Source organism: Triticum urartu, chromosome 7A (genome assembly GCF_056163025.1).
Source record: "Triticum urartu cultivar PI428250 chromosome 7A, HENAU_Tu73, whole genome shotgun sequence".
In the NCBI taxonomy this organism is placed as follows: Eukaryota; Viridiplantae; Streptophyta; class Magnoliopsida; order Poales; family Poaceae; genus Triticum; species Triticum urartu.
This window is the reverse complement of record NC_141879.1, coordinates 619,763,704-619,834,804: the sequence shown is the minus strand read 5'-3', so window position 1 is coordinate 619,834,804 and position 71,101 is coordinate 619,763,704. Positions and strand designations below refer to the sequence as shown.

Below are 71,101 nucleotides of genomic sequence, written 5' to 3'. Positions count from 1 at the left end.
ATTTGCGAACATCTTCATAAACCCGCGACTTGTTCTTGCTGCGATGGATGTTTGTGCCGTGAAAGATCGGGCCAACAACGGATCGATCCTCGCCTCGAGGTTCGCTCCACATCAATCTGGTAATGAACATGAACCTAGTGATAATGTAAATGATGATGTTCATGTTGATGAACAACCTAGCAATAACAATGATGTAGAGATTGAACCTGTTGTTGATCTTGATAACCCACAATCAAATAATCAACGTTATGATAAGAGAGACTTTGTTGCTAGGAAGCATGGTAAAGAAAGAGAACCATGGGTTGAGACACCCATGCCTTTTCCTCCTAAACCATCCAAGAAAAAGAATGATGAGGATTTTGAGCGCTTTGCTGAAATAAGTAGACCTATCTTTCTGCGTATGTGTTTGACTGATATACTTAAAATGAATCCTTATGCTAAGTACATGAAAGATAAGTTTACAAATAAAAGAAAGATACCGGAAGCTGAAATTTCCACCATGCTTGCTAATTATACTTTTAAGGGTGGAATACCAAAGAAACTTGGAGATCCAGGAGTACCAACAATAACATGCTCCATTAAAAGAAACTATGTTAAAACCGCTTTATGTGATCTTGGAGCCGGTGTTAGTGTTATGCCTCTCTCTTTATATCGTAGACTTGATTTGAATAAGTTGACACCTACTGAAATATCTTTGCAAATGGCCGATAAATCAACTGCTATACCTGTCGGTATTTGTGAGGATGTGCCTGTTGTGGTTGCAAACATTACTATTTTAACAGACTGTGTTATTATTAATATTCCCGAGGACGATAGCATGTCGCTTATCCTTGGTAGACCCTTTTTGAATACTGCAGGGGCTGTTATTGATTGCAAAAAAGGCAATGTAACTTTTCATGTTAATGGTATGAGCATACGGTATCAATTCTATTAGAAAAATTCCAACAATTACTATTGGAGGTTTTGAATTCCCTATTCCTACTGTCAAAAAGAAATATGACATTCTTATTGTTAGGGACGTGCATATCCCCGGTGAGGTAACTTAGTGTTATTCAAAAATTCTCCGGTTTCATGTTATTCGGAAAGAGTTTGTTAACAAGACTTGATCAACCTTGTCAGTGGATTCCTTTTGATGAGCATGAGATGGATGAAGTTAGAAAGCACAACTCTCTGTACCATCCTTTTACTCTCTGTTATTTAGATTAAATAAAGCAAAAATAGTATTTTCTGTCTGTTTTTTGAATTATCCTTGCAATAAAAAATACCCTGAAAATAAAAGTTCTCCAAATGTCCTGAAAATTATATATGATGTTTTGTAGAATATTTAAGAATTATTGGCACTAAGAACACACCAGGGGGCCACACTAATGACCCACAAGTATAGGGGTTCTATCATAGTCCTTTCGATAAGTAAGAGTGTCAAACCCAATGAGGAGCAGAAGGAAATGATAAGCGATTTCCAGTAAGGTGTTCTCTGCAAGTACTGAAATAAGTGGTAACCGATAGTTTTGTGATAGGATAATTTGTAATGAGCAACAAGTAACAAAAGTAAATAAAGTGCAGCGAGGTGGCCCAATCCTTTTTGTAGCAAAGGACAAGCCTGGAAAAACTCTTATATAGAGAAAAACACTCCAGAGGACACATGGGAATATCATCAAGCTAGTTTTCATCACGCTCATATGATTCGCGTTCGGTACTTTGATAATTTGGTATGTGGGTTGACCGGTGCTTGGGTATTGTCCTTACTTGGAAAAGCATCCCACTTATGATTAACCTCTATTGCAAGCATCCGCAACTACAACAAAAGTATTAAGGTAAACCTAACCATAGCATGAAACATATGGATCCAAATCAGCCCCTTACGAAGCAACGCATAAACTAGGGTTTAAGCTTCTGTCACTCTAGCAACCCATCATCTACTTATTACTTCCCAATGCCTTCCTCTAGGCCCAAATAATGGTGAAGTGTCATGTAGTCGACGTTCACATAACACCACTAGAGGAGAGACAACATACATCTCATCAAAATATCGAACGAATACCAAATTCACATGACTACTAATAGTAAGACTTCTCCCATGTCCTCATGAACAAACGTAACTACTCACAAAGCATAAACATGTTCATAATCAGAGGGGTATTAATATGCATATAGGATCTGAACATATGATCTTCCACCAAATAAACCAACTAGCATCAACTACAAGGAGTAATTGACACTACTAGCAACCTACTAGCACCAATCCCGGACTTGGAGACAAGAGATGAACTAGGGTTTTGAGAGGAGATGGTGCTGATGAAGATGTTGATGGAGATTGCCCTCTCCCGATGAGAGGAGCGTTGGTGATGACGATGGCGATGATTTCCCCCTCCGGGAGGGAAGTTTCCCCGGCAGAACAGCTCCGCCAGAGCCCTAGATTGGTTCTGCCAAGGTTCCGCCTCGTGGCGGCGGAGTTTCGTCCGAGAAGATGGCTTGTTATTTTTTTCCCATCTAAAGACTTCATATAGCAGAAGATGGCCATCGGAGGGCCACCAGGGGGCCCACGAGGTAGGGGGCGCGCCCAGGGGGTAGGGCGCGCCCCCCACCCTCGTGGGCAGGGTGTGGACCCCCTGGTGAATCTCTTTCACTGAGTATTTTTTATATATTCTGAAAACGTCTTCCGTGAAGTTTCAGGACTTTTGGAGCTGTGCAAAATAGGTCTCTAATATTTGCTCCTTTTCCAGCCCAGAATCCTAGCTGCCGGCATTCTCCCTCTTTATGTAAACCTTGTAAAATAAGAGAGAATGGGCATAAGTATTGTGACATAATGTGTAATAACAGCCCATAATGCAATAAATATTGATATAAAAGCATGATGCAAAATGGACGTATCAACTCCCCCAAGCTTAGACCTCGCTTGTCCTCAAGCGAAAAGCCGAAATCGAAAAATATGTCCACATGTTTAGAGATAGAGGTGTCGATAAAAATAAAATACGGACATGAGGGCATCATGATTATTCTTAGAACAACACTTATATAATTCTTGTCACATGATTTCTTATGCTGGAGTAATAATTGAATCACAATTTCAAGTATGAATCGTAAACTTCATTGAAAACTAACAAACTATAATCTCAATCGTTGGAGCAATTGCAATTTATCATAACATAGGAAAGAGTCAATGTATAAGAGTTTTTCAGCAAGTCCACATACTGAACTATCATATAGTTTTTCACAATTGTTGACACTCACGCAATACTTATGGGTATGGAGTTTTAATCGGACACAGAGAAAGATAGGGTCTTATAGTTTTGCCTCCCAACGTTTTACCTCAAGGGTAATGTCAACAATAATAGTTCATGAAAACTCACATCCAATTAGCCATATATACCAGGATCTTTCCAACATACTGTGCTCGCCAAAGGATAAAATGTACAAAGGAAGGGTGAAGATCACCATGACTCTTACCAATGTAGGAGATAAAAGTAAAAGATAAGCCCTTCGCAGAGGGAAGCAGAGGTTGTCATGTGCTTTTGTAGTTGGATGCACAAAATCTTAATGCGAAAGAACGTCACTTTATATTGCCACTTGTGATATGGACCTTTATTATGCAGTCTGTCGCTTTTATTTCTTCCATATCACACGATCGTATAAAGCTTATTTCTCCCACACTAATAAGTCATACATATTTAGAGAGCAATTTTTTATTGCTTGCACCGATGACAACTCACTTGGAGGATCTTACTCAATCCATAGGTAGGTATGGTGGACTCTCATGGCAAGACTGGTTTAAGGGTATTTGGAAGCACAAGTAGTATCTCTACTTGGTGCGATGAATTTGGCTAGCATGAGGGAGAAAGGCAAGCTCAACCATGTTGGATGATCCATGACAATATAATTTATCTCAGATGTAAGAAAACAAAACCCATTACGTTGTCTTCCTTGTCCAACGTCAACTCTTTAGCATGTCATATTTTAATGAGTGCTCACAATCATAAAAGATGTCCAAGATAGTATATTTATATGTGAAGACCTCTCATTCTTTATTACTTCCTATTAATTGCAACGATGACCAAAACTATGTTTGTCAACCCTCAACAACTTTTATTCATCATACTTTCTCTATGTGAGCTCACGACTCTCCATAAGATTCACATGATCTCTTTGTTTCTTTTTATTTCTTTCTCTTTTCTTTCTCTTAGGATCATGGCAAAATAATCAAGCCCTTGACTCAACACTAATATTTATTATATAGCTCACGAACTCGATTACATAGAAGGATTATAAAGCAAAACTCACGACTAGATCATACTAAGAACTTTTATTCTACTAGATCAAGATATTACCAAAAGGATCGAACTAAGAAAAACGATAAAGGTAGAAGTGATGGTGATACGATACCGGGGCACTCCCCCAAGCTTGGCAGTTGCCAAGGGGAGTGCCCATACCCATGTGATTATGTCTCTCTTTTCGGGGATGGTGATGTGATATTCTTGGCGATGATGCCCCTCAGGATACGATTCTCCTCCTCGAGCTTATTGACTTGCTGCTTGAGGTCCATTATTTCCTTTCGGAGTTTTCCTGTAACAGCCAAAGCTCCCTGCACCCAAGGGTGTTGCATAGCTGCGGGAGAACCAGTGACACTCTTTTTCATATTCTCGGAAGAAACAAATCTAACATTGGAAGGGATAACCGAGTTTGGAATAGCCGAGCTCTGCAGTTCTCCCATTGTGAATCCAGCTCGAAAGCGGGAAGTGACTTCTTGATCCTCTTCCATGGCATCTATCCTCTTCAAGTCAGCCTCCATCTCTTCCTCCGTTGCTGGCCCAAGGAGGTCAACATTATTGTTAGTCATTGATCTCGGTGCCGGATGAGACACCCGGCTCTCCCCGACTGACTCTTGCGAAGACATCTTGCTCTAATCTGCAGCAGTGATAGCTCGAAACACAAACAGAGGGTAATTGCGTGATACGGGAGTCAAAATCTCCGGGAGATTATATAATGAATTTTTACCGACCAAAATACGTGTCGTGTACGAAAACGGAGTCCGAAGAGCACACGAGGTGCCCACGAGGTAGGGGCGCGCCCAGGGGGGTAGGGCGTGCCCTCCACCCTCGTGGAGCCCTCGTGTCCTTCCCGGACTGCTTCTTATTTTTCTATTTTTTTAAATATTCCAAAACAGAGAAATATTGCCTTAAAACTGTTTTAGAGTCGGTTTACTTACCGTACCACATACCTATTCCTTTTCGGAGTCTGAAACGTTTCGGAAAGTGTCCCTTATGTATTCCTCCGGGGTTACGGTTTCAATAATATTGGTTTCAACATTTATGGGATTACCTGAGATATAATGTTTGATTCTTTGACCATTCACCACCTTCAGATTTGTGCCTTCAAAGTTGTTGATTTTTATGGCACCGGAACGATAGACCTCCTCGATAACGTAAGGACCTTCCCATTTAGAGAGAAGTTTTCCAGCAAAAAATCTTAAACAAGAGTTGTATAGCAATACATAATCACCTACATTAAACTCACGCTTTTGTATCCTTTTGTCATGCCATCTTTTAACTTTTTATTTAAACAACTTGGCATTTTCGTAGGCTTGGGTTCTCCATTCATCGAGTGAGCTAATATCAAATAACCTCTTCTCACCGGCAAGTTTAAAATCATAATTGAGCTCTTTAATAGCCCAATATGCCTTGTGTTCTAGTTCAAGAGGTAAGTGACATGCTTTTCCATAAACCATTTTATACGGAGACATACACATAGGATTTTTATATGCAGTTCTATAAGCCCATAATGCATCATAAAGTTTCTTGGACCAATTCTTTCTAAATCTATTAACAGTCTTTTGCAAAATTAATTTGAGCTCTCTATTACTCAATTCTACTTGGCCACTAGACTTAGGATGATAAGGAGATGCAATTATATGATTAACATCATATTTAGCAAGCATTTTACGGAAAGCACCATGAATAAAATGTGAACCACCATCAGTCATTAAATATCTAGGGACTCCAAATCTTGAAAAATAACTTCTTTAAGCATTTTAATAGAAGTGTTATGATCAGCACTACTAGTTGGAATAGCTTCTACCCACTTAGTAACGCAATCAACAGCAACTAAAATATGTGTATATCCATTAGAGGAAGGAAAAGGCCCCATATAGTCAAAGCCCCAAACATCAAATGGTTCAATAACAAGTGAATAGTTCATAGGCATTTCTTGACGTCTACTAATATTACCAATTCTTTGACATTCATCACAAGATAAGACAAACTTACGGGAATCCTTGAAGAGAGTAGGCCAATAAAAACCAGATTGCAATACCTTATGTGCAGTTCTATCTCCAGCATGGTGTCCTCCATAAGCTTCGGAGTGACACTTGCGTAGGATCTGTTCCTGTTCATGCTCAGGTACACAACGTCTAATAACACCATCTACTCCTTCTTTATAAAGATATGGGTCATCCCAAAAGTAATGCCTCAAATCATAGAAGAACTTTTTCTTTTGCTGGTATGTGAAACTAGGTGGTATAAACTTAGCAACAATGTAATTAGCATAATTAGCATACCATGGAGAAGTATGAGAAGCATTTATGACATTTAATTGCTCATCAGGAAAGCTATCATCAATAGGAAGTGGGTCATCAAGCACATTTTCTAACCTAGACAAGTTGTCTGCAACGGGGTTCTCAGCTCCCTTTCTATCAACGATATGTAAGTCAAATTCTTGTAGCAAGAGAACCCATCTAATAAGTCTAGGTTTAGCATTCTTCTTTTCCATAAGATATTTAATAGCAGCATGATCAGTGTGAATAGTTACTTTAGAATCAACAATATAAGGTCTGAACTTATCACAAGCAAATACAACTGCTAAGAATTCTTTTTCGGTAGTAGCATAATTTCTTTGAGCATTGTCTAGGGTTTTACTAGCATATTGAATAACATTTAATTTCTTATCAACTCTTTGTCCTAGAACAGCACCCACAGCATAATCACTAGCATCACACATAATTTCAAACGGTAAATTCCAATCAGGTGGCTGAACAATAGGTGCAGAGATTAATGCTTTCTTAAGTATTTCGAATGTTTCTACACAATCATCATCAAAGACAAATGGTATATCTTTTTGTAATAAATTAGTCAGAGGCCGGGAAATTTTTGTGAAGTCCTTAATGAACCTCCTATAAAATCCGGCATGGCCAAGTAAACTTCTTATACCTTTGATGTCCTTGGGACATGGCATCTTCTCAATAGCATCAACCTTGGCTTTATCAACCTCAATACCTCTTTCAGAAACTTTGTGCCCCAAGACAATACCTTCATTAACCATAAAGTGGCACTTTTCCCAATTCAAGACAAGATTAGTTTCTTCACATCTCTGCAAAACTCGATCAAGGTTGCTCAAACAGTCATCAAAAGAAGATCCATAGACGGAGAAATCGTCCATGAAAACCTCACAAATCTTTTCACAAAGTCAGAGAATATAGCCATCATGCATCTTTGAAAGGTAGCAGGTGCATTACATAAACCAAAAGGCATACGTCTATAAGCAAAGGTACCAAAAGGGCAAGTAAAACTAGTCTTTGATTGATCTTTGGCTGACACAGGTATTTGAGAGAAACCAAAATAACCATGTAGAAAGCAAAAATGTGTATGTTTGGATAATCTTTCTAACATTTGATCGATAAAAGGTAATGGGTAATTATCCTTTTTAGTAGCCTTATTTAATTTGTGGAAATCAATTACCATCCTATAACCTGTAATAATTATTTGAGGAATCAATTCATCTTTATCATTAGGAACGACAATGATACCTCCCTTCTTAGGGACACAATGGACAGGACTTACCCACTGACTATCAGCAACGGGATAGATTATACCTGCCTCAAGGAGCTTTAGTATTTCCTTTCTTACCACTTCTTTCATTTTAGGATTCAGCCGTCGTTGATGATCACAAACTGGTTTAGCGTCTTCTTCCAAATTAATTTTATGTTGACATAGAGTGGGACTAATGCCCTTAAGATCATCAAGAGTATACCCAATAGCAGCACGGTGCTTCTTCAGAGTTTTCAATAATATCTCTTCCTCATGCTCTGAAAGGTTGGCACTAATAATAATAGGATATATCTTTTTCTCATCAAGATAAGCATATTTAAGAGTATCAGGGAAAGGTTTAAGCTCAAACACGGGATCACCCTTGGGTAGAGGAGGATCCCCTAGGATTTCAATAGGCAAATTGTGTTTCAGAATAGGTTCCTATTTAAAGAATACTTCATCTATTTCCCTTCTTTCATTCATAAACATGTCATTTTCATGGTCTAGCAAATATTGTTCTAAAGGATCACTAGGAGGTACGCAATAGAAGCAAGACCAATAATTTCATCCTTACTAGGTAATTCCTCTTCACATTGTTGTCTACTAAATTTAGAGAAATTAAATTCATGAGTCATATCATCTAAACCGATAGTAACAACATCCCTTTTGTGATCTATGGTAGCATTAACAGTGTTTAGGAAGGGTCTACCAAATATAATGGGACAAAAGCTATCTTGTGGGGAACCAAGAACAAGAAAATCAGCAGGATATTTAGTTTTCCCACACAAGACTTCAACATCTCTAACAATTCCCATTGGTGAAATAGTATCTCTATTGGCAAGTTTAATTGTGACATCAATATCTTCTATCTCAGCAGGTGCAATATCATGCATAATTTCTTTGTATAAGGAATAAGGTATTGCGCTAGTACTAGCACCCATATCACATAAGTCATGATAACAATGATCTCCTATTTTAACATAAATAACAGGCATGCCTACCACAGGTCTATTTTTATCTTTAGCACAAGGTTTAGCAATTCTAGCAGTCTCATCAAGGAAATGAATAACATGCCCATCAATATTATCATACAAGAGATCTTTAACAATAGCAATATCAGGTTCAAATTTAATTTGCTCATGAGGTGTATAAGTTTTAATATTGCTTTTACGAACCACAGTTGAAGCTTTAGCATGATCCTTTATCCTAACAGGAAAAGGTGGTTTCTCAACATAAGAAGTAGGAACAATAGGATCATTATAAGTGACAATCTTTTCTTCAACTTTAATAGGTGCAACTACTTTTACTTCTATGGGAGGATGATATTTAAACCACTTCTCCTTGGGGAGATCAACATAAGTAGCAAAAGATTCACAGAAAGAAGCTACTATCTCAGAATCAAGTCCATATTTAGTGCTAAATTTACGGAAAACATCGGTATCCATAAAAGATTTAACACAATCAAACCTAGGAGTCATACCTGACTCCTTACCTTTGTCGAGGTCCCAATCTTCAGAGTTGCGTTTAATTCTTTCCAATAAATCCCATTTGAATTCAATAGTCTTCATCATAAAAGAGCCAGCACAAGAAGTATCAAGCATGGTGCGATTGTTATCAGAAAGCCGAGCATAAAAATTTGGAATAATCATTTATCTTGAGAGCTCATGATTGGGGCATGAATATAACATTGATTTAAGCCTCCCCCAATCTTGAGCGATGCTTTCTCCTTCGCGAGGCCAAAAATTATATATATAATTGCGATCATGATGAATAAGATGCATAGGATAAAACTTCTGATGAAATTCCAATTTCAATCGTTTGTAATTCCAAGACCCCATATCATCACATAGCCTATACCATGTCGATGCATCTCCCTTCAAAGATAAAGGGAGGACCTTCTTCTTAACAACATCTCCGGGTACACCTGCAAGCTTAAATAATCCACAAACTTCATCCACATATATTAGATGTTTATCACGATGTTTTGTTCCATTTCCTAAAAAAGGATTAGCTAGCAGTTTCTCTATCATACCCGAAGGAATTTCAAAGCAGACATTTTCATTTTCAGTAGGTTCAGTAGGTTGAGGAGCAACTCTTTGCTCTACTGGTGGGGTGAAGATACCCCGAACAAGCCCCTCAGAGGATTACTTTCCATAGTAACAAGTGACAGTAAATTTCAGCACACTATATAAATTTTTCCTTACCAAATTCCACCTACCAAAGGCGCTTCACTCCCCGGCAGCGGTGCCAGAAAAGAGTCTTGATGCCCACAAGTATAGGGGATCTATCATAGTCCTTTCGATAAGTAAGAGTGTCCAACCCAACGAGGAGCAGAAGGAAATGATAAGCGGTTTACAGCAAGGTGTTCTCTACAAGTACTGAAATAAGTGGTAACCGATAGTTTTGTGATAGGATAATTTGTAACGAGCAACAAGTAACAAAAGTAAATAAAGTGCAGCAAGGTGGCCCAATCCTTTTTGTAGCAAAGGACAATCCTGGACAAACTCTTATATAGAGAAAAGCGCTCTCGAGGACACATGGGAATATCATCAAGCTAGTTTTCATCACGCTCATATGATTCGCGTTCGGTACTTTGATAATTTGGTATGTGGGTGGACCGGTGCTTGGGTACTGTCCTTACTTGGAAAAGCATCCCACTTATGATTAACCTCTATTGCAAGCATCCGCAACTACAACAAAAGTATTAAGGTAAACCTAACCATAGCATGAAACATATGGATCCAAATCAGCCCCTTATGAAGCAACGCATAAACTAGGGTTTAAGCTTCTGTCACTCTAGCAACCCATCATCTACTTATTACTTCCCAATGCCTTCCTCTAGGCCCAACTAATGGTGAAGTGTCATGTAGTCGACGTTCACATAACACCACTAGAGGAGAGACAACATACATCTCATCAAAATATCGAACGAATACCAAATTCACATGACTACTAATAGTAAGACTTCTCCCATGTCCTCATGAACAAACGTAACTACTCACAAAGCATAAACATGTTCATAATCAGAGGGGTATTAATATGCATATAGGATCTGAACATATGATCTTCCACCAAATAAACCAACTAGCATCAACTACAAGGAGTAATTGACACTACTAGCAACCTACTAGCACCAATCCCGGACTTGGAGACAAGAGATGAACTAGGGTTTTGAGAGGAGATGGTGCTGATGAAGATGTTGATGGAGATTGCCCTCTCCCGATGAGAGGAGCATTGGTGATGACGATGGCGATGATTTCCCCCTCCGGGAGGGAAGTTTCCCTGGCAGAACAGCTCTGCCAGAGCCCTAGATTGGTTCCGCCAAGGTTCCGCCTCATGGCGGCGGAGTTTCATCCTAGAAGATGGCTTGTTATTTTTTTCCATCGAAAGACTTCATATAGCAGAAGATGGCCACCGGAGGGCCACCAGGGGGCCACGAGGTAGGGGGCGCGCCCCCACCCTCGTGGGCAGGGTGTGGCCCCCCTGGTGAATCTCTTTCGCTGAGTATTTTTTATATATTCTGAAAACGTCTTCCGTGAAGTTTCAGGACTTTTGGAGCTGTGCAGAATAGGTCTCTAATATTTGCTCCTTTTCCAGCCCAGAATCCCAGCTGCCGGCATTCTCCCTCTTTATGTAAACCTTGTAAAATAAGAGAGAATGGGCATAAGTATTGTGACATAATGTGTAATAACAGCCCATAATGCAATAAATATCGATATAAAAGCATGATGCAAAATGGACGTATCACACACCACCTGGCCACGAGGGTCCAGGGCGCGCCCCCTGCCTCGTGGACCCCACGTGGGCCCCCTCCACTTATTCCAGCACCCACACACTTCGTCTTCCTCCAGAAAAAATCCTCCCACGGCTCAAACTCGTGTTCTAGCTCATCTTGCTGCCATTTTCGATCTCCTTGCTCAAAGCTCCATTCACAAAACTGCTTTGGGGGATTGTTCTTCGGTATGTGACTCCTCCAATGGTCCAATTAGTTTTTTTTCTAGTGCTTTATTTATTGCAAATTTTTGCTGCTAAGGTGACCCTGTTCTTGAGCTTGCATGTCAAATTTGTATGATCCCAAGTAGTTTTTATGCATGATATGGCCTCTAAGCACTTGTGGGAGTAGTTGCTATAAATCTTGTTAAGTTTGGTTCACTCTTATTTTGAGTCACTAAAAATTTCAGAAATTTTTCAGAGGAAGAAAAATGTTTAGGAAAATGGTCCAAGGTGGTTCCTCAAGGAATCAAGGACCAAGGCTCATGATACGTGAGCAGGACGATGAACCACCAAGGGAAGCTCAAGTGCGGCCTTGTGAATGGCCGTCTGAGGAGTTCATGGTCCAGGCAGGCATCAAGGATGAATTTGACGCGTACGTGCGTAATGTTGATCTTGAGGGCTTCGTGTCAAATAAGTGTCGGCAATACCACTATCTAACTGATTCCTTTGTGAGAAGGTTTAAATTTACATCCTCGCACAATTCTCACACTGTTTTATTTGATCTTTATGTTAGATCATATACCATGGACCTAGAAGATTTTAATATTGCTTGTAAACTCCCGCAGTGGGGCAATGTTAGTGAACCTCGCAAATCTGAGTATAAAGACTTTCTTGCTAGTATTATTGTGGGGGAATCTAGAGAAATCACACAAGCTACCATAAGGAGCATTCATTTCCCTTCCATACATTATTTTGCTCTCTTCATTGGTAGATGCATTAACGGTAAAGATGAGGCTTGTCACATGTGCGTTCCAGATCTTAGTGTCCTTAAGAGTACGGTATTAGGTGATAAACAATATAACTTGGGGGCCATTGTTGCACGAAGCTTGCATCACAACAGTATAAGTGGAGATTTGTTTGGTGGAATTTATGCAACTCGTGTAGCTAATTATCTTAATATACCCATACATGGAAATGATATAGAGTTGCCTCCTGCTTACCTAGATTATAATGCCATGGTTTGCCATCAGTTTGTTGAGAGGAATGAACAATTCCTCCGACTAATCTTTGACAGACGGTGCACCGTCCATGTTGCTCTCCCTGCTCCTACTTTCTTTGAATTTCAGGCAAAAAGGAGATATGTTATAACCAGGGAGGAGGTGAACGAGTACGAGAGGAGGATGGAGGCATATCGCCTCCAAGCTGCAACTCGTCAGGCAGTAGTTGTTGCATCTCAGTACGACCCCAGCTACAACTTTGGATATCCACCAGGCCATCAGTGGCCATAGACCAACTAAGGCCAAAAGCCTAAGCTTGGGGGGTACGTATTTCTCACCGACATTACATTCATGTTCACACACTCATTCCAGTTGTCGGTGCTCATACTTTTCATTGTACTATACATGCTAGTTTATTTCCTTTTCCAGTTTTCTTCTTGTGTGTTTGAGAAACCTTAAGAAAAACCAAAAAAATAGTTGTGGCTTTTAGCTAGTTTACTTTCCATGCCTGTAGTAGTAATAATTAAAAGAAAACCCAAAAAGATTTCTCGTTCTTCTTTTGCTTGTTGGGATCTTTCCCGTGTAAATAGTTTTGTTTCTTTTCTTTTCTTTGGGGGTCGAGAGGAGAAGACCATTATGAAAATGTTGAGTGGCTCTCATATGCATTATTGTTGATTTAACAAAGAACCCATATTACCTTGTCTTCTCCCTTGTATTAAATGCTTGCAGATTCCAGCTTAGTCCATGCACGTGCACTATTATTATTATCCACACCGTTCGGTCGTGCAAGTGAAAGGCAATAATGACGATATATGATGGACTGATTGAGATGAGAGAAGCTGGTATGAACTCGACCTATCTTGTTTTTGTAAATATGATTAGTTCATCGTTCATGATCCAGCCTATTATGAATGAAACATGTTTGCAATGACAATTAGATATTATAGTTGCTCATGCCATGCTTAATTAGCTAGGAGTTTATAATGGTTTACCTTGCGTGCCAACATGCTATTAAAATGGTTGTGATGTGGTATGATAGGGTGGTATCCTCCTTTGAACAATTCGAGTGGCTTGACTTGGCACATGTTCACGCATGTAGTTGAAACAAAATCAACATAGCCTCCACGATATTTATGTTCATGGTGAATTATATCCTACTCATGCTTGCAGTCAGTGTTGATTAATTTTAATGCATGTTCATGACTGTTGTCGCTCTCTAGCTGGTCGCTTCCTAGTCTCTTTCTAGCCTTCACTTGTACTAAGCGGGAATACTGCTTGTGCATCCACTTCCATAAACCCCAAAAGTTATTCCATATGAGTCCACCATACCCTCCTATATGCGGTATCTACCTGTCGTTCCAAGTAAATTTGTATGTGCCAAACTCTAAACCTTCAAATGAAATTCTGTTTTGTATGCTCGAATAGCTCATGTATCAACTAGGGTTGTCTATATCTTCCATGCTAGGTGGGTTATTCTCACGAGGAGTGGACTCCGCTCCTCATTCACGAGAAAATGGATGTAACCGGGATGCCCAATCCCATGCTTAAATTAAAATAATTGCAAACAAAACTCCCCCAGGATTGTTGTTAGTTGGAGGCACCCGTTGTTTCGGACAAGCCATGGATTGATGTTTGTTGGTGGTGGGGGAGTATAAACTTTACCCTTCTGTTTGGGAACCTCCTATAATGTGTGTAGCATGGAAGATATCAAGATTTCTTGGTTGTTATGTTGACAATGAAAGTATGCCACTCAAAATATTATTTATCTCTATTTCAAAAATCGAGCTCCGACACCTCTACAAATCCATGCTTCCCTCTGCGAAGGCCTATCTATCTACTTTTATGTTGAGTCAACATCCTCTTATTAAAAAGCACCAGTTGGAGAGCACTGTTGTCATTTGCATTCATTACTATTAGTTTACATTGAGTATGACTATGACTGGATCTCTTTTACCATAAATTACAATGTCTAGTCAGTCCTTGGTCTTCAGATGTGCTCTACATTTATGTTTTGCGGTCTCAGAAAGGGCTACTGAGATACCATCTTCTTATATCATATTATGATTGTTTTGAGAAAGTGTTGCCATCCGAGATTTACTATTATTGCTCGCTAGTTGATTATGCTATTGATATGAGTAAACATGAGACCTAAGTGTTATTGTGAATATGGTTAGTTCATAATCTTTGCTGAAAACTTGAATGTTGGCTTTACATATTTACAACAATAAGAGCAAACAGAGTTTGTAAAAGTTTTTCTTTATCACTTTCAGTTTGTCAACTGAATTGCTTGAGGACAAGCAGAGGTTTAAGCTTGGGGGAGTTGATACGTCTCCATCGTATCTACTTTTCCAAACACTTTTGCCCTTGTTTTGGACTCTAACTTGCATGATTTGAATGGAACTAACCCGGACTGGCGTTGTTTTCAGCAGAATTGCCATGGTGTTATTTTTGTGCAGAAATAAAAGTTCTCAGAATGATCTAAAACTTCACGGAGAATATTTTTGGAATTTATAAAAAATACTGGCGAAAGAATCAACACCAGGGGGCCACACCTTGTCCACGAGGGTGGAGGGCGCGCCCACCCCCCTGGGGCACGCCCCCTACCATGTGGGCCCCCTGAGGCTCCACCGACCTCAACTCCAACTCTATATATTCACGTTCGGGGAGAAAAAACCAGAGAGAAGGATTCATCGCGTTTTACGATATGGAGCCACCGCCAAGCCCTAATCTCTCTCAGGAGGGCTGATCTGGAGTCCGTTCGGGGCTCCGGAGAGGGGAATCCGTCGCAATCGTCATCAACAACCTTCCTCCATCACCAATTTCATGAAGCTCACCGCCGTGCGTGAGTAATTCCATCGTAGGCTTGGTGGACGGTGATGGGTTGGATGAGATTTATCATGTAATCGAGTTAGTTTTGTTAGGGTTTGATCCCTAGTATCCATTATGTTCTGAGATGGATGTTGCTATGACTTTGCTATGCTTAGGGCCCGAGTGCCATGATTTCAGATCTGAACCTATTATGTTTTCATGAATATATGTGAGTTCTTGATCCTATTTTGCAAGTCAATAGTCACCTACTATGTGTTATGATCCGGTAACCCCGAAGTGACAATAATCGGGACCACTCCCGGTGATGACTATAGTTTGAGGAGTTCATGTATTCACTAAATGTTAATGCTTTGTTCCGGTACTCTATTAAAAGGAGGCCTTAATATCCCTTAGTTTCCAATAGTACCCCGCTGCCACGAGAGGGTAGGACAAAAGATGTCATGCAAGTTCTTTTCCATAAGCACGTATGACTATATTCGGAATACATGCCTACATTACATTGATGAATTGGAGCTAGTTCTGTGTCACCCTATGTTATAACTGTTGCATGAGGAATCGCATCCAACATAATTATCCATCACTGATCCAATGCCTACGAGCTTTTCACATATTGATCTTTGCTTAGTTATTTTTCTGTTGCCACTGTTACAATCACTACAAAGCCAATACTGTTACTTTTGCCACCGTTACCGTTACTTCCATATTAGTTTGCTACTAAATACTTTGCTGCAGATATTAAGTCTTTTAGGTGCGGTTGAATTGACAACTCAACTGTTAATACTTGAGAATATTGTTTGGCTCCCATTGTGTCGAATCAATAAATTTGGGTTGAATACTCTACCCTCGAAAACTGTTGCGATCCCCTATACTTGTGGGTTATCATGCCCCTTATCTCTTCTCTCTCTCTCTCTGGTTGGGATTCTTTTGTCCTCTTTTATTTTTTGTAAAGTCCGTAGACTCGTCCCAACTTGTGAGGGAATCATAGCTTCCATCATCGTTTCCTCACACGGGACAAGGCTCTAATAATGATGATCATGACACTTTTATTTACTTACAACTCAAGAATTACAACTCGATGCTAGAACAAAATATGACTCTATATGAATGCCTCCGGCAGTGTACCAGGATGTGCTATGATCTAGCGTAGCAATGACATCAAAAAACGGACAAGCCATGAAAACATCATGCTAGATGTCTTACGATCATGCAAAGCAATATGACAATGATGGTGCGTGTCATAATAAACGGAACGATGGAAGTTGCATGGCAATATATCTCGGAATGGCTATGGAAATGCCATAATAGGTAGGTATGGTGACTATTTTGCGGAAGGTATATGGTGGGTTTAATGCACCGGCGAAACTTGCGCGGTACTAGAGAGGCTAGGAATGGTGGAAGGGTGAGAGTGCATATAATCCATGGACTCAACATTAGTCATAAAGAACTCACATACTTATTGCAAAAATTTATTAGCTATCGAAACAAAGTACTACACGCATGCTCCTAGGGGGATAGTTTGGTAGGAAAAGACCATCGCTCATCCCCTACCGCCACTCATAAGGAAGAAAATCAATAAATAAATCATGCTCCGACGTCATCACATAACGGTTCACCATATGTGCATGCTACGGGAATCACAAACTTTAACACAAGTATTTATACCAATCCACAATTAGTCACTAGCATGACTCTAATATCACCATATTTATATTTCAAAACAAATGCAAGGAATCAAACTTCTCATAGTATTCAATGCTCTTTATGTGAAAGTTTTTATTATATCCCTCTTGGATGCCCATCATATTAGGACTAAATTCATAACCTAACCAAATTACCATGCTGCTTAGAGAATCTAAAAATAATATAAGTGAAGCATGAGAGTACAACAATTTCTATAAAATAAAGCTACCACCATGCTGAAAAAACATATAAGTGAAGCACTAGAGCAAACTGCCTAGCTCAAAAGATATAAGTGAAGCACATAGAGTATTCTAATAAATCACGATTCATGCGTGTCCCTCTCAAAAGGTGTGTACAGCAAGGCTGATTGTGGCAAACTAAAAATCAAATACTCATATCATAAAAGATGCTCCAAGATAAACACATACCATGAGGTGAATAAAAATATAGCCTCAAGTAAATTTACCGATGGAAAGAAGACGAAAGAGGGGATGCCATCCGGGGCAACCCCAAGCTTAGATGCTTTTTTGTCCTTGAATATTACCTTGGGTGCCTTGGGCATCCCCAAGCTTAGGCTTTTGTCATGCCTTATTCCATAGTCCATCAAATCTCTACCCAAAACTTGAAAACTTCATAACACAAAACTCAACAGAAAACTCATGAGATCCGTTAGTATAAGAAAATAAATCACCACTTTTTGGTACTGTTGTGAACTCATTCTTTATTTATATTGGTGTAATATCTACTGTATTCCAACTTTTCCATGGTTTATACCCCCTCCCCCCCGATACTACCCATAGACTCATCAAAATAAGCAAACAACACATAGAAAACAAAACCTGTCAAAAACAGAACAGTTTGTAGTAATGTGTAAACTTTGTATACTTCTGTAACTCCAAAAATTCTAAAAAATTAGGACAATAGAGGTAATTCATATATCAATCTTGTGTAAAAAATTCAAGAATATATCACGTCCCAGCAACTCAGATCAATTCTGTTTCTGGGCGCAAAAGTTTCTGTTTTTCAGCAAGATCAAATCAACGATATACCAAAGTATCCCAAAGGTCTTACTTAGCTCAAACACTAAGTATCCCAAAGGTCTTACTTAGCTCAAACACTAAGTATCCCAAAGGTCTTACTTAGCTCAAACACTAATTAAAACACCAAAACACAATTACTACAGAGGTAATAATGTGTATACTCATAAAATAGAAAATAAAAATATTGGGTTGCCTCCCAGCAAGCGCTTTTCTTTAAAGCCTTTTAGCTAGGCATTGATAATTTTAATGATGCTCACATGAAAGATAATAATTGAAACACAAAGAGCATAATAAAACATGTGACAAACAAATTTAAGTCTAACATACTTCCTATGCATAGGCATTTTATAGGGAAAATATTTATCAAGACAAGCAAAAACTAGCATATGCAAGGAAGAAGAAGCAATAGCAATCTCAACGTGACGAGAGGTAATTTAGTAACATGAAGATTTCTACAACCATATTTTCCTCTCTTGTAATAATTACATGTAGGATCTTAATCAAATTCAACAATATAGCTATCATATAAAATTTTCTCTTCATGATCCACATGCATAAAAGTTTTATAATCTTCCAAGATAGTGGGATTAACATCAACTAAAGGCATGACCTCTTCAAACCCACTTTTATTATTGTCGCAAACATATTCATCATAAGGCTTAAATAAATTTCCAAGATCATAAGAAGCATTATCAACCCAATCATGATCATTGCAACAAGTAGTGGACATGGCAAAATTAACATCCCCAATCTTAGGGTTTTGCATATTGTTAGCACAATTGACATCAATAGAATTTATAATAACATCATTGCAATCATGCTTTTCATTCAAGGGACTATCAAGCGTGAGTGCAATAGCAATAATACCATGTTTAACATAAGGAACTATAGCAAGTTCATCTCCATAACCATAATTAATATTGGCATCATGGCCATAAGAATAGCAAGCATCATGTTCATCAAGGGATATTTCAATCAAATCAACGAAATCATAATTATCTATAGATTCATGCATATCATCATTTTCTTCCAAAGCAGTGGACATTCTCTCAATAAATTCTTTAACATAGGCATTATGAGCATAGTTTTCATAGCAATATTTAAGTATGTCAAATTTTTCAGATTTGTAGAGAGTAATATCATATTTTTCAATCAAAGAAGCAACTTCATAAGCACCCTTAAAAGCAAAAGAATTCTTCAATTTGTTCGATATCATAATAACTATAAACACCCTTTTCATAAGAAGATAAGATTTCATTGTCATTAAACTCACATAGATAGGGAAGCTATTTTTTAGGGTTCTTAGAGCAAAAAGTGAAATCACAAAGTTCACAAAGATTCCAAGCATAACAAAGCAAACAATTTATTTGATTCCATAAGAGTCTCCTTTTTTCAGACAAACGGTGACGCACAAAATCAACATGCTCATCTAAAGATTTTCCCTCAACTAAACTAGTTGGGGTTTCAGCACGAGCACATATGGATTAAAGATGATCCAAGTAGACTTTAAGTCGATCCATAAACCTTTTTTTTCTAATTTTCAATAAACACACAATTATACCAAGCAAATAAGCAAATGAGCCAAGTAAGACATAAAGGCAAACGAAAGAAAGGCGAATAAAAAGGCAAATATTTTTGTGTTTTTCTGAAAACATTTTAGAAGTGGGGAGAGGAAAATGGCAAATAATGTAATGCAAGAGATGAGAGTTTATGATGGGTACTTGGTAGGCTTGACATAGAACCTCCCCGGCAACGGCGCCAAAATTTCTTCCTGCTACTTCTTGAGTTTGCGTTGGTTTTTCTCTTGAAGAGGAAAGGGTGATGCAACAAAGTAGAGATAAGTTTTTTCCTTAGTTTGAAAACCAAGGTATCAATCCACTAGGAGGTACACGCAAGTCTCCAATCTATGCACCTGCACAAACAATCAAACACTTGCACCCAACATGATAAAGGGGTTGCCAATCCCTTCACGTTCACTTGCAAGGATGAGATCTGATAGAGATAGATATAAAAGATTACTAAAACGTAAAACAAAGTAAAAACAAATAAATTGTAGCAAGGTATTTTTGGGTTTTTTGGTTTATAGATCTAAAAATATATGATGGAAAATAGACCCTTGTGCCATAGGTTTCACTAGAGGCTTCTCTCTAGAAGGAAAACATACGGTGGGTGAACAAATTACTGTCGAACAATTGATAGAAAAAAGCGCAAAGTTATGACAATATCTAAGGCAATGATTATGAATATAGGCATCACGTCCGTGTTAAGTAGACCGACTCCTGCCTGCATCTACTACTATTACTCCACACATTGACCGATCTAGGGTATTAAGTTCATAAGAACGGAGTAATGCTAAGTAAGATGACATGATGTAGAGGGATAAACTCAAGCAATGTGATGAAAACCCCATCTTTTTATCCTTGATGGAAATAATACAATATGTGCCTCGCTACCCCTACTATGTAACTGGGTGAGGATACCGCAAGATTGAACCCAAAACTAAGCACATCTCCCATTGCAAGAAGAACCAATCTAGTTTCCCAAACCAAACCGATAATTCAAAAAGAAATACAAAGATATCAAATCATGCATATAAGAATTCAGAAAAGACTCAAATAATATTCATAGATAATCTGATCATAAATCCACAATTCATCATATCTCAACAAACACCGCAAAAGAATATTACATCAAATAGATCTGCAAGAACCTCGAGGAGAACATTGTATTGAAGATCACAGAGAGAGAAGAAGCCATCTAGCTACTAGCTATGGACACGTAGGTCTGTGGTAAACTAGTCATGCTTCATCGGAAGGGCGATAGGGGTGATGTAGAAGCCCTCCGTGATCGAATCCCCCTCCGGCAGGGTGCCGGAAAAGGCCCCAAGATGGGATCTCACGGGAACAGAAGGTTACGGCGGTGGGAAAGTATTTTAGTGGATGCTTCTGGTGGTTTGGCAATATTTGGGAATTTATAGAGCTGCTTTAGGGTTAGGGGACTCCCGAGGGGCCAGAAGCCCCCAGGGCGCCCAAAATCATCGCGAAAGTTTTATTCCGTTTGGACTCCGTTTGATATTCCTTTTCTGTAAAACTCAAAAACAAGGAAAAAGGAAACCGGCACTGGCTTTAGGTTAATAAGTTAGTCCCAAAAATAATATAAAATAGCATATTAATGCATATAAAATATCCAAAATGGATAGTATAATAGCATGGAACAATAAAAAATTATAGATGCGTTGGAGACGTATCAGAGACCATGGCGTGGAGCACGAGAATTGCAGCAGTCCAGGACCACAGCACTGGCATGATGACGATTAGTTTAGCCCCTTCCATTTCACTTCCATATTTGCACTTTCATTTCTTCTGACATTCGTGTTTGCTTTGTCAATGAACATGCAGCGCGTTTTTGAGAGCATGGGGGCTGGCACAGTTCCTGTAATGGAATCACCACCACCAGTTGCTGGACCACAACCAGTGTTACTTACCTTTGAGGAATTTCTGGCACAACACACGGGGACTACGGTGGTTAGTACATCCCAAAACTATTCAACCACCGCTTACCGTTTATTCAACACAATCATATATCCCCTTGACATGTCTTTTCAAACATCCAGGGAACTGGTGGATCATTCGTTGGTGGTGGTGCCAGTCTTGGCATCACTCCCGAGTCACGGGGCCCGGTCACTCTGATCCATGGAGGAGGTGGCGGTCTTGGCGGTAGTAGGGCCGGTCTTGGCAGTAGCGCTAACGCATGCAGTGACGACCTCGGCTTTGGCGGTTTAGGCGATGATGACCTTGGCGGTGGTAGTGCTCGTTGTTGATGATCATATTATGATGTGTATGGTGTTATTGTGATTGTCATGATGATCATACTCTTATGTCATTGTAATGGTGGTGATATGCCGACGGTTGCCGTCGGCATAGGTCTATCCTGACGGGGTTTTGTCCTATTCCGACAGCTATGGGCCGTCGGCATAGAGTGCCATCCCGGTAGTGGATGGAGGCGGAGTCCGAGGAAAACAAGCTAGGCACAAGTTTGGTGGCCGCTGCCAAGCTGACCATTCCCACAACCACCAAGATCTTGCCGGCCACACATGACCCGTGAGAAGACTGCGGCTCCTTGCTCTGTCATCCACCGCTGCGGATGCCTTTTTATGGACACGTCAATTATCTCTTCTGTTGCAACGCATGGGCATACATGCTAGTAATTACCTATGTATATGAGCTGCCATATATCTAAGCTGGATAGGTTAGAAGGGCAACCTAATCTGAGCTTTTCAGACAAAGTGACCATATCTAGATATCGTCAACGCTGTCAGGGATGAAAAAGGTTCACCGATGATCACATTGTGTGGATGACGGCTATGTCGTGCAGGTACGTGCTTGTGGTGCCCGTTATACTTGAGAGCATCAAATTTCGGATATATGAGAAATCAAGCGTTGTTAATAACGACATTGAAGAAACAGTATCCAAGGGTCATTTACTTTGACAAACTTGAGACCCTGAAAAGAAAAAGGTAAAAATAAAGCTCAAGAGGATCAGCACAAAAAAGACAAATCAGCGTATGAATGAAAAATTCCGTCGCCGGGACTTGAACCCGGGTCTCTCGGGTGAGAGCCGAGTATCCTAACCACCTAGACTACGACGGATCAGATGCTAAGACAGAACAATTAACACAATTAATTTCATTGGCTGGTCTCACAGGCATTACAAGTTCTCCGCGGCAGACAGGTCAGTTTCAGTCCCTTCCTAAACATAAGATCGAACGGTACAGCAAACTTGCATGCGTGGATAGCGATGTCTCTTTTCATTTTGTGGCTTGATCTGAAGAAATGGAGGTGAAAACCAACGCACCACTTGCGATCTCCATGTACAATACGGAGTACAAACTAAACAACAACCCTCTGATGCACGATTATTCTGCTGTAGTATCTGTAAGTGTCCACTCACATCAGACGGTGTCTGAACTTTTGATAGTAATGTAGCTTGTGCAGCGATAGTGTGAGCTTCAATGGCTTAACAGTTTATAAGACCGCTGATTCTTTATGCAACATAAACCGAATAGTTAGATATTTCCAAAATTATGTGCAACTTTAGTTCTAGAAATGTGCGACCAAGCAACTGTAAATTAACCCAAAGCCTAAACTGATGCACTTTTATTTATTTTGCAAACTCAATGTAACAGCAGTTTTCTACAATGTGTAACTTGGTCAAGATAGAAATAAAATTTTCTAAATTTTCGTATGACTTAGAAATAGAGCAGTAAATATGTTTCCTTCAAAACAATAAAGCTTGCTGGATAATCACAGTAGGAAAAATGAAGGGGCCATTTCAGGTTCATTTAAGGTCTGTGCAGGGTGGAATGTAGAGCCATTTGCATCAGCAATCTACAGTGATTGCCGTTACACTGTAAAGAGATTCAAATTTTGCTACAACACTCCCCACAACAACAAAAAACTTTTGCTACAGCAGAAATCTCCAATTACAGCACACATGCTTCCCGCCTCCATGCAGTGGGGCAAATAATTGCCCTGCACAAGAACTATGAGTTTTTTTTTGAGGGGTACAACAACTATGAGGTGCTACGGAGGGGTGGGCGCACCAATTTTTTGGCCGCCATCCAAATGAGCACCACGTCTGGGTCAACGACCAATATTTTGGCAGGGAGTCTCGGGGCAATGATCCAAACAGCCCGATATATCTCCTGCCTGCAGCTTATGAAAATGTCGGGAAGCGTATCTACCTACATTGCACGGTTAAGGTTGTTACAATCATATCATATAAATTGTACTCCAAGTTTATCTACATGTCAGACGCGGGTAGAACCCTAACCAACATAAGTATCTAGATATCTTAACAAAGCTCCCACCAGCCTGTGCCATACTTCTTTGCAAGATGTGGCAGAAGAACCATCTTCTTAACTGCAAGGTCAATCAATACAAGTTACACATGTACAGTGAGTCAGAAGAGATATCTTTTAGCAAGCAAGTCAAAGGAGATTTACGAAAAAATAAGTGCATGACTGCATGGTGTTTGCTTATTGACCAAAGAAGGGCTTCCATTGCAAGCAAATTTGTGCACTATGTTGGATAGTATTTTTTTACAAACTGGTTTGAGATTTATTTATTTTTTTTTTGGGGGGGGGGGGGGGGGGGGGGCTTGAGATTTCTTCCTAACATGTACTATATATGAAAAACTAAACTGACCATAACCACGGTTTACTCAAGGTATTCACAGTGTACATATGGAGATTACCTGCTTCAGAATCGAAGGAGTCAAAACTCTGGATGTCAGGTATATGCTCAACAATGTCACTGTCATCCCCATGCAGCCTATCCATGAACTCCTTTCGCATATCTGTTACAAGCATCTTCTGTAGTGTCTTAATGTGCTTGATGCCTCGAGGCACTATCCTTAGACTCTTTAGACCAACAATCTCCAAAGTATGTAGAACCTTCATTGTGCCTTCCTCAATCTCAATCGAATTTAGACATTCCATGTCAACTAATGCAAGAGAACTGAGCTTGGGAAACCATCCTGCACTAAATGTTAATTGTTCCCCATCATAAGTTCTGCAAAGATTCAGATACACTAGATTCAGCATGTGAGCAAAGGAGCTAATAGGATCTTTCTTCAGACAAGAACAATCAAGTTTTAACGCAGCGAGCTTCTCAAAACTTGCAAACATCTGCGGGAGCACTCCCTCATACAACCTCCCTCTCAACCAGAAAAACTTCAGATTTCGCAAGGGCTTTATCTTAATCAGATTAAGAACCTCATCCTTGCTGTTTGCAAAAATAACCAACCTACTGAGGCTAGGCATCCTGGCCAAGGAGTCCCATAACTCTGCAATGTAGTTTTGACGCATTTTCATTATAGCCAAACTTCTCATCAGTGTCAACTCACTGAGCTGCGTAAGTAGGTCTTTATTGGCTGAAACAGATTGTAAGCTTTGCAGATTCTTTAGACGGCAAATATTGCCAGGGATATTTGTAGCAGAAAAGCAGTCAAATATCCTTTCTTGAACATCGTGGAGTGTGTATACATACAGATGCCTCAATTTAGTCAGGTTTGTTATTTCCCATGGCAGCTGCTCCACGTAGGTGAACCGCAGGTCCAAAACTTGTAGGTTCGTAAGTTTACCGAGCGATGCTGGTATATGCTTAACCTTTGTGTGAGCTAAATCCAAATAGTGCAAATTAAGCAAGTCTGGGACAACAGCCGGCACTTGATGAATGTTAGCAAACCTTAGACACAGGACACGGATCAGTCTGAAATTTGATGAAATGTCATCTATCCAAGAGGATGCAACTTGTGTGTCAAATAAGATTAAAGATCGGATCCGTGACGCTGCAGCAACCTTTAGAGACCGAGCATGCTTCTGAACAAACAAGCGGCGGACTTCAGAGTTAACCTGGGTTGTACCAGAGTTACCGTATACGACAGCAAACTTCTCTCTGTTTACAACAATCAGACATGCATCGCGAACAAGGTCATGCATTTGAAATGAGCTAGCTCTTCCATGAACATTCCTTTCTGCAACTTCAAGAAGAGAACGACGAGTGAGCTCCTTTAGGTAACACTCAGCAACTTCCTCCATTGTTGTCCCAGCACCTCTTTCCTCAACAAGACCTTCTGCGACCCAAAGCCTGCAGATCCATCTTCTTTTAACCTTGTAGTCTTCAGGGAAAAGGCTGCAGTATAGGAAGCAATTCTTTAAATGACTTGGGAGATCATTCAAGCTGAGATTCAGAACACTCATAATCCAACTGAGCTCTGGATTGTTAGCTAGTTGCCAGCTAAGTTGGTTGTGGAGAGAACTCCACTCTTGCTCCTCTAGTTCTCGGTACGACAAAAGGCTCCCAACTGCGACGATAGCCAGTGGAAGTCCTTGGCACTTTTTCACAATTTTCTCTGCCCAAGGCCTCAGATTTAGTGGACATATTTTGTCTTCTAATCTACGGAATGCCTTTTGACAGAATAGGTACCATGCTTCAGCATAAGGAAGAACTTTAAGCTCCACAACAAATCCATCGTTTGCTAAGGAAGCAACATCCTTTTTGCGAGTTGTCACTAGCACTCTACTTCCACGACTATTTATTACAAGTGCACGCTTCAAAAATAACCAGTCATCTCTATCCCATACATCATCCAAGACAATCAGATATTTCTTGTCCTGTAGGTAGCTCTGAAGTTCCTCGATAAGTCTTACACGACTCATAGTCTCGATACCACTGGCCATGTAGGCTCTTTGGTCCATCAGCTGCTTCATGATTTGCCTCAGTAGGTCTTCAACTAGATAATTCTGAGATAAAGTTACCCACACATGACAGTCAAACATTCTAATAATCTGTTGATTTTTGTAGATACTGCTTGCTATGGTTGTTTTTCCTAGACCTCCCATGCCAAGGATGGACATGATCAATCGGTCTTGTCGCTCTGTGAGTAACCATTGTGTCAACATACTTATTTCACTGGCATTGCCCACTAACTCAGTATCATCAGATAGATAAGAAGAATCTGATAGAGAGAGCTGCCTGGCATATTGTAGTGTGCTACTCCTGCCCTGTTCTCCTACAGAAATTCCATAACGATCTTTCATTGTAGTGAGCTGCTGAATTCGAGTTTCTACTTGATCAATCTGGCTTGACAGGTTCCGCCATGCTGCAAAGCTCTTAGCCTGATGGAATTTCCTCTTGAAGAATCCGTCTATGCCCGCAGCTTGCGAAGTGAGGAAAGTATACTCGTCAATGATATCTTCTACCTGATGGGCAACATCTCTAACTTGGTCCAGCCAGGCATCAAATGTCTTGTCACCAACATTCTGTGCGCTAACCTGGCCAATAAATGCCTGCAGAATCATGAACTCGCCCTCGATCTGTTTCATGCCATGCTCGAAATCTGTCAGAACCGATGCTGCCTCCACTACCTCTGTGCTCAGCTTCTCTGACGCCGCTCCTCCGAGGGACAGAGCAATTTTTCTGAGAACAAGAAATAGGGTGTCTGCCATGTGTGCTCCCCCTCAAAATGTTAGCACAGCAGACTAGCACTACATCATTGAAGAAGCTTCCTGTAAATGCAGCTCTGCAATAATCTGGAGTAAATTGAAATGACAGAATCAGTCATGACATCGTATGGCTGCAGGGATAAGTATCACAGGTCACAGCAAAGGCCAGCAGGTTACCTGTTCCTGGAACTCCTCATGTGAGAACCATGTGTAGGATTGTTAAATTGGTAGTGAATTTATCTTCTCAGCAACCTGTTTTTCAAGAGTGACAACAGATGAGCACAAAACATGATTGCATCTGACACTAACAGTGGCAGCTAAGCTACTAAGATATTGAGACATCGGTGTACTGTATTTCTACGTGTCATGTGAAGCATGTCAGAATAGGGAGCTGCACGATCATGCATGAATTAGCCGCATCCTTAAGTGTTTCGTTGTGGTGTGGCTTTTACTGATGAAGTTTCACCATGTATCTCAATTTTTCTTTCTTTCTTTACGAAAAGAGGGGATCCCTCCAATTTCTATTGTAAGAAACCAGCTAGTAGCTACAAGAAAAACAGGAACAGAAAGGAGTTCCACCTCTTCCTCTGGACTGCAGGAAAGCATCACATCTAGTACACTGAAATAGTCATGTCAGCTGTTTTGACTGACCATGCGTGGACTTAGTTTCAGATGTCCCAGCACGTTAGATCTACCCAAAACAAGATGATCCAGGTTGCTACGGCGAACGATTTCATATCCTCGCCGAGACATTCGAAAGACAGAGGGGAATGGGAATTTGTGGGCTGATTTGGTGGCCGGGGAGCAGAGACGAGGTGAGGAGATTACCGCCGGGGAGAAACGACGGAGCAAGGCTCGCGAGTTCGCCGCCTCTCGTGCTCGCCGGCGCCGAAGAGGCCGCTCCTCGACCCCTCCCGGCTATGGCGTGAGGCTAGGGCGCGGGGATGGTGGTGCCGCGCTGCCGCTGAGAACGCGAGGACGAGGCGATGCAGCGTTGCCGGTCGCCGCATTCGCACCACCCTGCCTTCGAATTTTGACCTGAATTTTTCAGGGGAATATATGTGTTGTGAATATTCATGATTTTTTACAGAATTTTTTAAAATATTTAAATTGGTATCATGGGAGCGTGTGAGGGCGGGTATCACTCGATATTTTCCCCTGCTCCAACAATGAACGCCATTAGACTGTGCACGTAGTTTTTTTTTAATGAGGCAAAAGATTTATCATTTTTATTGATTAAGAAGAAGAGAGTTGTCCGGTTAATTAGAGAAAAACCGGGCGAAAACCTAGATACAAACCCCAAAGGGGCAAACGTGAACGACCTGGCCACAACAACGCCAAACAGTCGACCGCAACGTCAAGGACATGGCAGCTCCGATTTTGCTGACGAGCTTCACACGAGAAAGTTGCTAGCCTCGCACCGACCTAATCCAACGCAACATCCAGAGAGCACCGCTTGCTGAAAACCGTCCTCATGGAGTCATCGTTGCCGCAGCGGCCCTGCCGACCGCAGTTCCGACTTCTCTGTCACAGCCAGAAACCAGTATGGGCACACCCATTGACGCACCGGACCTTCGACATCAAAAGGACAAGCCACGACTCAGCTCTGCTCACCAACATCATCGTTGCCACACGCGTCGCAACGCCACACCAACCTCACCGCCGGCCGGGCACCTCCCGACCGCGATGCCGTGCACGTCCAGCCTGTAGGAAGCACAAAAGGCATCAAGATCTCCAAGACGGCGCCCCCAGGAGGAAAAACGACGTTGGAGACGACGCCGCCGTCTGATCCAACCAGGATCCTGACTTTCGCCCGGAGATCTTGACCCGAGAGTTGAAGTGCACCAATCACCACGACGACGCCTCCAAGGAGGAATGCGACGCCCACGAGCGCCGCCGCCGCCGGCCAGCAAGCACCGGCCAAGCTTTCGCCTGGATCAGCAACACCACCACTCCCACGCGGTCAACCGACGCCAACCAACACCTCCGCTGACCCGCGCACCCTAGCACAGCAATCGCGCCATCGCCATGCACGAACCACCACCAGGCCTCGCCGCCGAGCCAAACGAGCCTCCCTCCACCAAGAACACCGCGGCCGCCTCGTCGCCCACGCGAACTCCACAGCTGCCGACACATCAACCACCATCCTGGGGCCGCCGCCCCGGAGACCAACATCGCCACGCCAGGCCCAGGGACAAGAGGTCGCTCCGCTGCGCTGCAGTCACCGCGCCACGCGAAGACAAGACCGCAGCAGGAAACCACCGCTGTCCGGCCAAATTCGACCACGCCCGACCAGATCCAGCAACGGCCAGCCCTCCCGTCGACCCCCATCGCTCCACCAAGGCCCCGCGCAGCCACACCAAGTGGAGCCAGAGACAAATCGGGAAGCCGCCAGCGCGGAGATCCAGAGCTCCAAGCCCTCTCACGCCGACCCGCTGCCATGGGGGAGACCGGAGCGTCACCAGGCTCAGCCACAGCGGCCGCCCGAACGCCGCCACGAAGCCGGGGCCGCCACCCAAGATCCAGCACTCCGACCGCGCCATCACAGGCCGGGAGAGCCCCGCCGCCGCCATCCGCTGCGCGGGCTTAGCCCGGCCTCGTCATTCGGCGACGGCGAGGGGGTGGAGGAGAGGAGGGGTGGTGGGTTGCGGCGGCGGGGTTGGTCTCCGCCCGAGCCGCCCCGGGAGGCGACGCGGGGGACGGGGTGCACGTAGTATTTTGATTTAAAGGATTTTAAGGGAAAAAATGTGTTTTTTTACTTTTGAAAAAGACACGGATTTAATTCTCATTGAGGTAGGTATTTGCTTTTGAGAGAGGCACGATCGTGCCTCACGGAAAAGGAAATAAACATGTTTTTTTTCTGCGAGACACGGGTTTACTTCTCGTGAAAACACATATTTGCTTTCGCGAGAGGCACAGATCATACTTCTCGAAAACGGTAAAAACATGTTTTTTTCCTTTTCGTGAAAGGCACGAATTTACTTCTCTTAGAGAAACGGATTTGCTTCCGCGAGAAACGTGCCTTTGGAGAAGTGGAAAAAACTTCGTGAGAGATACTGATTTACTTCTTGTGAAGACACAGATTTATTACGTACGAAATCGGTTTAGACTCCTCCCTGCTCCCTCGCGGCTGGAACCCTAGCCGCCGCCAGGAGAGACCATCTTTCAGCGCCGTCCTTCGGCGGCTCCCCTCCGCCGGGTGAGAGGGGTCGCCGGATCCACACGCATGGATCGCTTTTACTCCCGTGTAGTCTAGGTTTTAGGCTGTTCATCGTCTTCACCTCGGCGGCGGCGATGACGGCGCTGAATAAAGATTTTTCAAATCCTTCCCTGACGAGGCCATCAGTCCTATGATTGGGGATGGATTTGGAAACCAGTCTGTTCAAGCAAGGATGTCGTGGTGGCGGCGGCATCCTCGTGGTGGACCTGTGTCCTCGGACTCCGTCATTGCGACGACGTTTGCTCCAGCGGAGGCGTGGAGCTTGGGAGGTAGTTCAGAAGCGGATGCAGATTGTGGTCTGTATCGACAACATCTGGAAGACGGAACATGTGCTGGGTTCGTGATTCGTGGATGGAAGTTATGATTTCCTCCTTCGGCGTCTTAGTCATGGTGGGGTGCCATATCTGGAGTTTGATGGCGTGTCCGGGGTGTTGCCCCGGTCTGATTCGTTCAACGGCAATGGCTTCACTTTTGTTGAGCAACCTTGGAAGTCCGCAAAGCTGCATATCAGCGATGGAGCCGCGTCGAGCTCGGGTGAGGAGGTGATCCGTCATTTTTTCTTCATTGGCTGATGTGGTGGTGCTGGAGGCGGGTGAGGGGCGTTGGTGTCAAGCTTAGAGATGTTCCGCTATCTTTTCAGTTTTATCATATCAGTTCTTACGTGACTTATAATTTGTTCTTTATGATATGAATAAGACATGTATTATCATGCAAAAAAGGCACAGATTTATTTTCGTGGGAGGCACAGTTATGCCTCTTCGAGAAAGGACAAAAAGAATTTACTCTCAATTCAGTTTTTTCTTGAAAATATATTGATCGAAACCTATCGACATGGGTCATTATTTTAAAAATCTTGACGCGGAAAATCCAACTATGAAAACAGTTCAAGATTTGGATGCAAAGTTTACATGATAAAACAAAAAAGTAAAAGTCACATATTGTAACAAATGGCACGCATACAGTGCGCTACTTGTCGTAACCTCAGAGATGGGAGATCTTTGCAAAGATATTTCATAATTAATATTTTATCCGTCTCATAATATAAGAATGTTTTTTACACTAGTGAGACGAAGGGAGTGATTAGTACTTTCGACATAATTCTTGTTTTTTACATAGTCCTGGTTCAAAAAATTGGTACGTGCTCCCTCCGTCCATAAATAAGTGTACATTTAGCTTTTGTCTTAAGTCAAACACTTAAAATTATGATCAACTTTATAGAAAAGAGTATTAGCATATGTGATATCAAATTGATATACTACGAAAGTATATTTCAAAAGAATCTAATGATACTAATTTAGTGTCATAAATGCTGCTACATTTTTCTATAAAGTTGGTCAAAGTTTTAAAACTTTAACTTAGAACAAAATTTAGATGTACACTTATTCACGGAGGGAGGGAGTATCCATGCATGGAAAGGAACGATTCTCGAGGCAAACAAAAGAAGGATGGATTCGTCCTGCGATAAGCGCATATGGAAAGAAATTTTTCGCCTTGTTCCCGGGCCGGTTACGCACCTTAATTTCCGGACTAATTCGTTAATCATTCTCCATATCTACAACGTATATTCCTATATATACGCCGATTTCATCCAACAAATTAACAGCCGGAGAAGAAACCGCCCCTGGCATAGCAAGTAGCCTCCGTATACGTGCATCAGATCCAAAGATTCCTCGGCTGGCTGCTGCATGGCGGACACGGGCGATGCCGACGTGTGTGCCATCTGCCTCGGCGGCATGGTCCGCGGCCAGGCCAGCTACACGGCGGAGTGCTCCCACGCCTTCCACCTCATCTGCATCTCCGCCAGCGTCGCCCACGGGAACCACACCTGCCCGCTCTGCAAGGCGCCCTGGACCGTCCTGCCGGCCGTGAACGCCCCCGCCCAGGCAGCGGCACCATCGTCGCCGTCGTCCTCGTCCCAACAGGTGCCCCGCACGTACGATGACGACGAGCCGACCGTCGGGGCGCAGACCGCGGCGGCGACCAACGGCGGTGCGGTGGTCCTCAGGACGCACTGTGAGTGCCCGGCCGTCGCGAGGGCCGCGGTCCGCGAAAACTTCGCGGTGCTCGTGCACGCCAGGGCGCCATCTTCGGCCGCCTCCGAGGCGGCGCGCGCGCCGCTGGACCTCGTGACGGTGCTCGACGTCAGCGGCAGCATGACCGGCCGCAAGCTGGCGCTGCTGAAGCAGGCCATGGGGTTCGTCATCGACAACCTTGGATCCGCCGACCGCCTCTCCGTGGTGTCCTTCTCCAACAGCGCGAGCCGGCTGATCCGCCTCGTGCGCATGTATGACGCGGGGAAGGCCGCCGCGAAGCGCGCCGTGGAATCCCTCGCCGCAAACGGCGGCACCAACATCGGCGAGGGGCTCCGTGTGGCCGCCCAGGTGCTCGGCGACCGCCAGCACATGAACGCCGTCGCCAGCATCATGCTTCTCTCCGACGGGCAGGACACGTTCACCGCGCCAAGAAGACACCGCAGTGGTGCCGCCCCCAACTACATCAGCCTCGTGCCATCTTCGCTCACGTACACGGGCGCCGGAGCCCGGCCACCGGCGGTTCATGCGTTTGGCTTCGGCACCGACCACGACGCAGCGGCGATGCACACCATCGCGGAGGCGACCGGCGGCACATTTTCCTTCATTGAGAACGAGGCGGTCGTCCAGGATTCGTTCGCGCAGTGCATCGGCGGGCTCCTCACGGTCACCGTCCAGGAGCTGCGCATCGCGGTGACGTGCTTGCATCCCAGCGTGCTCGTCCGGGCGGTCAAGTCGGGGCGCTACGACAACCGGGTGGACGCCGGCGGGCGTTCTGCCTCAGTGGACGTCGGCGAGCTCTATGCCGACGAGGAGAGGCGCTTCCTCATATTCCTGGACGTGCCAGGGGCCGAGGATGCCGTTGACGTCACCGGACTGGTCAAAGCGAGCTGCACTTATCGTGATGCTGCGACAGGGCAGGCAGCCACCGTCGCGGGAGACGACGCCGTTGTCCAGAGGCCAATTGAGGCGGCCGACGTGCGGCCGTCCATGGAGGTCGAGCGTGAGCGCGTCCGCGTGGAGGCAACCGAGGACATGGCGGCGGCGCGGGAGGCGGCCGATCGCGAGCAACACGCCGAGGGCGCACGGATACTGCGAGGCCGGCTGGAGGCCGTGGAGCGTTCGGCGCCGGGGATGGCCGGCGACCCCATGTGCAAGGAGCTAGAGGACGAGCTGCGCGTCCTTATCGCTGGCGTGGAAGACCGGCGGGAGTACGAGACGACGGGGCGCGCGTGCTTCCTGTCGGGCATGAGCTCGCATGGGCAGCAGCGCGCGGCGACGAGGCAGCTGCAGACTGCTAGATGCGCCCCGACGATGCGGATGCAGACTTTATGCGCCCGCATGCCGACGGCTTACGTAACTCCGGCAATGGAGAAGATGGTGAAGAAGTCACGCGAGCAGAGACAGACGGGGGCGGCGGAGCCGCCGCCGCCGCCGAACAGGAAGCGTGTCAAAGGGCAGCAGCTAGACGGCGAAAGTGAGGAAAGGTCAGAAGAAGCATAAAAAACACTAAATTGGTACTGCCGTATGCAAAATGGTGAACCATGTTGATTACTTTACTAGCAGTACTACTATAAGATTGCTTTCAACCCTGGTCTAGAAATGTGCAATCAAGCAACTGTGTGTTAATTCAATGCCTAAGGCTGTGTTTGATAGCAAATGGTGAAATAAATTGAAGTATCCAAAACTGAAGTAATTTTGCCAGTGGGTATGAGATACCATGGTTTCATCAACGGAAATGTTAATGCCCACACGTGTGGGCGTTGACCATCTTGACCACACGCATCCATTACCGTCCAGTACTATATGCACGAATTTTGACACAATCTGGCTGATTTTCTGTGCCACATAGAACAAGGCGTGTGTGTGGTGTGACATAGTTCGCCCACGCATCCGTTTTACCACACGAAGGGGCCGGTGTGTGGGCGTTTAGCAGTTCACCCACACATCAGTTTTCAGTCACGCACAAGGGCTGGTGTGTGGGCATTTGTCATCTCGCCAACACGCCCGTCTCCTCTCCCACACGTAAGCTGCTAGTTGCCATGTGTTTTTGTAGCGCACATGGCAACTGCCTCTAGTGTGCTTTATAAGCAGGTGGCAACTTTCTTTTTTTACCCGAGTTGCCATGTGTTTTTGCAGGGTACACGGCAACTGCCTATTGTGCACGTAAGCAGATGGCAACTGTTTTTTACCGAGTTGACATGTGTTTTTGCATGGTACATGGCAACTGCCCCAACGTGCACGTACATGGCAACTGCCCTAACGTGCACGTAAGCAGATGGCAACTCTTCCTTTTTACATGGCAACTGCCCTAGCATGCTTGTGAGCACATGGCAACTCTCTCAACTGCCTAGTGTTAGTATGTGGCAACTCCTAAAGTTATGAAATCATGGCAACTACATTAGATCAGATTATACATGGCAACTGCAGTTGAGCAACCATGGCAACTGCAGTTGTCCGACATGGCAACCGTAGTTCAGCGACATGGCAACTGCAGATAAACGAACATGGACGAGGGTCTGGACCATGGCAACTGTAGGCGCGCGGTGGGCGTCACGCGTCGCGTGCGGGACCAGAAGGGTACGAGGCCTGACATACGGGCATGTGGGCGTTATCAACTTCGTCCACACGCACGCATGTGAGAGGGTTCAGGAGGGAAAAAAAGATGTGTGTGGGCATTAGTTGTTTTGCCCACACGTAGGTGTGTGGGCTGGTTGCTGTCCATGCCACACGAGGCGTGTGGCACAACTACCCGATACACCACACATGTGGCAGTTATCGGGACCCTTCATCAAAACACAATATTTTAAAGTATTCACAATACATAGAACCTGTTTGGTTGTTGTCGCACACTGCTGTAAATTTTGCTGCCTAGCCATTGTGTTAGCAGTGCAAACAAACGCAGCTAGCTGGCCATTTGAATATATTTTTTTCTGTTGCATTCAACTAATCTGCCATGCACATGCAGCTAGCTAGCATATAGCTTAACGTTAGCAGGGTAAACACGCTTAGCTGGCTTCTTTACAATTTCTGGTGCGTTATTCCCGGCAACTAGCTAGGTAGCCCTTACCTTACCATACGCGTGAATAAGAACAGGAGAATGCAAAAACTGAACATGCAAGGTACGTTTTTTTGCAGGGAATTATGAGCTTTATTCAAATAAATGTATTCACTGGGCAGTCTGGAGGATGCTGATCAGGAAGCTGGGAGTTTCAGTAAGCCAACTTTCAGTCACAGTCACCGTACAAGCGCGTTTTGCACAAAGGTGAGCTGAGACATTGGCTGATCTACTAACATGCAGAAAAACAAAAGAAATGAAACTAGCAGAAAGCTCATCAATGTCTTGAAGAATTGGAGCCACAACTGAACAACTGTTGCGGCGAGTGTTCCAGAGGTTGACCACCTCAAGACTATCAGTCTCCAGCACCACGTGCGTAAACCCTCTGAGATTTGTGAAGATAACTCCGTCTCTTGCAGCTAGGGCTTCAGCGATGAGGGGGTCAGTCACTCCAGGGTGGGGTTTACACCAAGCACCTAAAAGGGCTGTAGATGAACGCGCAATACCTCCAGCTCCGCTTTTTCCTTCCTCACGCATAGTCGCCGCATCAGTATTTATCTTGATCTCGGGTGACTCCGGGGGCGCCACCCATATCTTGGCAGCGTGATCACATGCTGTGAAGGAATATGCAACAATACCAGCGCCTCTCGTGTGAGTCAAACTGAATTTGCCGGGTCCAGTTTGTCACCTTCCTGCGTCCATTTGTTCCTTGAGGTCCAGATAGACCACATGGCAGAAATAATAGTTGCTCGTTCTTTGGCCGAGAATCTTGTATCGCATAAGATGTTGGTTGCCCAGGTAGAAGAGTGGAGCCGCGGGAGTTTGATATCCAGGAGCCGGCGTGCTTCCTCCCAAAACCTTTGGGCATGTGAACAGTGCATGAGTGCATGCTCCAAGTCCTCTTCCTTTGCCTTGCAGATTTTGCATAGGTTGGTGTCTCGAATATGCCGATACTTGAGCGTGCATTCATCGGGAAGTATACCACGGAGTACCCTCCACCAAAACACTCGCACTTTTGATACCACTTTGAGAGACCATAATGACTTCCACAGCTGCTGCTTACTGACCGAAGACTCGGTAACATGCCCTTCTTCTCGAGCTTGATGCTCTTTCTGAATCACTAGAGCTCGGTACACTGATTTTACAGTGTAGATGTCTGATCTCTCATGTGCCCATGCCAATGTATCTTTGCCCCCGCCGCGTTGAAGAGGAATATTCAGAATGGCCTCAGTGTCCGGTGCGATAAAAGTGTGACGAACTAGGTCTTGTTTCCAAGTCCAGTTCTCTGTATCAATAAGCTCGCTAACTTGGTTGATGTTAGAGCCCGGCGGTCTGAGCAAGGGTGCTCTGGTTAGTGTTGTAGGAATCCATTTATCTGTCCATGGATTGATTGAAGTACCATCCCCAACACGTCGAACAATCCCTGCTAGCAAAGCTTCCCGTCCAGAGATGATTGCCCGCCATATAGCCGAAGAAGCCTTTGGTGCTCTAGCCTGCAGGAAATCAGTGTCTGGAAAATATCTACCCTTCAAAACTCTGGCACAAAGCGAGGTGGGATTGGTCATGAAACGCCAACCATGTTTACCAAGAAGTGCCAGATTGAACATGTGGAGGTCGCGAAAACCCATCCCTCCCTTACATTTTGGTTTTGCCAATTCCTTCCAAGAGATCCAGTGAAGAGACCTCTTATCGATCGAACTTCTCCACCAATACTTCGCCATACTGGAGGTGAGCTTCTTGCACACCTTTTTTGTCAGGAGAAAACAGCTCATACTGTATGTGGGAATCGCCTGTATAATTGTTTTGAGTAGGACCTCTCTTCCTGCACACGCAAAAAGTCTTTCTGACCAGCCTTGCATCTTACTCCTAGACCGTTCGCCGATATGTTCGAAAGTGCCGCTCGTGATCCGGCCAACGACAGTGGGAAGACCAAGATATCTGTCGCTGAACGCTTCGACCAATATGCCCAGCGTTCCTTTGATATTCTGTCGGATGGAGTCAGGTGTGTTGGGGCTTAAGAATATTGCACTTTTATCTTTGTTGACCCGCTGTCCTGCTGCATCATAGATCCTTAAGATGTCGTTCAATCTTTCTGCAGATTGTGAGTTTGCATTTAGAAAGATCAGACAATCGTCAGCAAAAAGCAGGTGACTCACCCAAGGCGAGCGCACACTCGCCCTAATGCCTCTGTCAATATATCCACCATAGAATTTTAGCATGGATGAGAAAACTTCTGCACAAAGCAGAAATAGGTATGGTGAAGCAGGGTCACCTTGCCGCAACCCCCTGGAAGGCGTGAAGTAAGGTTGCAGTTCACCATTTACTCTCACAGAGAAACGAACAGAGGTTACACATTTCATTATTAAACTTATCCAGATAGGACTAAATCCCAAGCGCAATAGGATAGCCTCCAGATAGTGCCACTCGACTCTGCCGTACGCTTTCATCATGTCCAGTTTAACTGCACATGCATGGTTCTTGCCTTTCTTCCGCCTACGGAGTGTATGGACACTTTCAAAGGCCACCAAAACACTGTCAGTTATCAAACGCCCAGGAACAAATGCACTTTGTTCCTCGCTGATGATCTCATCCATGCATCCCCTCATGCGGTTAGTGATAACCTTAGCTGCAATTTTATATAGCACGGGACATAATGCAATGGGTCGATACTGAGAGATCGATTGGGGATACCGTACCTTTGGAATCAAGGTTATGCAGGTGTCATTGAGACCCACTGGCAGCTCACCCCCATTTAGAAAACCCAACACTGCATTAGTTACATCATCTTTTAACAAGTGCCAATGCCATTGGAAAAAACCGGCTGTGAAACCATCCACGCCTGGTGCTTTAGATGGGGCCATTTGAGACAGCGCCTCATGGACTTCTTGTGCCTCGAATGGTTTCGTCAGCATCTCGTTCATCTCCGGCGTGACGTTCACCGGTACGTGAGCGAGCAGCTCACTCATATCAGTCACCCCTTGGGATGTGTAAAGTGCCTGATAGAACGTCTGAATTTCTTGCTTGTCTTCTTCTGCATCTGCACAAACTGACCCATCGGCTCTCATCAAGCCGCTTATCTTGTTCATACGTTGTCGCTGCTTAGCTTGTGCCTGAAAGTAACCTGTGTTGCGGTCTCCTGCATGAAGCCACAAAACCCGTGAGCGTTGTCGCAGCCAGATTTCCTCTTGACAGAGCGCCTCTCGGAGCTGGATTACAGTGGTTTTCTCTTCGTCAGAAGGCCCCCGGCCTATGGACTGTTTGCGTAGTTTATCAAGCTTCTTTTGCAATTGCGAAACTTTCCTCGCAAGACATCCAAACTCTTTAGCCCCCCATGGCTCTGGTTCCTTCTGTAGCGCACCCAGTGACTCCACAATTCCTTGCAGCCCCGGTGCCCGTGCTTGTCTACGCCATGCTTCTGTGACTAGGGTATCATAGTCAGAATGAGTCTGCCAAACATTCTCATGTCTGAACTATTTTGCTCGGCGCACGCCTTCCATCTGCTTCGTACCATGGATCTCTGTCACCACAAAACAGTGATCTGACTCGGCAGCACTTATATGACGCACCCGAATGTCCTCATAATGCTGACGAAAGGCTTCATTTGCAAAGGCTCGATCTAGTCTTGCTTTCACATTGTCATCACCACTTTGTCTAGTGTCCCATGTATATGCCACTCCAGACCAACCAAGATCTTGGAAGGAAATATCCTCAACAGCTTCACGAAAAGCCTTCATTTGCCATTCCGGTCTAGCAGACTTATTGAAGTGTTCATCACCAAAAAGCGTCTCGTTAAAGCAGCCCATGCACAGCCATGAAGAATGCGGCATGGCATGTAAGGTCCGAAGAAAGCGCCAACTGTGATGCCTATCTTCGACCCACGGTTCACCATAGGACCCAATAAACCGCCACTCCGTTGCGGCTTGGTCCTTGAACCTCACCGAAACATCGATGTGATTCTTGCTGTAATTTTTCAGGTTAACATCCACATCACTGGACCAGAAAAGCCCAATTCCACCACTTAGTCCAACACTATCAACTGCGAAACAACCTGAGAAACCAAACTGATATCGCAGGTCCTCCACTCTCTTAGCCCTGATTTTAGTTTCCATTACGAACAGCAGGGCGGGACCTTCTTGCTTCACCAGCCGGCGAAGCTCACGAACTGCCTCGGGGTTCCCAAGCCCCCGGCAGTTCAGCTAATGCATGTCATTGGGACGGGCAGCGCTGCTCTGCAGACGCTGCCGAGTTTTTAGGCGTTGGTTTCTTCTTCTTTGGAATCCTCTCCTCAACTTGCTCGTCCCCTTCTCTGGCTGAGTCCAAACCTGTATCCTGAAGCTCACCTTGCTCTGAACCAGCTATAGTTTTTCCATCCATCAGAAGCAAAGGAGCAGGTACTACTCGTCGGTAGACTTTTTTGGGTGCCTCTTTCCTCTTGTTGCTAGATGTTGTTTTCTTGACAGGAGAGTTCACCTCATCTCCATCCTTGCCAACGTTACTCGAGTTCTTCGACTCTCTCTGGCTGCTCGGGCCTGAGAATTGCTCTTTGTTCATACTATCCCCTAACACAGCCTTCTTCTTATCCTCTGGTGCTCTCAACTTAGGCCCGAAAGGGAGTTCTCCATGTTCATCGCGGGGGCCTGGGGTTGGGCAAAATAAATCGGATGACCTAGTCTGCCGCAAGAGAAACAGAAGTGGGGAACTTGCTCATACTGTATGTCGTACAGGTCTGTCTTCTTCCTCTTTCCGAAGTTAATCAAAATCCATCTCCTCAAAGGTTTACTCACATCATGCGAGATTCTGGCTCTCAGAAATCCACCCACATGATCAAACTGAACAGAATTAGCATCTTTATCAATCTGCTGCGCTATTAATTTGCCCCAAGAAACATCTTGAAGATTGTATGGGAGATTCGGGACCCTGGCCCAAAGATTCTGACAAGAGGCAAGGTATGTACCAACCATCCACCACAAGGTACGTACGTACCCAGCCTAGCTAGCTCGTTTCTTTCCCTTGCTCTATTTTTTAAAAAGAGGTCCAGGGTTCCTTTTTTTATGCAGAGAAATTACTACAGTTTCAAGAATACTCTAGTTTTAATAACACAATATTTAGTGCTAACCAAATAGGTCACAGTAAATAAAACTATGATATTTGAAAAAACTGTAGTATTCTTAGAATACTTAGAAAATACTTTGCTATCAAACAACGTTTAAAGTGTTGCACTTTTTTTGCAAACTCAATGTGACAATTTGCAACTTGTTCAAAATATAAATAAAATTAGTGTTGGAAACAGATGTAAGGCGAAGTTCTGGGAATCATCTTGGCTCAATGGCATGAGACCCAACGATATTGCCCCAAAGATATTTGACCTCTCAACAATGAAATCTACCTCGGTCCAAAAAGCTCTCCTCAACAATTATTGGGTTAGTCAGATTGATACCCATCATGGGCTTACTGTCGGTGTCAAAACCGACGGATCTCGGGTAGGGGGTCCCGAACTGTGCGTCTAGGCCAGATGGTAACAGGAGGCAAGGGACACGAAGTTTTACCCAGGTTCGGGCCCTCTTGATGGAGGTAAAACCCTACGTCCTGCTTGATTAATATTGATGATATGGGTAGTATAAGAGTAGATCTACCACGAGATCAGAGAGGCTAAACCCTAGAAGCTAGCCTATGGTATGATTGTTGTTCTGTATGTTGTCCTACGGACTAAAACCCTCCGGTTTATATAGACACCGGAGAGGGTTAGGGTTACACAAAGTCGGTTACAGTGCTAGGAGATCTACATATCCGTATCGCCAAGCTTGCCTTCCACGCCAAGGAAAGTCCCTTTCGAACACGGGACGAAGTCTTCAATCTTGTATCTTCATAGTCCAGGAGTCTGGCTGAAGGTATAGTCCGGCCATCCGGACACCCCCTAATCCAGGACTCCCTCAGTAGCCCCTGAACCAGACTTCAATGACGACGAGTCCGGCGCGCAGTTTGTCTTCGGCATTGCAAGGCGGGTTCCTCCTTCAAGTACTTCATAGAAGATTTTGAACACAAAGATAGTGTCCGGCTCTGCAAAATAAGTTTCCACATATTGCCATAGAGAGAATAATATTTTCACAAATCTAATCTGCTGACGTATTCCGTAGTGTGACGCACCACGGCCAAGCCTTTATTCGAATCGTTTTATTATCCCACCTCAGCGCAGCATGCGAGGCGGTTTCCTTGGCACGTCTTGTCGAAGCAGAGATCATGTCCCCTTATTCCGGGATTCTCATCAATACAGGCGTGGGTAACCCAACCGCGCCATTGATTACGGCGCTTGGGGATAAGCGAGTTTTACCAGGCTGGTGGGGACACCTAGTTGCGTCCACCCATATAAGGGGATAAGGACCCACCTTTTCACCTACGCCTTCTTCCTCCTTTGCCTATCCATTCTTGCGCACCCGAGCTCCAGCGCCCAAGTCCGCACTCCCCACCTCAATCTTCTCCAGCCATGTCCGGAGCGGGAGGCAAGTGGATGGTCTCCTCTATTACAGAGGGACACATCAAAAGACTAAGGAAGGCCGGATACTTGTCTAACGACATTGCGCACCGGCTTCCTGAAGAGGGGCAGTTCATCCCCACCCCTAGGCCCCATGAGAGGGTGGTGTTCCTCCCCCATTTCCTCCGCGGACTGGGCTTCCCTCTCCACCCATTTGTCCGGGGGCTCATGTTCTACTATGGCCTGGATTTCCAGGATCTGGCCCCGAACTTTGTCCTCAACATCTCGGTGTTTATCGTCGTGTGCGAGGCTTTCCTCCGCATCCGCCCCCATTTCGGCCTATGGCTCAAGACTTTCAATGTCAAGCCGAAGGTGGTGCGCGACAACCAGGCAGAGTGCGGAGGCGCCATGGTGGGCAAAATGCCCAACGTCTTATGGCTCGAGGGCTCCTTTGTGGAGACCCTGAAGGGGTGGCAATCGGGGTGGTTTTACATCACCGAACCGCGCGACCCTGAATGGGTCGCAGCCCCCGAGTTCCGATCCGGACCCCCTACGCGGCTCACCTCCTGGAAGGAGATGGGCCTGTCGTGGGGTAAAAAAGGAGAGCTGACCGGACTCCAAACATGCGTCCAAACCCTGGTGGACAAGAAGCTCAAACTTGTCAACGTAGTCCAGGTTATGCTCATCCGCCGGATCCTCCCGTGTCAACAATGGGCTTTCAACCTGTGGGAGTTCGACCCGGCGCGGCACCGAACTCTGAGCAGGCTCTTTGACACGACATACGAAGATGCCTGGAAGGTGCTTTTCAAGGGCGCCGAGGCCCCCGCATCCGCTACCGAGGATCGCGGATTCAGTATGCAGCGTCACGCTCATCCGGTAAGATATTTTTACCTTTTACAGGGTATCAGTTTTTCATAGTTTGACTCCATGCGGGATCTAATATCCCTTACCTTTGACAGGATTGGCAGGAGACGTCCGGACAGATCAACTGTCCGGCTCCTTTGCCCGAAGGCCCAGCGGACGCTCGTTTGGCGAAGCTGCTGGTTCCGGCACCCCATGTGGTGCCGGAGAAGAAGGCCACGGGGACTCGAAAGAGTGCCCGGTGCCTGGAGGTGTCAGATCCCTCATCCGACGACTCCAAGACGCATTCCTCCCATGAAGACGAGTAGGAGGAAGAAGAGACCCCTCCCCCTCCAGCGGGGGAAGGGAAGAAAAGGAAGGCCACCCCAACTGGGGAGGCCGAAGGGTCCAAGAAGGGGAAAACCTTTCCTCTGGACTACTCCACCACGCCGACGACGGCGGAGAGGAGTGGCCGCTCAGGGCCAAGCCCCTGGCTAAATCGTAAGTATCCGGATACCAGAGTAATTCATAGTATTCCTTTATTGCACAGCTTTCCCTTATGTCGAATATGTTTATGCAGCCCACCCAAAGACCGGCTCGACGCGTCGTCGAGCAGTTCACTGGACTCATCGGATGTGAATTCGTTTCCGATGGCTTCCTCCCCCCCCCCCCCCGCCCTACGGACGACACCAAAGTGTTGTCCCAACAGGTTCCAATCTGGGAGGAGGTGGTCCTGGAGGCGCCGCAAGGCGACCTCCCGGACCCCAGGAGTGAAGGGGATAGAACCCCCTAGGGCTCCAAGTCCGGCCCTAGGCCGGACACCGCTCCGGAACCTTCAAAGGTTCCAGAGTCCGGCGGGCGACCTCCTTCCAAGAGGAGCAAGCCCACCGTGCCGGTGACCCCCGTCCAACCGGAGGCACGGACAATCTGTTGGAGGTGCTCAAAGGCGCCTCCATCGACGAGGAGCACCACACCATTATGAGTGCGGTGGTCCAGAAGGTTCAGTCTGCCAAGAGCGGACTGACTGAAGCTTGTACTAGCCTTTTAACAGGCTTTGAGGTAAGTAAAGAATGTGTAAATAATATTACCGCATAGACAGTAGCCCCTGATGCTCTGTTTGGCGTTCGGGAAGAAAAGCCGAATAGAGGATCAAAATGAAATTTGCAGGAGTCTAACAAAAAGGAGTCAATATGCGTATGCAGGCTTCTCTGCTGGCGTCCGCCGTACTAACTGCGGAAGTGGACACGCTAAAGCAGAACCTCGAGCAGTCCGAGCAAGAGCTCGGGCATGCCAAGAAGCAGCTCGAGGAGAAGGAAGGTAAGAGATACCCTATTTTAAATATATATATAAAAAGTGCAATTGCAAAAAAATGACAGGATCATCGTGGCTATTGTAGGGGCCACGTCTGAGGTGGCGACCCTTAAGCAAGCGCTGGTCGAGGCCGAGAAGATGGCGGCCACGGAGCGCACTGAGCGGGAGAAGTATGAGGCCGAGGTTGGCAAGGTGCGGCAAGAGCTCCAGGCTCTCATGGAAAAACATGAGTTGGAGCTTGACTCAAAGACGCGAGCGTCCGAGCTCGTGGTGGCTATTGAAAATGCCAAGTCTGCCAAGGCCGAATCCCAGAAGACCCTCCAGGAGTTGGATGAGGTGAAAAAGATAGCGGCGGGTAAGGCATTCTTTATGCAAAGCAAACAGATAAACGTAAGTTACTTGTTACTTACCTGAATCCGGAGCTCTCCAGGAGCATTCGTAGATCTTCCCCGTAGCGTGTCCGATGCCGCCGCATTTTATCGAGCCGAGGAGGGCAGCTCGACGGAGAAGGTGTTATGGTCTCAGTATGCTGAGGCCGGACACCCCGTGCCCCTGAGCGACCAGCTGAAGCAACTGGTCGAGCTCCACAAGGCGGCCAAACAGGCCATGAAGGGCATCATAGTTCGGCTGTGGCCTGGAGAGGCTCTGCCTGGGAGCTATTTCGGGCTGGTGCGGCGGCTGGTGGGGGCCTGTCCAAGGCTCGAAGTCATCAAGCGCTCCGTCTGCATTGAAGGTGCCCGTAGGGACCTTGCCCGTGCTAAGGTGCACTGGGGCAAGCTGGATGCTGAGAAGCTTGTGAAGGACGGGCCACCGCCGGGGAAGGAGCATCGCAAGCCCGAGAATTATTATAAGGATGTTCTGAAGGGTGCCTGCCTTATGGCGGATGAGTGTTCCAGGGATGTAATTTTTGAGTAAAAGTCGCTCGTTTTGTCCTGTGCGCTGAAAACTTGTTCATATGCGCTAAGCAATGCTGTTGGAATTTAAAATATTACCTTCTGTGCGGCTGTTTATCAATTCTGAGAGATGGCGAGTCGTCGGCTTCTGCCCCCGTGCCGCTAGTGCTGAGGTGTTCGGGGATAAACCTGAGCGCTCTTTTTCCCATGTTTGGGTCCTTCGAGGGAGGCGCTCAGCACAACGAACAAGGCAATCAGACTATAATGCTTGAACACTCTCACTTAGCCATAGAATTCTATAATTTTAAATTTCGGAGAAGCCCCTGGTATTCGGAAGACCGAGTTCAGGGCGCTATCCACGCCTTGGCCGGGTAGAGCCGACTCCTCGCTCTAAGCGGCATAAGTCTTTAAGGACTCGAAGAACCTCTCGAACAGCGACCAGCTCTCGCTTCATCATGAAAGTCAGTTTTAGCTTTCTCTACTGAGGTGCTCGACCCAGCTCAACTGGGGCACAATCGCAGTAGTTCTCCTAGTGCTACCTTAGCCGATATAGCGGAACGTAAGGCACCAAAACATAGGAGCCGGGCAAACCCAACTATTGACCCAAGACATGATTCGGAGCCGATGCATATAATGCTATAAGTTCGGGGTGCCGCACTTGTTAAAGTGTTCGGACTTCTCACACCATATTGAGGGGTACTAAAGCCCCTAGCGTATTTTGGCCGTACCAAAGTGTACGGGTGCAACATGTCGTTAAGGAACATATATTTGTAAAAAAAGTAATGCAAAAATAGACAAAAGCTATGCATTGTTTATTAAAAAGGGCTGCGATCAAAGCAGAACGATACAAATAATGCGATAAGCAAAAGGTTGGACTATTTAACATGTCCGTTCCAGGGGCAGGCTGCGGAATGGTAAGCGAAACAGGTATACTGCTCGTGATAGAGACCACTGGGAGTTCCGTAATGCGGCATGGCTTGTCTGCTTCCCTGGTTCTTGCATCGTTTGTGCGGCAATTGAACTGCCGAACAGGCCTTCCGAAGAGTGGAGTCCTAAAAGTAAGAGAAAATTAAAAAATCGGCAGCCCCTGGTGCGGTTTAAGCCGTGGTTCGAGCGTGTCGTGATGGTGCCCCTCCCCCTGCACCCATGGTATTTCTAGAGCGTAGTTATGTATGCGAAGTACTGGTGTCGCATTTTTGCGAGGGCTGGGGTTGGGACCGCATTGCTACGCCTGCTCGGAACGTGCCAGGCGGTCTTGTTGTAGGTTACTCCGGGCGCGCTTGACGGTGTCCGGACGTTTAATGGCCGGACTGGAGAACTGCCTGGAGAGGCTGCTTTGTACTTCCGTAGCAAGGGCCGTCGTGTGCTCCTCTGTTCGGAGAGAGCGTTCGGTGTTTCCATTGACCGCCGTAATTACTCCTTGAGGGCCTGGCATCTTGAGCTTAAGGTATGCGTAGTGCGGTACCGCATTGAACTTGGCGAATGCGGTTCGCCCGAGCAGTGCGTGATAGCCACTGCGGAATGGGACTATATCAAGGATTAACTCCTTGCTTCGAAAATTATCCGGAGATCCGAAGACCACTTCAAGTGTGACTGAGCCTGTACAGTTGGCCTCTACACCTGGCATTACGCCTTTAAAGGTCGTTTTGGTGGGCTTAATCCTCGAGGGATCTATGCCCATTTTCCGCACTGTATCCTGGTAAAGCAGGTTCAGGCTGCTGCCGCCGTCCATAAGGACTCTAGTGAGATGAAATCCGCCAATAATTGGGTCTAGAACCAATGCGGCGAATCCGCCATGACGGGTGCTAGTGGGATGGTCCCTTTGATCAAAGGTGATCGGGCACGAGGACCATGGGTTGAACTTTGGGGCGACTGGCTCTACCGTGTATACGTCCCTTAACGCGCGCTTCCGCTCCCTCTTGGGGATGTGGGTTGCGTATATCATGTTCATCGTCCGCACTTGTGGGGGAAAACCCTTCTGTCCACTGTTGTTCGGCGGCCGGGGCTCTTCGTCGTCATCGCTATGCAGCCCATTGTCAGTATTTTCGGCATTTAACTTGCCTGCCTGCTTGAACACCCAAGAATCCCTGTTGGTGTGATTGGCCGGCTTTTTGAGGGTGCCGTGTATCTGGCACAAGCGATCGAGTATTGATCCAAACTGGACGGGCCCCTAGGGTTTCTTTTGAATGGCTTTTTCCGCTGGCCGGATTTATAGCCTCTGAATCCGGCATTAACTGTCATATCCTCAGCATTGTCGCCGTTAATGCGGCGCTTCTGCTTGTTGCGACGAGACCTGCCACTACTGTCCCTGGTATCCGAATTACCAGGGTTCTTGGTCATATTGTTGCTACGAGCAAGCCAGCTGTCTTCTCCCGCGCAAAAGCGAGTCATGAGTGTCGTGAGTGCTGTCATAGATTTCGGTTTTTCCTGTCCAAGGTGCCGGGCAAGCCACTCGTCACGGATATTGTGCTTGAAGGCTGCTAGGGCCTCTGCGTCCGGACAGTCGACTATTTGATTTTTCTTTGTTAGGAACCATGTCCAGAATTGCCTGGCCGATCCATCTGGCTGCTGAATTACGTGGCTTAGGTCATCTGCGTCTGGGGGCCGCACATAAGTGCCCTGGAAATTGTCGAGGAATGCGGCTTCCAGGTCCTCCCAACAACTGATTGATCCTGCTGGCAAGCTGTTAAGCCAATGCCGAGCTGGTCCTTTAAGCTTGAGTGGGAGGTATTTGATGGCGTGGAGATCATCGCCGCGGGCCATATGGATATGAAGGAGATAATCCTCGATTCATACCACGGGATCTGTTGTGCCATCATATGATTCGATGTTTACGGGTTTGAAACCCTCGGGGATTTGATGATCCATTACTTCGTCTGTGAAGCATAGTGGGTGTGCGGCACCTCTGTACTGGGCTATATCACGACGTAGCTCCAATGAGCTTTGTCTACTGTGTTCGGCCCTGCCGGATTTGTGTCCGGCGTGACGGTTACCGTCTCGAGTCATGGGGCGCCCACGCGATCCGTAGATCGATCTTGTTTGCCTTGCCTTGTCCTCCAACATATCTCACAGGTCAGGCGCATTTTCCCATGCCTTGGTACGGGGTGCGGCTTGAGTGGAGGGCCGAGAGGCCTCTCTGTCGCGACCACGAGGTGGCCGGTCGGCCGTATCAAGTGTTGGTGATATAGGTTTAAGTGCTTCCTCCTCTAATCGGGGTAGCAACCTGCGCTTTGGGTAGCTCTTGGAGGGGCGTTCGAGTTTATGCTCTTCGGCCGCAAGGACTTCAGTCCATCTGTCGACTAGCAAATCTTGATCAGCTCTAAGCTATTGCTGTTTTTTCTTGAGGCTTCTTGCCGTGGCCATAAGCCTGCGTTGAAAACGCTCTTGCTCAATGGGATCCTCTGGCACGACGAATTCGTCGTCGTTGAGGCTTGCCTCGTCTTCGGAGGGAGGCGTATAATTATCGTCCTCGACCTCTCTGTCTGCCGCTCTCTCGTGAGGGCTGGCTTCTCTATCCTCCTGTGCTGAATCTTGCTGGAGGGGGTTTTCTTCGGCACTCTCCGGAGTATTATTATCTCCCGTGCCGGAATCGCCGTGTTTGCTTTGGCGGGATTTTGAGCGGTGCCGCTGACGCCGGCGCTTAGGCTGTTTCTTGGAGGGGTCATCCTCCGCTGTTCCATCGCCATCTCCTTCTTTCGGGGTGTCCATCATGTATATGTCGTATGACGAGGTGGCTTTCCAGGGCCCAATAGGCGCTAGTTCTTCATCGTCTCCTGCATCGGCGTCCATACCGTCGATGTCTTCGAAGTCGAAGTCGAGCATGTCGGTTAAATCGTCGATAGTGGCTACAAAGTGGGTGGTGGGTGGGCTTTGAATTTCTTCATCGTCCGTACCCCAACCTTGCTGACCGCAGTCCGGCCAGGGCTCTCCTGATAAAGAGAGAGACTTTAGTGTCTTCAGAATATCACCGAAAGGCAAGTGCTGAAAGATGTCCGCGGCAGTAAACTTCATGATCGGCGCCCAATCGTATTCGATCGGCAGGGGCGCGGAGGGTTCGGAGTCCGGAGAGGAGTCCGGCTCCTTGGAGTCACGAGTCTCGCGGAGTGCAGGGCTGGTGTTCGGCTCGATCGCCGTTGGGATCACAGCCCCCGAGGCGGCGTCCAACCACCCATCCTCGATCGGCGCAGTTGGCTCCGAATTAAGGGTCGAAGCCGATGCGGGTGTGGCCTCCAGGGCACTGTTCGGCGGCAGAGCTAGATCATGCTCGTCGTGATAGTGCGACGCGCTCGGCAGTGGCTCGAATCCGTCGAGGATCAAGTCCCCGCGGATGTCAGCCGTGTAGTTTAAACTTTCAAATCTGACCTGACGGCCAGGGGCATAGCTTTCGATCTGCTCCAGATGGCCAAGTGAATTGGCCCGCAGTGCGAAGCCGCCGAAGACGAAGATCTATCTGGGGAGGAAGGTCTCACCCTGGAGACTGTATCGCTATTGATGATCGTAGGAGCCATCAAGCCTAACGGCGACACAGAAGAACTCTCAATGAAAGCACCAATGTCGGTGTCAAAACCGGCGGATCTCGGGTAGGGGGTCCCGAACTGTGTGTCTAGGCCGGATGGTAACAGGAGGCAAGGGACACGAAGTTTTTCCCAGGTTCGGGCCCTCTTGATGGAGGTAAAACCCTACGTCCTGCTTGATTAATATTGATGATATGGGTAGTACAAGAGTAGATTTACCACGAGATCAGAGAGGCTAAACCCTAGAAGCTAGCCTATGGTATGATTGTTGTTCTGTATGTTGTCCTACGGACTAAAACCCTCCGGTTTATATAGACACCAGAGAGGGTTAGGGTTACACAAAGTCGGTTACAATGGTAGGAGATCTACATATCCGTATCGCCAAGCTTGCCTTCCACGCCAAGGAAAGTCCCTTCCGGACACGGGACGAAGTCTTCAATCTTGTATCTTCATAGTCCAGGAGTCCGGCTGAAGGTATAGTCCGGCCATCCGGACACCCCCTAATCCAGGACTCCCTCACTTACCATGGAGCATATCCAGGAGTTCGCCTTGCTATGGGAAAAGCTATCCTCTATTACTCTCGACAATGATGCGCATGATACTATCCTATGAAAGTTCACGTCTCATGGAGAATACTCGGCATGGACGGCCTATATGGCGCAGTTTGCGGGACACATGATAAGCATCATACCTGCTCCTGTTTGGAAGGGTTGGGCCCCTCCGAAATGCAATTTTTTTGCTTGGTTGATAATTCAAAATAGAGTTTGGACAGCCGATTGATTGCACCGTCGTGGATGTCCGAACTGCAACCTCTGCCCGCTTTGCAAGCAAGTCCAGGAAACCGCAGCACACCTTCTCTTCCAATGCAGGTTCTCCTGGCGTGTCTGGATCGAGGTTGCAACATGGCTTGGTATACATGGTGATGTGGTGAGGAGCTGGCGAAATGAGGTTTCGGTTCAAGAATGGTGGATTAAAAATGTGGTTGAGCGTGGAGATCAGAGAAAGGCTATCGCCTCCCTGTTCATGCTCATGTCTTGGGAGATTTGGAAAGAGCGTAATGGAAGGGTTTTCCGTAACACCGCCACTACGACGATGATGCTCATCGCGAAGATAAAAGAGGAGGCCCATCTTTGGGCTATTGCAGGTGCCACCCACTTGAGTATTGTAATGCCGCAAGAGTAGATATTTGTCTCCTGCTTTGTGGTCATTTGTCTTAAACCTTCTACCTTAATCAATGAAAATGGCAAATCTTTTGCCTTGTTAAAAAAATAACAGGTTCCAAATCACGGCGACTTGGTAACAGTAAACTTGTTTTGTTAAACAGATAAAAGGCTTGCCGGATACGTACGAAAAATAAAGGAGACACGTACACAAAGCACTACACATGTGACACGAAGTTGTACTCCGTTCGATCCAAATCGATTGACGCGGCCTCTATACAATGTAAAATAGACATTGTATAGAGGTTGTGCTAATTAATTTGGATTGGGGGTGGGGGGGGGGGGGGGGGGGGTACTAGACAACATCAAGCACATGCTAGAACATGAGAACATGAGGCATGATCCTTGGAACTTCTCGGCCACAACTTGGTCCATTCTGGCTTCCATGTCCTTGCTCATGTGGTTCACCCAATCCCCAACCTTCCCTTTCCTAAAAAATGAAGAGGGATCAACAACGAGCTGGCCCCCTGCAACCTCAACACGACTTGTCCGATTGGCAGGTGTGTTGCTAAGTGATGCGGAGCCGCATAAATCCGCAACTTGCTCCACGACCCCACCACTTTCCTCCTCTTGTGTGAACGGGACACCAAGGAAGCCTCCTAGCTTCCTAATAACCTTGGATGTGTCGGATACAACCTCCTCGTACCTCAAGAACATGACCTCCCGTGGCCTGGCCAAGCTTTCTTTCCGGTACTCAAGATAGTGATCCCAGAAAGGACCATAAGACGAACACCCCTCGCAGAACATCACAAATGCTTTATCCATGCTTACGGACGTACCTTGGTTCACCCTCTTCTCGAAGTGCCACCTTGAGATGGAGGCAAAGGCACACAATCCGGCACCCGAGGATGGACACTACAGGTGGGAGCAGGGAGAGCGGCGGGTCGGTGGAGAGCAGCCGCGGTGAGGGTAGCTTCTCGACACCGTCGAGGCCTCTTGAAAACAGTTTGATGAAAGGTACAAATTGATGAGGATGGCCCGCGAGTAATGGATGATCAGCCAAGGTATAACGAGATCTGTTTACGATGGTAAACAAGAGGGCCTTCAGCCAGGTAGCGCTGCATTTCAGGTGCGTGGCGAGGATGATGTCGTCTGGACGGGGCTTGAGCTTGTCTTGGGAGAGCCATGGAATCCCTGAGGGAATTTGCTCTGATCCACCAGTTGTAGAGGACCTTCCTTCTCTTGTAGAAAGCGTTGCTACGAGATTTTCAGTGTGGCTATTGGATGGTACGGCTTCAGATGGGCGAGTTCCCGGACTCTCTGTGGTCTCAGAATGATGTGCCATGACAAGACAAGCAGCTGCTGCTTCCCTTCATCAAAAGAAAAAAAAACAGCTTCTGCTTTACAGTGTTCTCCCCGTCAGTCGTACCAACACAACGAATTTGTTTTCTTTCATGTGAGCGAAGTATCTCACATATTGAAACTCGACACACCTGTAGAACAAATCCATATGTACATGTGCAATTTTTTAAGATTTTTTTGTCACTTCAAAAGTTCAACTTTAAAAAAAATAGGGCTCATGGAGCCAATATCCAAACGATTTCATTTTCATACATCCCATTATTAAATACAGTCTCAAAAGACAAAAAAAATGTTGTTTCAAATAGACGTTCAATCCTTTTCTGTGACTGCATAATAGTAGCAAATATCAGGTTCCAGCCATTTAAGCTAAAACTCACAACACATTACAGGCGTCCTCAAAAAATAACATATCTTCCTCCTATGCCTCTTCGCAGGAAATAAAAATACGTCCTCATTCTAATGGGAGGTCCAAAAACCTCAACGCAAATGGAGATGCTAGCGAGTGTTGGGCATTGGCAAGATTGCCTGTATGGCAGGACACAGCCTACAAACTTCTGTAGTCAAGAACAGTAACTTCCTCGTCGGGGGCATCGAGATCATTATAGCTGTAACCCAACCAGGACCCGAGATGAGTTAACAAGACAGCAAAGGATTAAGATAGAGTGGAGTAGCATGATAAAATCCAAAAACCGAGACATACTATACAATAACATAAAACAATACTTGCCTATACAGCAACATCAAAGAAATGTTACCATAAAACTTTAAGCCCCCACAAGTATAGTGACATTGTATTTTATTGCTGGTGTATAGACAAAATGCTACTCTCTCCATTCCACAATGTAGTGCTTCCTCTATCCACGTGTTTCAACTTTTGACCGTAAATTTAACTATCAGGCTGGTCGTAATGGGAGTATCATAACTAGTATCATGCATGCCAACTAGGCAATTTAGATGATGTGGCATAGAATTAAATGAAGAAAGAGAAGGTTGGGTATCATATTATGATACCGTATCATAATAAATGCTACACTACTATGTGTCATGCATGGTAATGAATAAAGTCATCTATGATACTACTATATGATACTATGCATTAGAGAGGTAGTATCATACACTAGTATCATGATACTAACTTATGATACTACCCATTACAAGCAGCCTCAAGACCGATTGCGGCGGGAGCAAAAATTATATCAGTGAATTCATATTCGAAAGAAGTTTTTAATTATATAATTTTTTTCTCCCGCCGCAGTTGGTCTCGTTGGTTAAATTTATGGTCAAAGTTGGACCTCGGGAAGCGCGGGCGCACTATATTTTGGAATGGAGGGAGTACTAAAACATAAGTTGCTTTACATTGAAGGAAGTATAGCGACATGGTATTCGATTGCTGGTAACAGTTCATATCTAGAGCAAATAAATTAACGAGACAATTAAATTTAGCATCATCATAACTAACTACTAACCTTCGCAAACGACGAGGATCATGATGGAAAGATGGTGGCATGGCTATAATTGGTGCTGGGCCCCCACCCATCATAGATCCAAGCACTCCTGAGTTGCCATGAGGTCCGCCATTTGGTTCGAATGGGGAAGGTCCTTGCTCTCTCAGCATATGCATGGCTATTTCTGGAGGTGCAGGAACAAATGGTCCCAATGGACTGAAAACAAAAGCACCCACACCATTTAGCAGGCTACAAAGTTCCTATTGAGGGTATATTGAAATTCGTAGCTTTTCACATACCCGGCACCGGGAACAGGCATCAATATCGGCGGAGCAGGGAATTCAGCCGAAAAAGGAGCATTGGAGCCTCTTCCACGGAAGGAATCAAACATCTGATCGTCAGGTCCATCACGGCTTGGAGAGCCATCACCTCTACCATGTCTGCCTCCATCTCTATCTGCCCTGTCATATTCTCTGCGATTGCCACGGTCATATCTCAGACGATTATCCATACCATTGTCAGATCTCCGCCTTGATTTGTCCTGCAAATCAGAAGTAGGATCGTTTTATCAAGATTGTCCATTGCATATTTCAATAGATGTTGATGCTGATGCAGTGTTGTTCTGTACGCTAACTAGTACTCCCTCCGTTCCAAATTACTCGTCGTGGTTTAGTTCAAATTTGAACTAAAAACACGACGAGTAATTTGGAACGGAGGGAGTAGCAGAAAGGCAAGAGACATACAAAATATATCTTCAATAGAAGTAGGGTATTAGTGCAGACTAATTTAAACCACAGATTCAAGACCAAGCTTCAACCATAACTAAAACCACAAGAGTAGAGCAAATGCATAAAACTTGCAAAAAGTATGCAGCACTTGCAGGTTATGCTATTTTATATTTTATTTAAGAATGCAAATGGAGTATGTGATTCTTACTGCTGCAGATTGCTGCATAACTGGTGTTCCACCTGGTGCATTAGGGTCACTGTTCACAAAGGAAAAACTTGATAAGTATTACCACCTAAAAAAATATTGATGGTAATGTCCTACAGATTGAAATAGAAGATTGCAGGAACATACCTCATGTAATTTTGGGAATAAATATCCTCCCGGAGGTTTGAAGTAACTTCCAACACAATCTCTGGATGCTTGAGCCTCAAATGCTTGTAAACAAACTCAGGAGCATGGAAAAGTTTTGTACAGCCCTTGGCTCCACAGCCATATTTCCATCCATACTTCTCATCCCTTATTTTCCTGACATGAGGTTCAAGGACTTCAGCAGCTGCTGCATCAATTTTATCCTTGGCCGTTAATATAACCATGGGATCTTGACCAGTCAACCTTTCCTGCCAGTAAGTATCCAGCTTCTTCTCCCAATCAGCAGCATTGATATTAGTTGTACTAGGAGTCTTATTATCAGTTCTCACATGACGAAGGCCTTTTGCCTCGTTCGTCTCGGACATGCCATAGTAATCAACTCCATGAATACGCCATAAATATGTAAGAAGGGTGTCAAGGAGCTCAACACCTTCAAGGCCCTTGACAGTTGTTAAGCCTCGGACTATAACTATAGGGCCCATAGATCCCATATGTGATTTGTCAACATCCGACTTCTCATGATCACCACTTGACAAGACATTTCCCTGAATACCCTTCTCGGTGTCCAGCCTACGGACAAGACCTAGGGTTCGTTCTATGTCAGTTTGAATTCGTCGAGGTTCAGAGCTGACCGGATGAGCCTTAGGAGCAGCAGAAAGAGGATCTGTTTCTTTTGAAGAACCTCTGCTTTGTTTTCTTCTTCTGTCACCATCTGCATCATCCTCGGAGTTTCCATCATTGCCATTTTCTGATTTATTTGCTGCAGACGCAATTATTCCAGGGCCACTGTCCAGCAGAATATTAGTTATCAACACGAAATCCAAATGAGCATGATAACACAAACTGTAGGAAAGTTACTCACAGGTCCAGAGTTCCATTTTGCAAATCAAGAAAGAAGTCCTTAGCGACTACTTTACAGCGTTCATTCCTCCTGTGTAAGCAAATCGAAATAGACCAATATTAGCAAGACTAAACTAACAACGATGCAGAAGGAATTAAAATAAACCGTAAAAAAACTCTGTATGTGAAGAGATTTTACAACCAAAACACTTTCCAAGTTCAAGGGTATGACAAGGGTAAAAAGACCAACAGAGAAGTATTAACATGGTATGCAACTCCACCTTTCAATAACAGATAATAAGTTGGTTGGATGGTACTTGTCTTTCAACCTGCAAGCGAAAAAATTGAATTGGACAATTTAAGTAATTGGGCTATATGTACTCCTGCTGAGGAAAGTTAGCACATGGAATTACATCATTCTAAGCATACCAGTCCTCATTCTTGTGGAGATCAAAATAAGCACGTTTCTGGGTAGTGATGTACTCCGTCTTGTACTCTTGGTACCTTGTTAACAAGCACAATAGTAAGTAAGAACAAAGAAGATGGCACCAGAGATATAATTGAAAATATTCTTTCACTAATGACAGTAATGATTACCTGCTCTCAGCTTCAGCTGGTGATACATCATCCTCAAGAACTTGAATGAACTGTTTGTAGGTCATTAAGCCTTCCCTGGTAAGATGCATAATCATATAAGAATAAGAGAAATATGCCATCAGAAACACACAAAGCTATGCTCCAATCTTCTATTTGAAACGTTAGAATGGATAGGTCCTGAAACTTGAGGAGAAAAGGTGCCTAAAGCTACTGAGGAATGACACAAATAAAAATCTGATACATAAATACGAGTAGGCTTAAACTACAATAGGAGTCTTCTCGGATTTGTTCAATTTTGAGGGGGGGAATGGCTTGGACATCAAATCAAGCAACTCTGTTTTCAGACGCATGCTTGCCAGAAAAGTTCGGAAAAAAAAGGAATTGCATTCTGCTGCAAATATAATATCTAATATGTGTTCTTGGCGTGCATCAACATAGCATAGAATTCATGTGAAGTCTCCACATTGTGTTTTATTACATACTCCTACTTACATAAAATTGCTGCTCGGTAGAATGTTCAATTCAGATTGGTCAACAAAGTATCTTGAAGAGATATAATTTTTTCTCAAAGACGAAAGAAAACCAAACAAGAATTATGTTACCAACTAGCAAACATATACTCCCTCCGTTCACAAATATAAGATGTTCTGGATATTTCCATATGGACCACATACGGACTGAAATGAGTGCACAAACACACTAAAGCATGTCTATATGCATCCAATTCAGAAAAAAAAAGTTGGAACATCTTATATTTGTGAACGGAGTGAGTATTATACAATAGTAACCTGTTCCAACTTCCCATGATCCTGCCAAATACTTCACATATCTGATAAACATATTAAACAAGATCTTTTCTGATAGAACTACCAATATACCAAAATCTTTAGCAGGCAAAAAAGAACTTTAGGACAAATCATGAATCAGATATAAGGAAAAAGGCAAAGGGGTGAGACATTTTCATATTTCCAAGGGATGCAATCGTTTCATTTGTGTGTAACAAAATTCCAGCTCATGTCTTGAAGTTGTTTTATTTGGGTATAACAAACTTATGTAATTCCATTAGATGGCAATTTAAGAACTACAGGGAGCAAAGTTGTGGGACACAGCAACACAATTTAGTTTCTCCTATAGATCTCAACTCCAACAATCAAATCCAAAAAATGACCCACAGGTTTGTTGATGCATCAACATACAATAGCACAAAAAGAATCAACAGAATATTGAACTGATAAGTTAAAGTTAGACCATGTAGACATATAGCACTTATACCAGTACATAATAGACTTGGACCATCTAACCTTCTAATGCCCTCAACTATCAAGAATTCTGATTTCCACATCCACATATTCAAATTTCTATGTACTCCATAAGGTGTCATGTGTTCTTGAGAAATCACAGATGGTATCATGCTATAACAATTAACAAGTACAATTGCAAAATATGGTGCGAAAACATGACTTTTGTTCTGCACATAAAAAAACTAAATTACTAATTGATGCAGTTTGAATGACACACCATTCACCACGCTAACTGCACCAAATTGCTCTTCCTTGTACTCCATAATGTATATAATTTATATCCATCAACCTTTAATAATGACTTTTTGTAGTGGTAAAATGCATGTTCACACCAGGTTGAAAAATATATGATTTAACTCGACTACTCCAAACAAAATGTGCCATCCATTCATGTCCCTCCTCTTCTGAACAAGTACCAACGAATAAAGGAACTTATTGCAGATATGATGAAAATAGCAAAGATGAATATGTAAAAAAAAGGATTAGTGTAAACCGTGTAGCATGAATATCTATGCAAATATGCAAGAAAACTAAAGTAGTACACAACTACATATATCTCAGGGTTTTCACATGGAATTTTTAATGTAGATTTGTGCTCAATATAGTACCATGCACATCAAAATAGTGGACTATAACATGCAAACAATAAAATAATCAGCAAAGTTGGCCTCATGTTTATTATCTTGAGATAAAAAACTGAGAAATAATTCAAATAAAGTCAATGCCCAAACTGCCTGTTGTTAACAGATAAAGAATATTCTCATAAAATTCTCCATTTGACTGCATCCAAAACATACACCAATCCTGCCTTCGAGAGTTTAGCTGCTAGATTACTGGGAGGAGGCCTTTTGTGGTGGTGGTAGTAGTGCTGACTGTAAAAAGAGCACAAGGCTTGCTGGTGGCTAATAAGAGTAATGAGGAATCAAGGATCCAACGTGCATAGAGCCAAGGATCAGTTTGCTTTCGAACATCAAATATGGAGAATTTCTGAGAAGATTCTCTATCTGTTAACTGCGGCTAAGAGCATAGTAGAAGACTTAATTTGCATATTATTTTACAATACTGACGATTCCTGCATGTGCCCAGGAGGAAAAATAAGAGTGTCCAGAAACCCAAAAGACTAACCATAACAAGGAAATAAACATGTAGATGTAGGTAATTATATACATATATACCTTTGGGTATTCCCAGGACCATCATTCGGTGCCCCGAATCTAGAATCAGGCCAATCTGGATATCATAATTGAGTTGTCATCAGATTTTTCACTGAATGAACAAGGAGTCTTTTCTAAAGGTAAAAAAGAAGCGATGAATCGTGATAAACAATTGGAAGATGGATATGGTCAGGTGGTCAAATTTCGAACTGCAACTAAGAGCACCCCTAGGATGAAAGCTAATGGTGCGGCCGAGCACTCATAAACTTTTCCCACCGATGGTTTGATGTTGCGTATACTTACTTTTGGAGACTGATGGATAGGATTTGAATTCTCAATGAAGAAGGGCAAATCCTCACCTGAAGCACGATGCCTGCCGTGGTGCCGGTCATCGTCGTACCCACCTCTGCCTCCGCCACGGTCGTACCTGCAGAAGCAACATCATGAAACTTTACGACCCATCTCAGGAGCTAATCAGGCAACCAGTACGAAAAGCTCGATCAGCGACCGAGCTGAGGACGCCCAGAGTCCCACCCCCTGGGTGCGTTATCCGTACCGTGGTGGGGGGCTGCCGCGGCCTCCGCGGCGGTCGTACCCGTCGTCCCGCCTGGACCGCTTGAAGGGCGGCGACGGGGACCTCCTGGACGGCGGCGAGTGGCGGCGGCGCGGCGGGGGACTGCGCGAGCCGCGGCGGTCGCGGTCGCGGATGCGCTCGGGGCGCGAGGAGCCGATGGGCGGCGGCGGCGGCAGGGAGGGCCGCGGGGGCGAGCGGCTCCGCTTGCGGGTGGGCGGGGGCCCGCCGGGCGGCGGGGGCGGGGGCGGGGGCAGCGGCACGGGGCGGTCCTCGGGGCTGGGGCTGTCGGGCGGCGGAGGCAGCGGGCGGGGCGCCCCGGGGCTGGGGTCTACGACGTCCGCCATGGGAGGGGCGCTTGGCGGCGGGGCAGTTAGGGTTTGCAAAGCCGAGGAGGAGTGGAGCGGCTGGCGATGGAGCCGAGGGAGGCCGAGATGGGTACTAGGCCGCCGCGCACGAGATAACTAACGGGGAGGGTCGGGTCGGGCTCGAACCGCGAACGGGTTTTCCAGTGCTCCGGTCGGATAATAACATGTAGATAACTTGTTATTATCCAACGAACGTTCAGTTGACAAGGGGTGGCAGGCGAACGTTTTCTTTTTTGACAAGTTTATATGATGAGACATACTGCCTCTGTATTAGTGTCAGAAAATGTTTATATTATACTCCCTCCCTTCCTAAATACTCCCTCCGTTCCAAAATAGATGATCCAACTTTATACTAACTTTAGTACAAAGTTAGTATAAAGTCGAGTCATCTATTTTAGAACGGAGGGAATATTTGTCTTTTTAGAGATGTCAAATGGACTACCACATACGGACGTATATAGACATATTTTAGAGCGTAGATTCACTCATTTTGCTCCGTATGTACTCACTTATTGAAATCTCTAGAAAGACAAATATTTAGAAACGGAAGTAGTAGTATTTTTGACATGGATGAAATAGCAGATTTTTTCTGGGCGTGCTACGTGTACGCCTGTAGATCTTTTTAAAAGATCGGCCGGCTCGCGAGTTAGATGTGACACTCTACCATTGCAACACAGTTCTTGCATATATTATTTTTTTGCAATAGATGTCTTGTTGTAAAAAAAGGATGTCTTCATCTTTTTACAGCATAGCTGATGTTACGGGAAAAACTTCCGCAGCATTGGTGATGTTGCAGAAAAATTTGAGTGGAATGAGGAGCGGGGGACACATGTCGTACGAGCGAGATGACGAACGGAAGCTAAGAAATCAGTCGATTGAGGAGAATCGTTTCCTTTTTTGCAGTATTTTTTTCTTCTTTTCTGCAAGTTGCTATGTGTTTCTAAAGGAATTGCCATTATTCTCTCACAACCTAAATTGTTAGGGATTTCTTTTCGCAATTGCCACCCTGTCCTTTCTCTTCATTCTTTTTGTGGATGCCCACTAGTTGTAGCCTTGTGGCGGTCAATGGCGAGACAATGGAAAATTCCGACGTCCGGCGTCTAGTGCACACATGGCCGGAGCGGCTCCTTCATCTGCTTGCTGACTTGCCCGAAGAGGAACGAACATATACGCTCATGACGCTATGGCGATGTTGGCACGTCAGGAATGAGATTGTCCACGACAAACAACCACCTCTTGTGGAAGCCTGAACTAGGTTCCTAATCAGCTACATGAACTTTCTTTTGGCCATTGAGGCGAATCCCCAAGGTGATCATGTCAAAGGGAAGATGATGGTTGCGCCCCAGCTCAGAAGGAAAACACTATCGTACATGCAGCATGAGAAGCCGCAGCACCTGGGTGGCGCCGCCCAACATCGATGGTTCTGGGGCTGGCATGGTCCTCCATGATGAACATGGTGCTATTATTCTCTTTTTGTTGTGAGCTACGGCATTGTGCATCCCCGCTAGAGTCAGAACTAGCTGCTTATTTGGAGGGCATCTCCCTTGCTTCCCAGCGGTCTGTGTTGCCTGCCAATTGTTATTCAAATGGATTACCTCGACGTGGTAAAGCTGATCAAGGAAGGAGTGGATGACCAACCGAAGCATATGATGATGGTTTGAGAGATTGTTGCTCTTCTTCAGGATCTTGATGAATTCTTAATCAAGCATGTTAGGAGAGAACAAAATGTTGTAAGTCACCTTTTAGCTTTGGTCGAATTAAGAAGCACAAAGCAGTCTCGCTTCGATCAAGTCGGACGAGGTCCCGACACGATGTAATGCAGACTTGGCTGTTGCTTGATCAATGAATTCACCCTTTCCTCGCCAAAAAAAGAGGGGGTCCTTTCTTTTTGGATATGGACGGTGGAGACGGTGATCTTATATTTTTATTTCCCTGCAGACTCAGCTGTATGTCCAGCACCAGGGGAGGAATGTCGTTCTGTATTTATTTTTATTTTTTAAACATAAATTCTGCACTCAGCACAGAGCACAGAACTCAGTAAGAAACAGCAGGTTGCTTCAGCATGGGTTAAAACGACTACTTTGATATCATCTGTAAATAACAACAGGCCACAGGGCATTCACATTGGACTCAAACAAGAAACATAATTGTTATATAGCCACAACAACAGCGGTAAGCACGATTCCATCAGATAAAAACAGCAGCTCTTTAAACCCTAGACGACACTAATACCAACAGCCTAACTCTCAGGTTATATTACAAGCAGTTTTCACCTACACAGGAAGTTCACTCTCAAAGAGGATGGCGCTCCTTCATCCATCCACCATTAAAAACAAGCAGCAATCCCGCTCATCATGTCGAAGAACCATGGTCGTGACCGTTGGCATCGGTCGCTGGTGCTGGGTTTTGTTGCTCGGCAAAGGGCACTATGGCAGCATTTCCATTCTGCTGAGAGAGGGTGCTTCCATTCTGCTGAGAGAGGGTGTTTCCATTCTGCTGAGAGTGTGAATTCAAGCGTTAACCACCAGCTCATTCATAATATCAAAATCGTCGGAAGGATTAGGTGTAGGTTGGAAAACGGATTCCTAAGTCGTAACAGGATGGTGGAGATACTTCTAACATAGATCCTCTATACTTGCTGCTTGAAATGGGGGTATCTAACATTTTTATGGCATCGGAAGAAGAAAAAGGCATATCACCTTATGTGCTTCGGACTCTTGGTGCAAATATATGGTTACAAAATCAGACATTTTGTCGGTGTTAACCAAACCAATGTTTAATAAACAATGGATTCCATAAAAACAAGGCACCCATTCATGTCACCCAATTTTTCAAATGGGCTTCTGGAGTCAATGATGTATTGAAAGAGATCAAGATTAGTTAAGATTATAACATAAACCGATGATCCTCTTTTTCTATATTCCATTTTCCAGGACACGGGAACCATAATTTGTTTTATGTCCTGTTATGTACGTACTTGTTAATTTTAAATGACTGAAAATACGTTAACCAATTTTTACTCAGTATTTTCAGAAGTTTCAGCCATTGCTTAGTATTGGGACCATTGTTAAGATGGACATCATGCAAAATACAATCCTTTCTCAGATAATTATATAAGATATGGACTCAACTCAATTTTTAAGAAAGAACAAATAATCGCTTCAGCTTATAGGGAAAGTCTAAACCAAGCATACTCATCCTGAAGTTTAAACCAAGCATACTCAGTATTTTCAGAAGCAGCTAATAATAGGTAAGAGACTTACACTATCATTTGGACCTGTTGACACCATTTGAAGAGATGGGGGAGTAGACTTTGATAGGTCCCTCAACATGCCCTATAGAAAATAAACATGGAAGGTTAGCAAGTCGTCTGGCATAGTGGCATCAACTTCACATAAAGAGGAGAACTGGGCTACAGCCCAGTGGTGGGTGTGAAGTTCTGTCACCCCACCCTCCAAGGTTCGATTCCTGTGATGTGAATTAATTTCTCTGAGTATTTTACGGAGTGGAAAAGCTGGTGCCACGTTGTCTTCTTCAAACAAAACCATGAGACTCCTTCCCAAGGGGTCTCTTTTAGAATTCACAAAGGGGTTATACAAAAAAAATTACATGCACATAAAATTTTCATTTGCGAGGTAAGGTGCTTGAATCCAATAATACATGAAAGAGAAACTAAGCGATGCAGAATTTAGACATCACCAACCTTCTGTGTAACAGATCATTTATGGACCGCCGATATTTTTTCAAATAAAAATAATGATTAACCCATAAAGCATTATTGACAGGTTAATTTGCTTCACTTGTATAAAGTGCTGAGAAGAAAAATACTCTTTAACTCCACTACGAAATACACTCAAATGGTAACACCTGTTATTTGTCGAGCATTTTTCCACAGCAGAGATTAAATACAACCAAACATGCACACCATCCAGGATGCATCTAGATTCATTACAATCATCTAGATTTTTTGTTCAGTAGAATTTAATCTAAACTAATGTTAGAACTGTTCGTTTTTACAGAAAACAAGGAACAAACTAGATACTAAGCGTTCTAGTGCCCTGAACTTCACCAATATGATATGCAGCAAACAGAAAAGGACACAGTGTTTTACGGCCAATGAATCATTGTGTAGATACATAAATAGATCAAGATATTACCCCGCCCGTTGCTGCGGGAATTGATTGCAATATATTTCATTGATTTGATTGTCTGAAGCTTCCATCGTCGAATTAATAATATATGAACTAAAGCTAAAAAAAAATATTATATACTGTATTTGGTTATTGCGTAGTCTGAAAATATTTTGAATATAAATGGCATAACGTAATGGAAAGCTTTTTTTCATACATGTTGAGTGGACCTTTGATGAAGTGGCATGTGTGGTGAGGTGGAAGGTGTGCATGAGATCAACTAATAATGGAAAACCTTTTCTCATGCATGAAGTGGTGGACCTTTGATGAGGTGGCATGTGTGCATGTCAAGATATAGAGGTAGTGGGGATGAACTATTTAGGTATATAGGATAAGTTAACCAAGTAGTAAAATAACCTATGTATTAATTAATTGATAGTGAAGTGAGCCGTTTCAACACAAAGGACCCAACAACAACAAAGCCTTTAGTCCCAAACAAGTTGGGGTAGGCTAGAGCTGAAAGCTGAAACCCATAAGATCTCGCAACCAACTCATGGTTCTAGCACATGGATAGCAAGCTTCCACGCACCCCTGTCCATCTTCGGTGATACTCCAGTCCTTCAGATCTCTCTTTACGAACTCCTCCCATGTCAGGTTCGGTCTACCCCGACCTCTCTTGACATTATCAGCACGCTTTAGCCATCCGCTATGCACTGGAGCTTCTGGGGGCCTGCGCTGAATATGCCCAAACCATCTCAGACGATGTTGGACAAGCTTCTCTTCAAGCGGTGCTACCCCAACTCTATCTCGTATATCATCATTCCGGAGCTGACTGTTGATAATTCCATTATACAGCATGATCTAAAAGTTATTCTGTCTATTCAACAATATATTTCCCGCATGGATACCTACTTTGATAGAATCTATCGAGTGAGAAAAGAATAGTACGATTACGTAAACTAATACTCCAATTTGTGTCCCACAGATATTGTGAGATGGAGGTAGTACACTATATGCTTCTATCCTCAATTAAATTGATATGCAACAGCACTAGCAAGTATTTACAAGTACCTTATTTGCCCACATGAGGCCGCAAGCATTGCATAATGTTCTTGGCCCTTCAGGTCCACGACGCATCATAGGTGTATTATGTGCATTAGTACCACAGTGATGGCATCTGAAAGAATTTGAAAGAAGTCAGCCATCGGTAAAATTCACAAATAAAATCCTATGTGTTTAAGAAATCAAAAGGTAAGATCTAACAGATACCCCATATGGAAAGAAGCATCTGTCCATGTATGCTAGGTGTCAGATAATACCTTCAGTCCATGTCAAACTTGCTTGCACAACTAACAAAGTAAGCAAATCTGAATATCCCAGGGAAGATGAGCTAGGCAAAAAAAAGGTACTGGTATATACTATTATGTGTACCAGCCAGCTCTATGAATTATGTGCCATAAATTGTGTTTCTTTGTGGGACCTACAGTGACATACTAGAGCATTTAATTTCAAAAACAGCAATGATCGCACAGAAGGCATCTTTCAGAGCATCCAGAAATATTGCTGGATAACTCAAATACATTCCACTAACTCAGCAAAATACATTTCATCAACTTACGAAGCAGCAGACGGAGGTCGACCTTCCACTGATCCCCAATTTGGGGAGCCATCTGCAGTTGCCAGTTCAGATGTTCCGTCATCAGGTTTTGGTTTTGAAGATGTAAATTGGCCTCTATTACGCTGCATCCTATAAATACATGGAAAATATGGAAATGCATCAATAGTGTCTGTGCATAATCAGTGCAGAAGTAACTTAGACAACAAGCAAAATATAATCTTATCTAAATCAAAGAATGTTAGTATCAGAATACTAGGTAGTTTTTTTTTCAGTAGTATCATATCATAGAATCACGATACTTTTTATAAAACTACAATTGGTATATATAATAAATAAAATGCTCATCTAACACAAATTATAGGACAATACTGTAGTACTCCCTCCGTCCCAAAATTCTTGTCTTAGATTTGTCTACATACGGATTTATCTATTCACATTTTAGTGTTAGATACATCCATATCTAGATAAATCTAAGACAAGAATTTTGGGACGGAGGGAGTATATGCTAGAATTGCATTATACTAATACCATGCACGAGATCAATCCCAAACTGATGAAGTACAAATTTTTAACCCGACCAACACAACACAACAAAATTGTTTTAATAGATGCAGCGTCTATGTTTTTTTGCTGAATGCAGCGTTCACATTAATTTCACTACAAATTCATTTCTGGAAAATCATTTACTCTCTCATTCAAGAGATGGAGAACATGGCGTCTAATGAATGCAGCCCAACTAAAAAAGCGCTGATAGATGTATGATTAAGCGTGCCTAGGCGCTAGGCGACAGCAGAACTCCTAGCCTTAAGCATGCCTATGCGTGCGCTTAGGCGATATAGACTCTATGCAGAGGCAAAATTAGGAATGTACACCTAACTCTTTTTTGGATCTTGCGCACATGAATGTACCTAAGTGGGCTTCTACTAAGAAGCTGAAGCCCAAGGTCTTCACAGGGTTTGTGAGGTGACTATGCAGGAGCAATAGACGAGAGGTCTAGTGCCCACCTCGACTAGAACTAGACATGCTTATAATGTTTTATGTGGCCTTGCTTAACCCACCATTGCAAAGCATGGCCAGGCCTTGCGGTTTTGTTCCCATAGATAGTGGTACCACAGTCCACACATAGTTCATGTGCGCCAATCCTAGCGATTCTACCTGTGGGAATGTAGTGTAACAATGATAAGGTGGAATTGCAATACATGATAGTGATACACTACAAATCATTTGGCTCTGGTAAGAATGTAGAATCACAAGATAGTATGATACTATGATATGACCCTGGAACCATATCAAAATCAATAAGTGCCACACTAGTATTACAACTGAGTGAACTGACAAGAATCATGGCATACCAATGATATTTGACACGGTACAAACTAACAAGGCAAATGGAACAACTAGAGGCAATTAATTAATCTTTATACTGAACAGAGTTTGTTAATAAAAATGCAGTGGATGAGCATATGTTCCCAAGAAAACAACGGCAAAATAATACGCGTAAGGGATGTAACATATTTAAATGTATGCCATCAAATTTTGCCTTAATAACCTTTCAAGACATAATATGACTGCAATTTCCCAGACAACATTTCAGACATAACGATTGGAATTCCCAGCCAATGACTACACCAACCTTAGTGCAACTTCCTTGCGAACTGTATACCGGATCTTCTTATCAAAGTTCCGCTCTTTCCGCTTCTCCCTAAACCTCATCAACGATGCCACCCGGTGTGGAAAATTCAACCTCTGAATCATAGTAAATTCAACCTCTGACGCATGTGAATCATCCAGCACATAGAATATTAACTGTCATCACTTGTCTCAACCTTACTGTATGGAGTAGATGATGATGCTCCGGCACCCATGCCTGGGTTCAGCTCCCTTCCCCCTAGCAGCAAAAGCACAGCTTGCACCTGCGACAGCAATCAAAGACTACTGAATTACTTGCGAAAGAGGCAGAGGAGACAAAATTATACTACTACTACTTGCAAACGGCAAGAGACGGACCTTATCAGGGGAAACAGAGTCGAACACGTAGACCTCGCCCTGAAATGAAAGAGTGAGCTGGTTACCCGTGGTGGGCGGCACAATCGCAGAGACCATCGCGCCGTGCGGGTCCAACGGTGCGCCGGCCGCAGCTGCAGCAGCCGCCTGTGCCGCGGCCTCGGCGTCTATTGGGACGGACTCCCCGTTGCCGCCGTGCTGCCCGTCCCCCTCGCCATCGTCGTCGTCCTCCTCCATCTCCTCCTCTTCCTCCTCTTCCTCCTCCTCCTCTTCCTCCTCCATCTCCTGCTCCTGCGCGTGCTCGTACGCGTTCATCGCCTCCGCCTCGGCCGCGACGGCCGCGATGGACGCGTTCAAGGCCTCCGCCTCGGCAGCCACGGCCGCGAGGTGGTCAATCACGGCGTCCGCTGCTGCGGGCGCAGCGGCGGGCGCGGGCGGGTCCTCCGCCGGCTTCGGGGGGCGCTCGGGGCCCCGGCGTGGCTGGTATGGCTTGCCGTCGTGCTGTGCCATGGCGAGGGACCGGATCGGACCGGATCGGACGACGGGGATGGGGGTGGGGAGGAGGGTGTGATAACCCTAGGATCGCGATCCGATTTTGGTTTGGAGGGTGGAAATGGACACGGGCTGAGAGGTGCAGGGAGCGCGAGCGGTTTTCGGGCGGATCTCAGCCGTCCCGTCTCTGACAAAGGGTCGACCGGTCGAGTCCCATTCCAGGGTTCAGATATCTTCCAATTTTTCAAACATCCTCTCTTTTTCAAATCCAAACTTCTCTTTTTTTTTTCCAGGGAAATCCAAACTTCTCTATCTTTATTGATAATTAGCAAACATTATCTTCTCTAACAAAATATACACGGATTAATATACAACTGCATGATTAGGTCCATTAGGCCCTATTTGGTTTCAAATAAGTCACCAACTTATAAGTCGAAAAGTGCAAAAAGTGACTTATTTTGCCAAACGGACCCAACTTATAAGTCACCCCAACTTATAAGTCATAAGTTGCTCCACCCCAACTTAAAACTTATAAGTCATCTCCTTTTACGTGGGTCCTATCACCTTTACATTAAAAAACAAGATGGGAAGGTGTGCTCATGTGACTTATAAGTCAGATGACAACCAAACAAACGTGACTTATAAGTCACTGATTTTAAGTCACCTGACTTATAAGTCAGGTGAATTATTGGAACCAAGTATGCCCTTAAGCTCAATCTAGCATCTAACCTTAATCTAATCTGTTCTCTCATATGCATTTAGTAATTTAGATTGACCGATTGTACTCCACGCATCCCAAATCCCTACAATTACGCAAGGAACAAAAAGGGAATTGATCGCAATCGGATCCCTTCATTTTTGTGTGTTGCCTTGCTCATGCTCGCTCAAAACAATTTCCCCGCGATCCATGCCGCCTGCCTCTACCCGTCGGACGCTCCCGCCCGCTTGGCTAGAGACATGCATCACCTGCCATTTTCTCGTATTCATGTGCTCCATGCTAAAAAAAAGGTTTGCTGACGAAAAAGGTGTGATTTTTCTTCGTCCAAAATCACATCCCAAGTTTGCATTTCATGTTTGTAGTAAAAAAAGAATGCATGGTGATATATTCATGTCTTAGAGACGTTATGGCGGTTTAGCCATCCATCGGGGGAGGAACATGCCTACTTAAGAGAGACTAGTGTGTTGGAAAGTTTTTGCATTAATATTTCATTTCAGTCGACTTTGACAATTCGACTAGAACCTACGACGACATTGCACCTATCAATTGTTAAACTAACTTTGAAGTTGTTATTAACCAAGCGGGATATGATACACCAAACTACAAAGGTTTAATCCTTCGGTGCAACCGATAACAAGTAGTACTACTTTTGATCCAAAATAAGTGTCGCAGTTTTGAATAGTTCAAAACCGCGACACTTATTTTGAGTCAGAGGTAATAAGATTTATGGATATCAATATGAGTATTGCGAATATGGATGGATGATTGATTAACTTGAGGTTTTGACGAGTGGTTCGCATGTGGCCGTTGGATATATCCGCTTACATGAAGTTGCAACAATGACGAAACAAATCTCAGGGTTTAGAAAATGCCATAATGGTGGTATTTATGGAGGGTATAGAGAAACTTAGTTGCTTCATCTGAATTAGGAAGATGCCCCCCTCCCCAAGTGCAAGGGTTGGTAGCGAGCAGTAGTTTTCCTCAAGCAGATGACCTTAAGGTGTATCAGACCAGTGGGAGTTGCAGACCAACCAATTATCAGTACATGCACACATAGATACAAAACTTCCTTGGTCCCCAGCGAAATTAGTGAGATTGTTAGTCTCACTAGCTTTCTAGTTACAAGGATTAAATGCATGGGTGTATGGAAGATTGATTGCAACAAGAAAAAAAAAACAAGGAATTGTAAAGAGAGTGTTGATCGAGGTTGTAAGAAATAGGAAGAACAATGGACCGGTATCCATAGCTTCACTAATGGCTTCTCTCCTGTAACGCCCGGATAATTAAACTACAGTGATTCCCCGCTAATGATGCCACGTCACCACGGTTACTGTGGTAAACTCTCGATAGTTCAGAACCGAAACAAGTTCAAAATTCAAATAAAAGAAAACAATAAAAGTTTTCAAACATTAAAATAAAAATGTTCGGTTTGCACTAAATATTACATAGATAATTATGGTGTAGAAGTTACAGTTTTATAAAATGCATAAATATTTTAAATTGAATTAAAACAGAAAGGAAAAGAAATAAAAGAAAAAAAAAGAAAATACAAAACAGAAAAGCTAAAACCTAAAGCTAACAAAAAAAAAAGTGAAAGAACCCTCTCCCTGGGCCGTGGCCCAACTGGACCAGCCCACTGGCCCAGACCGGCCCCCACTCCCCCATAACCCTACCCCCCCCCCCCGAAACCCTAACCCCACCCCGTCGCTCCCAGCCGCCCCACTCCCCCCCACTCGCTCCACTCCCCCCTGCCCCTTCCCCGATCCAGATCGGATCGGGGGCGTTCGCCGCCGCCGCCCGGATTCCACGCCCGGAGCCCCCCCCCCCCCCCCCCCCCCCCGCCGGACTGCTTCCTCCCTCCCCGGCCTGCCCCCTCTACGCCGTCGTCTCGCCTCCTCACCTCCTCCTCGTCCCGAGCCGAGGCCGCCACTCCGGCGCCGCGCCCTCGACCCCGTCGCCCCGCCGCACTCGTCGCCGGCGACCCGAACGCCGGCCCCTGCCCTCGTCCTCCCGCCCTGTCCCCGCTCCCTCGATAGCTCCCCTGTCGCGCCGACCGCGCCCTCGACGCCCTACGCCGCCTGGAACGCCGCTTCGCCGCCCGCCTCCTCATCTCCTCCCCGCCACCCGACGTGCTCGACGCCGGCGCTGCCTCGCCACGCGCCGTTGTCGGACCCCGCCGGAACGCCTCCTCGACTCCACCGCTCCCCGCCGTCGCGTTCGCCCTGCATCGGGCCTCCCCTGCAACGCGGGTGAGGGACCCCACCGACGATCCCCCTCTCAATCCTTTCGCCGTAGTCGCCGTTCGCGTCCTCCCGTTGCTGCGTCCGGTGCCCTGCTCCGTGCACGACCAGGCTGCGCCCGCGCCGGCCTCCGCCCCGCGCCTGCCGTGCTGCCCTGGCTCCGCTCGCCCGCGCAACCCTCCCTCCGCCTTGCCGTTGCTGCTACGGCCGGCGCCCGACGGCGCGCCGCGCCACGCGCGCCCCGCGAGCCGTGGTTGCCCCTGTGCCACAACCTCCCCGCGCTCCGGCTGTGGCCACGGCCACCGACGCCAGGCCACGCGCCCGCCCCTTCGCCCGTTGCCCCGCGGCGCCCTATCGGGCTGGCGCTCGTCGCCCGTACCGCCCG

The 71,101-nt window shown here is 45.0% G+C and overlaps 4 protein-coding genes, 1 non-coding gene and 1 pseudogene across 11 annotated transcripts; 1 reads left to right on the top strand and 5 right to left on the bottom strand.

The window, feature by feature from the left end:
- Positions 1 to 22,852: 22,852 nt before the first annotated feature.
- Positions 22,853 to 22,925, bottom strand: TRNAE-CUC (transfer RNA glutamic acid (anticodon CUC)). The gene has a single exon. It is a non-coding gene; the product is annotated as a tRNA-Glu (tRNA).
- Positions 22,926 to 23,589: 664 nt separating this feature from the next.
- On the bottom strand, positions 23,590 to 30,026 carry LOC125528327 (disease resistance protein RPM1). 6 transcript variants are annotated; one of them, XM_087534885.1, is made up of 6 exons: positions 28,606 to 30,026; positions 28,112 to 28,321; positions 27,461 to 27,535; positions 24,532 to 27,370; positions 24,109 to 24,197; positions 23,590 to 24,019 (listed from the first exon to the last, which is right to left on the bottom strand). In XM_087534885.1, the coding sequence occupies exons 4-5, from the start codon at positions 27,284 to 27,286 to the stop codon at positions 24,130 to 24,132; spliced, it is 2,823 nt and encodes a 940-aa protein (XP_087391011.1). In that variant the 5' UTR covers positions 27,287 to 27,370; positions 27,461 to 27,535; positions 28,112 to 28,321; positions 28,606 to 30,026; the 3' UTR covers positions 23,590 to 24,019; positions 24,109 to 24,129. The 6 variants fall into 6 exon arrangements, with proteins under 6 accessions (XP_087391011.1, XP_087391013.1, XP_087391009.1 ...); XM_087534887.1 differs by having other exon boundaries at positions 24,146 to 24,197; XM_087534883.1 differs by having other exon boundaries at positions 23,590 to 24,197; positions 28,898 to 30,026.
- A 1,973-nt stretch (positions 30,027 to 31,999) lies between these two features.
- LOC125533204 (E3 ubiquitin-protein ligase WAV3-like) lies at positions 32,000 to 34,136 on the top strand. The gene has a single exon (XM_087534651.1). It carries the CDS (start codon positions 32,189 to 32,191, stop codon positions 34,034 to 34,036), a length of 1,848 nt encoding a protein of 615 aa, XP_087390777.1. The 5' UTR covers positions 32,000 to 32,188; the 3' UTR covers positions 34,037 to 34,136.
- A 16,860-nt stretch (positions 34,137 to 50,996) lies between these two features.
- LOC125516545 (cytosolic sulfotransferase 5-like) lies at positions 50,997 to 52,213 on the bottom strand (annotated as a pseudogene).
- Positions 52,214 to 52,416: 203 nt separating this feature from the next.
- LOC125517552 (serrate RNA effector molecule) lies at positions 52,417 to 59,594 on the bottom strand. The gene is made up of 12 exons (XM_048682754.2): positions 59,132 to 59,594; positions 58,935 to 59,002; positions 58,597 to 58,651; positions 56,121 to 56,195; positions 55,953 to 56,027; positions 55,805 to 55,852; positions 55,546 to 55,614; positions 54,666 to 55,469; positions 54,522 to 54,570; positions 53,885 to 54,126; positions 53,607 to 53,801; positions 52,417 to 52,745 (listed from the first exon to the last, which is right to left on the bottom strand). The coding sequence occupies exons 1-12, from the start codon at positions 59,491 to 59,493 to the stop codon at positions 52,685 to 52,687; spliced, it is 2,103 nt and encodes a 700-aa protein (XP_048538711.1). The 5' UTR covers positions 59,494 to 59,594; the 3' UTR covers positions 52,417 to 52,684.
- Positions 59,595 to 61,608: 2,014 nt separating this feature from the next.
- LOC125517507 (GATA transcription factor 20) lies at positions 61,609 to 67,892 on the bottom strand. Of its 2 annotated transcripts, none has more exons than XM_048682717.2 (7): positions 67,270 to 67,892; positions 67,089 to 67,175; positions 66,896 to 67,008; positions 65,263 to 65,391; positions 64,716 to 64,821; positions 62,778 to 62,849; positions 61,609 to 62,007 (listed from the first exon to the last, which is right to left on the bottom strand). In XM_048682717.2, the coding sequence occupies exons 1-7, from the start codon at positions 67,774 to 67,776 to the stop codon at positions 61,867 to 61,869; spliced, it is 1,155 nt and encodes a 384-aa protein (XP_048538674.1). In that variant the 5' UTR covers positions 67,777 to 67,892; the 3' UTR covers positions 61,609 to 61,866. The 2 variants fall into 2 exon arrangements, with proteins under 2 accessions (XP_048538674.1, XP_048538673.1); XM_048682716.2 differs by having other exon boundaries at positions 61,609 to 62,010; positions 67,270 to 67,891.
- Positions 67,893 to 71,101: the final 3,209 nt, after the last annotated feature.

Bases quoted from the DNA above. Each gene is read 5' to 3' on its own strand.
- LOC125528327 (XM_087534885.1), bottom strand. From the start codon at position 27,286: ATGGCAGACACCCTATTTCTTGTTCTCAGAAAAATTGCTCTGTCCCTC. The intron at 24,198-24,531 runs GTAATCTCCATA...TTGACCTTGCAG, and splicing joins CTCCTTCGATTCTGAAGCAG to TTAAGAAGATGGTTCTTCTG.
- LOC125533204 (XM_087534651.1), top strand. From the start codon at position 32,189: ATGGCGGACACGGGCGATGCCGACGTGTGTGCCATCTGCCTCGGCGGC.
- LOC125517552 (XM_048682754.2), bottom strand. From the start codon at position 59,493: ATGGCGGACGTCGTAGACCCCAGCCCCGGGGCGCCCCGCCCGCTGCCT. The intron at 54,571-54,665 runs GTATGTTCCTGC...CTTTGTGAACAG, and splicing joins TATTCCCAAAATTACATGAG to TGACCCTAATGCACCAGGTG. The intron at 53,802-53,884 runs GTATGTGAAAAG...TTTTGTTTTCAG, and splicing joins ATGCCTGTTCCCGGTGCCGG to TCCATTGGGACCATTTGTTC.
- LOC125517507 (XM_048682716.2), bottom strand. From the start codon at position 67,776: ATGGCACAGCACGACGGCAAGCCATACCAGCCACGCCGGGGCCCCGAG. The intron at 67,176-67,269 runs GTCCGTCTCTTG...TTGCTGTCGCAG, and splicing joins ACTCTGTTTCCCCTGATAAG to GTGCAAGCTGTGCTTTTGCT. The intron at 65,392-66,895 runs GTTGGTGTAGTC...ATGTATTTATAG, and splicing joins CGCAAGGAAGTTGCACTAAG to GATGCAGCGTAATAGAGGCC.